The sequence below is a fragment of the Lactuca virosa genome, chromosome 5, assembly GCF_052849685.1.
Source record: "Lactuca virosa cultivar CGN04683 chromosome 5, Lactuca_virosa_CGN04683_v6, whole genome shotgun sequence".
Classification (NCBI taxonomy): domain Eukaryota; kingdom Viridiplantae; phylum Streptophyta; class Magnoliopsida; order Asterales; family Asteraceae; genus Lactuca; species Lactuca virosa.
In genome coordinates this window covers 303,011,200-303,083,288 of record NC_136430.1, presented here as the reverse complement: position 1 = coordinate 303,083,288, position 72,089 = coordinate 303,011,200, and the positions used below count along the sequence as shown (strand labels likewise).

Below are 72,089 nucleotides of genomic sequence, written 5' to 3'. Positions count from 1 at the left end.
AGGTTTTCTGCAAACCTAATAGTGACAACTAAAATTCATATGAGACATTATTTAGATCTTTAAAAAGCATATATTATATATAATTTTCTTCAAATAAGTAATCAACTAATGCTTCTGTCTACGTTCATTTACCATTACTCTTTATTGTTTAACTAATAATCGAGTATTTTATGTGAAAGGAAAAATGCAATTGTAAATCTTTCTTATGAAAAAATTGTATAATTGTGCCGATGAGTGTGCAAATAAAGGGCCCAACTACAGATGTCTAGAAGGCCATATTGAGACCAACTTTTAGCTCGAAATCCCATGTTTAACCTTATTTACCCTAATTTTTACTAAGTTTATTTCGTTTAACCTTAAAAATTACACAAAATCAAATACAAAACATATATGTTACACAATGATTACTCTATGTGGGTTGGCGAGTTGATGGGTCACAGGTTGGGTTGGTGGGTTGGCCGGTTAGAAAACATAAACTCAACCCAACCCAACCCATATAATATATGGGTTGGCGAGTTGGCGGGTCATGGGTTGGTGTGTTGGAAACCTCAACCCAACCCAACCCCATATAACCCGTTTAAGTATATGGGTTCGTGGGTTCACAAGTTAGTGGGTCGAACCCAACCCATATAACCCGTTTAAGAAATAAGCAACACATTTTCAAAAATGATGTTTTTTCAACATAAAGTTATAAAGTGATTAAAGCAATTCACATAAAAAAAAAGGTTTTCAACATAAATTCATAAAGTCATTAACATCCAAATAAAATTGAAAAATGAAAACATTTATACAAAGTGGATGTGTTCTTCGTGTGTGACTTGTGACTATCTAAAAATGACGACATGTGTTTTTTTCTTTTTTGATTAGGGTACCGCATACGCAGACTAGCCACGTACGAATATGGAAGGAATACAATGATACGAAATATTACGAATACGGAAGGAAATTAGATTTCATTAATAATTAAATATATCTATTTTTTTAATGTAATATATATATATATATATATATATATATATATATATATATATATATATATATATATATATATATATATATATATATATATATACGAGTTGGAGAGTTGACCAGCGAACCCAAACAGGTAACCCAACCCATGAAATAAACAGGTTGGCAGGTTGACGGGTTGACGGATCAAAAATCTCAACCCTAACCCGTCTATTTTCGGGTTGGATCAGTGTCGGGTTATGGGTTGGGTCGAGAGTTGTCACTCCTATTTTTACATATTTTCGACTATTTCTAGTCTATAGGTGGAACACCTTTACTTGTGTATTTTATGGTGGTTTTCACATACAATTGAAGATATGTATGCAATTTGGCGACATTAAGGAATCTCTTGACAATATTTAGAAGCAAACGGAGCGGAAATAAAGAAGTTGGAAAAATGAAGATGAGCCTAAACAAGAGGTTTCATGTCACAACTAGCATTTTTAGCTAGGAAATTCGATTTTCATGTAAACATCATCTATTGTAAGGCATGTACTCTAAGTGAAAATCATACTCTATGCTTAATCAAAATCATCCCTTTGAGTCGAACCTCACTCAAGAAGCCCATAACCTAATACAATACATTGCATATAGTCAACTATGGGTTGAAAACCCTAGAAATCCCGGTTCAAGTTAATATGGACTAGGATTCTCTTATTGGGCCTAATGGACCAATAAACTTTCAATTTGACTACTTTAAGCCTAGGAACCCTATTTGGGCTCTAATTGGACCCACATCCATGAAATCAAGGTATTTTGGGTCATATGGGCGTAGAATGATCCATCTTACTTCTAATGGGCCATGATGGGCCATAACTAGTTTCATAAGCCCTAATGGGCCGTAAACTACATCCTTAGACATCATTGGGCCGTGAACCCTCATAAAGGCCCAATAGGCCGAAAAATATTTATTTTGGGCTTCATGAATTCGAACTAAGTCAAGGAAGGCCCCAAACTTTCTTTTTCCCTTCCTCCTTCCTATCTCTCGGCCCAACAACAAAAAAAAACAAACAAATGGGATGATATTGGAGGTGCCACCTCATAATTATCTTGTGGTTTTCCATGCTAATTATCCTTCAAGTAACCAACTAATATCATGTCTCAAGGCATCTATCACATCTCAACCTCTCTCCTCTCTTCCTCTCTATTTACGGCCAAACACACCCCCTCACCACCTTCACTTTTCTTTCAAACTCTGTCTAATATTCTCTCAAGAATTCTCATTTCCTCCTCAAAATTTCATGAGTTTGTGTGGGTGTTTCAAGAGAACTTCATCAAGAACTCATCCATTTTGGTAAGCTACTCTTAGTCTAGAAGTTTAACTTCATGATTTTGTTAAAACTTGTTACTCATTTGCTCTTCAAACGGTGATCTATGCACCATGAAGCTCTTAGAACTCGTAGAATTCATCAAGGGGGTAGTCTAGGCCGAAAACAACATCATCTCCTCTCATCTCTTCATCAAAACCGAATCCAAACCCCAAAGTGAGTTCATACCCCTTGTTTTTCGGTTTTACTATGTTTTGGGGGAGGATACAAGTTGCTTATGTGCTAGATCTATGCATTTGTGCATGTTTATGTGTGTTTTCTATGTTATGTGTTGTGATTTTGTGATGAAACTCCATAAATCTCGAAAACCCTAACAAAAACTTGATGATATTTGTGAACTAAACCACTTTGTATAACTTACCTTGAAGATGAAAGTATTATACATGTTAAAGATGTTGAAAGACTAAACTAGATCTTGTAAAGGGACCATTTTTGATAAATAAACAAAAAGAATGACATTTTTATGATACTTACGGTTTTACAAGGACTAAAAGAATCATATTTATATAAAATGGGTCTTTATGGTAATCATAGTTTTAAAAGGGCCAAAAGTGTTAAATTTCGCATAATGGGCCTTAATATGGGCCTTCACGGTTTCATTGGGCTTAATTTGTAAATTTATGATTTTTATGGATTAAATTGTCATTTAACACAAAATTGAGCCGAAAATGTAAATTTACGGTTTTATGGGCTGAATTGTCACTTTATTTGAATTTGGGCCTAAAATGTTATTTTCACAAAACTTGGTCCGAAAATGTCATTTTTATCTAAAATGGGCTGAAAATGTAAACTTTTAAAAATAATGGGCCGAAAACATCAATTTATATATACTTGGGCCAAAAATGTCAATTTATATACAATTGGGCCGAAGATGTCAATTTTCATGATATTAGCCCAAAAATGTTATTTTTAAATCAAAGTGGGCTAAAAATGTCATCTTATTTGAAATGAGCCCATAAAGGTAAATTTTTAGTCTTGAAGGACCTAAAGTGTCAATTTCATCAAAAATATGCCTAACTTGTAAATTTTCGGTTTAATGGGCCAAAACTGTCATCATTACACAAAATGGGCTTTTTATGCCATTTTAGAAAACAATCAAGCTAAAACAAACAATGCAATAACAATCGAACTAAATTCATCGATTACATGTTTATTGGGCCTAATACTTACAATCCATGTTATTGGGCCTTAGTGGCCTATTTACATGCTTATTGGGCCTGGATTATACATTACATGTTTATTGGGCCTTAGTGACCCATTTACATGCTTATTGGGCATGGATTATACATTACATGTTTATTGGGCCTTAGTGGTCCATTTACATGCTTATTGGGCCCGAACTATACATTACATGATTATTGGGCCTTAGTGGTCCTTCTACATGTTTGTTGGGCCTTGTACATTCACATACATACTCGTTGGACTTTTCAAACATAAAACGTACACGGAAAACATTATACATAACATAATACAATATTCGCGTAAACTCAGTTAAGGATTCTAGTGAGACATGTCGGTTGACACCTCTCGAGTGTACAATCGTAGCCTGTAGTTATAACCAGAGTCTCCTGGAGGGAGAGCGAGAGTTTGTGTATAGATCTATACGGGGTGACACCCCACACCTCAGTTGTTCGCTACAGTTAGACTAGGTCAGTCTAGGGTGACAAACATTACCTTAAACAAGTCGGCGCTTGAAAGCGCCACGACAGGCGAATACGTCATAATCAAGTATGGTTAAAACGGCTCACATAGAGATTCTCTACATCAAAATTTTTACGGAATACATATAAAACCTTGTTGATACGAAAACATACATACACTGATATTCGGTCTTAGGGATGAGACCACGACACTCTTATAAACATAAAATATAGGATTTTCTGGGGAAATATACAGTTAAACAATACCTTCTACTTACAACAGAAAATACATGATTTTTATCCGGATTACATTTTTATATACATTTCAAAAACAGAAAACACACATGCATTAATACTTGATTTTGATACATCACTTTCAAACCATTTTACAGAAAATATCGGATTTTCTGGTGTTTTACGAAAAATACAAAACTTTTCATTCAAACATGCTTATGAACTCACCAACATTATATATGTTGACATTTTCAAAATAACTTGTATTCTCAGGGAATCGTTAAGCGGAAAGGTCTACAAGAACATGTGGAATTTGTCGAATTTTGTTATCATCATACATTGAATATTTTGGCATGTAACTTATGATACTATACTTGATGTAAACAATGTTGGTTGTATTTTGATATGTATGATGATGGTGTTGTCTTGTTTCAATTATATACATTGTGATGATATTACAAGATGAAGTCACGCACAAGCCCTCGGACGTTTCCGCCGTCTGGTTCGGGGGTGTGACATTTCACACAAGGCGTGTTGACCCGTTTCCAAGGGATGACTTTAATCCACACAGGGCGTGTGGATCCAGAGTAATTCCATATGGGGGAATGTGAAATCCAAAACATGCCAATTTCAGCATTCTATCTGGAAAGATTTCCCAGACAAGGAAACCTACTTTCCCTCCCCACGAGGCGTGCGAAATCAGTATAAATCCACACGGGGCATGTGGATCCTGATAACTGCCTTTTTTAGTTTTTCTGATGATCAATTTTGGGATTTTTGTGGTTATTTAACACACACATACACACACTCTCTCTCTCTCACACATACACACACCCTTGACGACTTGGAAGTGATTTTTACCAGAATTCTTGCTAGAATTTACTTGGAATCATTTTGGAAACATTTTTCTTTTAATTGTAACTCGACTTGATCTTGTAATTTCCATTTCTAAACTTTGAACTTTATGGTTTAGCCATGTCCAGTTATATCCTTTTTATTATGATTTTGTAGTACGATTGTGTTTATGAATTTAATCATATGAACTGAAATTTTCTTCATGATCATATCTAGCAATTGTAGTTTCATTTTAACTTAATGATTATGGAATCCATAATCATTTTATTAATTGAAATTAATGTACAAGCAACAAATTGGTTGTATGATGTGATTAATTTTCGTGTAAACTACAATTGCATTTTTTTACGCTTCCGAGCTTATGAGAAGTATCGAACATTATTAGGAACATTCACATAAATTTTATTGTGTTTTTTAATCTAATTCTAAGTGCTTGTTTAGATTAGGTTAGTAAGGCTAGGTTTAGTTCGAAGAGCTTATTTTGATCAAACACTTTGTTAAATGGAAAATTGTAACATCCCGATTTCCAGGTATGAGATTTATTCCATTTATGCATGTTTTTCCTTTGGAACACGGCTTGGTGAAGCCTCACCACGGAGTGTTGAGGAACTTATGGGCCGCATGTTTTTATGGACCAACACGACGTGTTGATGGATAAACACGGCGTGTTGGCAGCTGGTTGAGAAAACCCTAAATATTAGGGTTTTGCACCTTATATAATCTCCTTAAGTCCCAAGAGCTGGTCTTTTATCAGCCTCCAATTCCCCATATTGACCCTTGAGAACACTAATCATCGTTCCCTCTCATTTGTGAGCTAGCGTGGTGTTTCTAGAGCCAAAGAAGAAAGAAGTTGGAAGAAGGAAGCAAGGATCCAACAAGCAAGGCATCATCATTCAGTTTGGCACTCTTCTGGACCTTTGTAAGTGTCCAAGATCCAATTTTTATTCCTCTATGTTGCTAGATCTTGAGTTTTGTCCCTTTTTCTTGTTGTTCTTGAGTGATGGAATGGTTGGATCTCATAAAGTTAGCAAATTTATGAATCTCCAGGTTTAGGTGACCTTGTAGAGTCTTGGATCTGGCCTATAGTCGAGTTTTGATGCCATGCATGGAGAGTAGGTCATAAATCCCCATTTTGACCTATTTTGGGTTCAAGACATGCATTGGGCATGCATGTATATAAAGCACCGACCTTTGGGATGGTTTTGGTGCTAGAATCTCTTCTAGAAAGGTTGGATTTCAGACCTCAAGGATTTAGTGCTTATTGGTTAAGCCCTTGAATCTTCAAGCCTTGTGGTTGGGTTTTTGGACCCTTGGAGTAGTTCCAATGGATAAAGTTGGAAAATTTATCCTTCTTGATAGCATTTGGGTCTAGATTTGAGCCTTGGAGTCCCTGGAATCGGAGAATACAGTTGAATGTATTAAGCTGTTGGAACTCATGCAAACACGGCCTGTTTGCAAGCCAACACGACGTGTTGGCTGGGGTTTTCTCGATTGTCTGAATGCTAACAAAACACAACGTGTTTGCTAGTAAACACCACGTGTTGGGTCAACATTGACTGTTGACCTTGACCATTGACTTTGACTTTGACTAAGTTTGACCTTAAGGGTATTTTGGGTAATTTGGAATTCTGATGGAAAATGGTCATTTGATGGAATTAGGTATCGTATAGAGAGCTGAGATTCGGAGTTAGGCCTCATCAGTTATACTCAGTTTGCGAGGTGAGTTTTCCTCACTATACTTTCGGGTCGAAGGCACCAAGGCTGGCACATTGGTTGATAACCTGATATTTGTTTTATATGCTGAGTATGGAATAGATGTGCATGCTAGATTTGATATGCTAGTCTGATATATCTGTAGGACTACCTGTGATACTGTTTGTTTATTTGTATTTGATATTATCTGTTATATGTCGACATATTGTGTGGGTTGGTTTGAGGTTGTACTGCTCCGCGCGGTAGCCAACAAACCCTGGAGCAAGCCAGATATGAGCTGAGGGCCGAGAGGGCATGCCAGACTCATAGTGAGGGCTCATGAGCATTCTAGATACGAGCTGAGGGCCGAGAAGGGCATGCCATACTCGTACTGAGGGCTTAGTAATATTCAGTCTAAGGACTGATCAGGCCGGGGAGCAAGCCAAACATAAGTTGTGGGCCCAGGGGCAAACCAGACTTACGATGTGGGCTTAGGGGTAATCCAGTCTGTTAGTTGTGGACCCATTGCATGCTGTTATTATATGTACTATTTGTTGTGTATTGGTATTTTTGGGTAACTCACTTAGCTTTGGGCTTATAGTTTTGGATTATGTTTCAGGTACCTCAGAGGATCGCGGGAAGGCGAAGGCGTGATCGTACACCTCCTTGAGTTTTGTTTTTATGATTTTGGGAATACTCTGATATTGAACCTGTTTTGAAAACTATTTCTAGACAATGATGATTCATGGGTTGTTTTAAAAGTTTAATTTTTTCATGAACTTTATTGATGTTACAAGTTGGTATCAGAGCCTTGGTTTGAGTGAATTGGAGGAACACTCGTGTGAATCCAATCTCAAACTAAGGAAAAGATTTTAAAAATGATTTTCAAATGGTTTTCAAAATAATCAAGGAGGATGCGATGTGTACGAACATCATGCTAGTGATAGGCTAAGGATCTTCAGCATTTTGCATGATAGAATTGCCTGAGTATATGATGTCTAATAGCCTAGGGTTCTTCTCTAATGGAATTGACATCATTATTGTAGTTGCTTAGTATATGCATCATGGTCATGCATAACTAAGATTCTATAGCCTGGGAATGTTTGGTTTGGCCTTACTTCCTATTCTTGTTTGATGAAGGGCTTCGGGTAGGATCATACATTCGACTGTCTATATGGTCCAGTGTTATGTATGACTAACATACACGAGTGCTGCAGGGTTGGTGGAAGTTTCATGGATGAGTTGTGTGGGGTCAGTCGGTCAGTTTCGAGATGTTTAACCTTTCCTCTAGGGGTGATGGTTAAGTGTATGATTATGCTAGTGTGTATTGTTAGGGTTGTTGTGATGATCCTCTAAGACAAATACAGGTAGGTGTGGAAGGTAGTATGGGCCCGTACTACTGAAAGCACATGACCCATACGCGTAACAGGGAAGTCAGAACCCCTAGCGCTTTGTTGGGAGTTGGTTCCCCTGATATGATATGTGTGTTATCTGATATCCTCTTGGTTTATTTTCAGTATGGTGACTACGTTTCGATTTGATGTTGGGTCCGGTTCAGGATCAGGAGCTGGCAGTCAGGGTGGGTGGGTCAACTGCGTTGGATGACAGGATCAGGGAGATCCTGCAGGAGGAGGTTGTTGCTCGTTTCCGAGCTCAATTGCTAGAGATGTTTGAGTCTATTAAGACCGTCATGATTAAGTACTTCGATGAGCGCTATGATGATTTGTCTGAGGCTGCTGTTGATGTAGCCACTGCAGCCATTGTGGCTGCAGGGGTTGGATCGGGTCGGGCTTTTCAATATCGGGACTTCGACAATACGAAGCCCCCGAATTTCGATGGGGTGCAGGACCCGATCATTACTATGAGATGGTTATCTGATGTGGAGGGGTGTTTCTTCACTTGCTCTTGTCTAGCTGACCAGAAGGTGCGCACCTGACCTTCTGAGGACCGGAGCGAAGGATTGGTGGTGGCTTGCTACTAGTTTATTTTCCGCTGAGTAGAGGGATGTTGTGTCCTGTGAGCAGTTCTCAGAGATGTTCCGCTCCAAATATGTGCCGCTGGTGGAGCATGAGAGGTTGGCTCAGGAGTATCTAGATTTGAGGCAGGGTTCTGAGACGGTGACGGAGATCACCAAGATGTTCACAGAGAGGGCTATTTTTGTCCTGGGTTTGCTGCATCTGAGCAAGCTCAAATGACTTGTTACTTGAGCATGCTCAAGACGGAGATCCGACAGTTTGTTTCTACCCAACATTATGGTTCTTTATTGGAGATGCAAGAGGCCGCCAAACGGCGTGAGATTGAGATTGACTTGCAGACGAGGGAGCAGAGGCCGGACCCGGCGCAGCCGCAGCCTGTGCCAAAGCGGTTTAAGACCGCTGATGTCAGATCTGATTATAAGAAATGTAGAGGAAGATTAGCCTCGTTATCAGACGAATCAGATTTGATTATAAGAAATGTGGAATAAGATTGTCTCATTATCGGAAGAATTAAAAGATGAGACAACAATAATAAAACCAACATGAAAATCATAGATTATTGACTAGTAACTAAATGATAAAACTAAAAAGTTGTCCATGTGGCATTCAAAAAACTATGGATAGTGTCCAAAAAAATTTCAACTTGCATGAAAGGTCCAAAATCAAGATTTTTCTACCGGTACTCTCTCTCTCTCTCTCTCTCTCTCTCTCTATAATACATTTAACCCAAACCCAATTGATGTCTTTAATCTGGAAGAACTATGAAAATCAACCCAATTTCAAATGCCTCTCACTCTCTTTTTTTGGTTTTTTATTCAAAAATATAAACACACACGTATACATAAATATGTGGGTTTTCATCGATTTGGGTTCTTTTTGGATATCCAGATATGGTTCATCTACCATTGATGATTTGTGAAGCTTTACAAATATGGTTAATCAACCTTCAAGAACCAAAATCATGTTCAGAAATATACACACACAAATAGAAGAAATACCGAGAAGTGTCTTTATTCTTTCATTTTTTTACCCAGTATTTGATTATTGCAATAAATGGTTCTATACCTAAATAGAGTTCAGATGCAGTTATGGTGTGTTTGAAGACGATGATGAAGATGAAAATAAAGGCAAATTTACAGTGACCCACCTGTGTTTTTCGAAACCAAACAAATCACAAGTCACCTAAGTTTTGAAACCAAACAAATTGAAATCTTCACTGCCTCATCATCTTCTACTTTGATTTTTAAAAAATCAAACTTATAGTAACGATGGTGTGATTGGAGAAGATGATGAAGATGAAAACAAAACAAATTTACAATGACTCACCTTTTATTATGATTATGTGGTTAAGGGTTTTAAATCGGAGGATTTTTCCAAATCAGAGAAATGGTGGGGTTTCAGATCTAGTTGTAGGTTTAAGGCGGTATTCTCCAATGGTGATGGCGGTTTGAGATGCAACTTTCAAAACAAAGGAAGGAGAGGTGGAGTTACATGTCTAGAAGCAATTTTACTCAAGGTCAACCAATCCTTGTTCTTAATGGTGTTGGTGGTGTTGTTGATTAGAAGATATCATGGGGATGGAGATTTATGAAGATGTCCCTAAGTTCTCATGATCAACGAGAGAGAGAGAGAGAGAGAGAGAGAGAGAGAGAGAGAGGTAGAGGTAGGGGTGGGGTGGGGTGGGCCCAATTCTTTTATTTTTTATTTTTTAATTAATAATTTATTAAAGAAAATATAAAAAATACAAAAAAGAAATAAAAAGGTCAAAACAGTATTTTCAAGTTCTCTAGGGACCAAAACCACAGGAAAATCTTGATTTTGGACCATCCATGCAAGTTGGAAACTTTTTGGATCCTATCCATAGTTTTTTGAATACCATAGAGACCAATTTTGCAGTTTTGTCTAACTAAATAGAAGAACTCATGTGCTCAAAGGGTTTTAGCGTCGCTTAATAACATTAAGCTTCATCGTAAAAACATGCAAAACAAACACATGAAAACTAAAAGAACTCATATGCATAGATTGCGAGAGGGGAGCATAAAGAATTCTTGGTTTAATTGTGTGGAATATGGCTTCACGAGGTTTTCTATTCTAGACTTGCTAAAATCGATCTATAGGGGACACCAGCATCCCCATAAATTCCTTTTTATGTATGAAATTTATGTTTATCAACATGTTATACTTGGTTCGTACCCCTAATGGCTAAGTTGTACCATTAGCTGACTACTTTTTTTCTCACGTACGGTGGCACGAGTCCAAGCAGGGCCGGTCCAAATATATATGGGGTCCGGGACGAAAAGAAAAAAAAAGCCCCTTAAAGACAAATATAATAAAGATTCAAAAAAAATATATCATTTATTCTTCAGTATAAACGCGTTCAATTAGCAATAACAAGCAAGTCAAATTGTTTATTATTTGAGCTAGTTTGAGTTTGAACCAACTTTAGGCCCTAAAAATCATTTAGGTAATATTTTTTTATATATATATACATTACATAGCCCAAAACTTTTGGGCCCCCTGGAAACGTGGGCCCTGGGCGGTCGCCTGGGTTGCCCACAATATGGACCGACCCTGAGTCCAAGCCTCCAAGATGGAAATGTTAAAGGTACACTGCGCACATGGGCAAACCGGTTGGAAGGAAATCACTTTGAATTTTTTTTAAAGTAGTATTTAAATAAAATAGAGTAAATTACACGAATGGTCCCTATGGTTTGGGGTAATTTGTACGCTTGGTCCGTAACTTATTTTTTTAACTCGGAAGGTCCCTACTGTTTCTTTTTGTTACACGCTTGGTCCCTACTATTTGTTTTTGTTACGCGTTTGGTCCTTGTGTTACCTAAAAAGACTATTATTTAAATAGAGAAAAATGATGTGGTAGGTAAGGTAAGGTGAGGGAGTGAGTTTGGGGTTGTGTTTATTTTAATTAATTAAAAAAATCAATGGCAAAATAGTCTTTTTAGGTAAGACAGGGACCAAGCGTGTAACAAAAACAAACAGTAGGGACCTTCCGAGTTAAAAAAACAAGTTAGGGACCAAACGTGCAAATTACCCTAAACCATAGGGACCATTCGTATAATTTACTCAATAAAATAAGGTGGATCTCATGTAATTGGAGCTTCTAAAATATGCAATCCATAAAGATCAAAACATATTGCCACTCCTTGCAATAATTGGGTTGCAATAATTGGGTATAACGTGAGGAAATTGATAAATTTCACGGGCAGGGCTCTTGGCTCTGGCCGGTAACATGGTTGACGATGGAAAGGACGGACTATTTGGGTCTTGATGTTGTGGGATAAATTTGATGGAAAGGGCTACATGGGTTTCGAGGCTGAAGAAGAATAAGGTTGTGTGGGCATGCATGTTGTATATTTATTAAAATTGTTGTATCATAATATATTTAAGCTTTAAAATTGAATAAAAATGTGAAATGGAATGGAAGTTTGATTTCAAGGATCAAACATCTTAATTAATGGCAATATTTTTATTATATAAAAAACAAACAAATTAATATAAGGTATTTTGGTTATTTGCATAATTTATGTAACATCTCTAAAAAAAGTGAATGATAAATGTTGTATTAAATTATGGTGTAAGAGGGAAATTTGGTCAAAAGTGATAAAAGTTATGAAATGTTAAGCACTAATTTTGGTTAATACCTTGTTACATGTGAAAATGATACTTAGAAATTTCTATCATGATCACTAGAATCAGTTTGAAATCAACTGGTTGTGTGATATTGGTTGTACGGGTAAAGATGAGAAATTTTGTAAAGTACTAAAACTATATACTAGTTTATGCGATGCGTGATCTTGGAGTTACGCAACATGTAGAAGATATTTTGACCTAATGGTGATTAAATTGCTATTACAAAAATGGGCAATGAACTAAAATAGGTATTACGCGACGTGTTTAAAAGTACAAGGTTGGTCTAGGATTATGAGAATATGACACCCACATTAGATAACGTGATGTGTACATGTAGATTGCACGATGTGTAATTGGATGTTAGAATTGATCTTTATCATGTTGAAGTTCGGTCATTTTCCTCTCACATCACTCAGGTGAGAGATAAAGAAAGGGACAATTTTTGTGGGTTGAACTCAAGATTGAAGCTACAACCAAGGGATTGCAAAGGAGGAGCAAGAAACAAATAACTACTAATGAGTCAATGTATCAACTTCCTTCTCGTTCCCTAAACTCATATGATGATCCATGGTGGATGTTGGAAGAGATTCTAGAACTCTTATTTTTTAATCATAAACTCTTAATATAATGGTGTAATGAGTATTATGAACATGATTTTCAAACTTTATATATCAAATCCATGGTTAGTTTCTTGAATTTGACATAGGTGATCTCAAACCCAACCGGGTGATTTGTGATAAAAAGAAAATTTAGCTTATGACTTAATGAATTAAGTTGCATATATGAGATATATGAGATATTCATGGAGCTTAATTGATTTTGAGCATAAAAGTTGAAATAAGAAATTTATGTGATCAAGTGAATGATCATTTTGGATATGGATTTGGATTAATCTCATTATGGAATGATTCATGCTAATAAGAGCTTACTATATGGTTGAATATGATTCAAAAGACTATTGATCCAAGAGGCAACAAGCGAAGGATAAAATCCAAGTGAAAGTTAGTCTTCACTAAATAATAAGGTGGATTTTATAGAGCTTTTAAGCTCTAGATACATGACTTAATGAATGAAGAACTTGGTTTAACGTTTAATTGTGTACATGTTTATGTTTATATGATTTTGAAAATGATATGAATTATGGTGAATGATTTAATTTATACATGTTTTATGAGAAATTTGCTCAATGTTATTATTATGACTTATTTACAAAAGAATGACATAGTGTGATCGATTCTTGAAAAGAAAAGTGTGATTATGCATCATTGAAAGAATTGCATAAATTTAAATTAATGTAAGTGTCGACTAGCCCATTAGTTTGCAAGGGGACTAATGAGACTTTGGTGGAAGGGTACCTCCCCTGGCAAAGTAGGAGTACCGAATGATGGGGCCATAACAGGAAAATTTGTTTTCATGTGGCGGTCAGTCACTAAGGTCACATAGGGTGATCAGGTCCACACCGTATTACAAAAGCAAGTGTAATGAAAAGGAATATGGAAACGGGACGGAACCCGTAAATTTGCAATGTGTGATGACATGCATTGTATAGTCGTGAAATTGTTTTAAAGTGTATGAAAGCGATATTTTGTCAAATTTTGTAAATGTTTTGGTCCAAACTCATATGACTCACGAGACATTATTATCTTACGTATATATTTATTTAATGTCATGTTTTCCAAGATTAGACGCAAGGAATTAGGGAATGTGAAGATTAACATTGAACTTTTGAAGAGATTAGACTTAGTTTCTATTTTGTACATATAATTGGTGCTTTACTATGGTTCCACATGTTATCACTCACACACCCATATGATATTTTTGAAACAAAAGTAAATTGAATTGGTTTTTATGAGACCACTTTTTGATGATTATGATTTCAGTTTTTCAAAACCATAGCATTTTGTTATATTAAAAGTACCGGTGTTACAACTTATATTTGGATTTTTGACTTAATTGACCATCAAAATTCACGAATATCACCATTTAGTCATCTAAGTCTAAATCGTGTGAATTAAGCCACTAAAACTTACTTTTTGACTTCACTTGTAACCTACTACTCCACGTATGTTTATTTTTACAAAAGACTTTTGATTTAATTCACCATCCAAGTTACAAAAACGTCACCATTCAGCCATATAAGTATAAGTGTTGATAATTAAGTTACTGAAAAATAAAAAAGAAAAAATAAATTTATAACGTTCTTAAAGCTTTTTAAAACTTATATATATATATATATATATATATATATATATATATATATATATATATATATATATATATATATATATTGTTTTACCTTTTTTTTTTTAAATTTGGATTAAAAAAACTATACTTTGATACAATTTTTTACATGGAAATATTGCTAAATATTTTGAACTTTCTTTTATATAATTTCTTCGAGCTCTTTTTTTTTTTTCATAAAACATTCACACAACTTTTTCTAAATGTTTTTCAAAACATTTTTTTCACCTTTTCTAATTTCTTTAACTTTTTTTTTACAAAATATAAAAAAAAAGTTTCAAAAATATTTTATAACATATTTTAGAAAGTATAAAAACGTTTCAAAACTTCTTTACAATGTCATAAAGAAAGTATACTCAATTCCTTTCCTCTTATTATAATTCCTTCGAATTTCATTTCTATAAAATAATCTCTTTATTCAAAAAATATTATTATTTGGACCAAAATAACTCTTGAGTATGTTTATCCTTAATCCTTATAATGAGTTAATGACCATTAGCCTTGTTATTTATCCTTGTAATTGCCGAACTTTTTTATTAAAAAAACATAAGGTACAGCTATGCTTAGTTTTAATTTTTAATAATTGTTTTTTTTTTTCTTTTCCGGAATAATGTATCAAAAATAAGTTTGCAGGGCAGCATGTATAATCAAATTATAAACTATTGTTTGTCTATTTTCATCGTGTATGACGCATTTTTACATATTTTCGATAACACATAATCCACCGATTATAACAAATAAAGATTCGGTGGATCCCGTTGTCATTTTTTTATTCATGTTTTTAGGATAGACAACTTTAAATATTTCACAACTTTTTATAAACACTATTTTGAATTTAGAATATGTGTATACCATACGTGTATACCTCCATGACCAAATTCATGGCTCCAGACGCTACAAACTATCAAAGGGCAATAATTCCTTGAAGACAGTGATAATAATATAAGTCATTTTTTATGTTTTATATGTATGTAATTTCTCCAACCATACTCAATAAACGTATTTTCACATGTGATAAGATACCTTCTAGAAATTTTTTAAAAAATTGTCAAATACGAGTTGCACAATGGCTATAAATATATAATCATCCTAATCCAACCCACCACAAATCGTCTCAGCTTGCTAGGTAACTATAGTAGCCTGATATCAGTATCACACACATTCAATGTCGTGGGTGTTAATTGTAAAACTACTACAACAAAAATTAATTACAACAAAAAGAACGTATACACATTTTGACTTATAGAAAGGTGTCCTTTTTGCTACAACCTAATAGTTATAGGTATTAAAAAAAAAAAGTTGTGAGAAATATTTGACCGTTTAAAAATCCATATTAACATGTTTTTTTTTTTATAAATAAATTTACAGTTATCTAATAACGTTGATATTTACATATATTTATTCATTACTATTTATCTTCTAAACCAACAATCGGAAAAACTTTCAAATAAATTTATGCCCTTTTAAATGAATCTAGAAAATACTGTTTTGTGCTACTCGTCCATAATGATATGACTAACGAAGGCCTATATATACCTCATATCAAGTCAACATTTGAAAGAACAAAAAAAGGGAGAGAAATGAGTTCCAAAAGTAATGGAGCCACCAATGAGATCAAGTTCACCAAGCTTTTCATCAATGGCCAATTTGTTGATTCCCTTTTAGGTATGCAATCATGGTTAGACATGTTTAAATGATTTTTTATGTGTTTTTAACCTCAGTTGAAACTACGTATAGGAAAAACATTTGAGACAACAAATCCAACGACTGAAGAAATAATAACTAGAGTGGCTGAAGGAACAAAGGAAGATGTTGATTTGGCTGTCAAAGCCGCCCGTAACGCTTTCGACAATGGACCCTGGCCTCGTTTGTCTGGCGAGGTATGTTGTGCATATTGCATACATGTATATTGTCAGATGGTATTATGATATAGTGACAGTTAGATATCAATATTTTTCTACTTAAATTATCATGAAATGAAATAAAATAAAATGTATAATAGACAAAATAACGAAATTAGTTTTTATAGTTGATTATTATGTTTAGTTAGGTTTTAAGAATTAAAAGTCATACATAAACAGAAAGAAATTATATTGCTAATAAAGACAAAAGTATTTTTTAAAATGTATGACCAATTAAGTTCGTAATATATAAGGGGTTAGAGAATATATGGTTGCTATGCATTCAAACATAGGTATAAACCTCTAAAGCGTTGTGGTTTTGGCTAAAGTAAAACACCGCCAAACTCCTGAGAATATATGGTTGCAAGATTGTTCCCACTTATGCTTGTTACTGTTCTCTTTCGCTTCGATATTCTTCTCCTCCGCTTCGCTTAGAAAGAGAATAACCGGAGAGATTTTTCTATCCAAGGAATGGGATGATTATCCATAGTCATATGAAAAAGAGTAAAGATTTGAGATATGCCAACAGGGTGTTCCATGAAACGTCACATAGATATGGTTGCTTGCAGGGGTGAAGCCAGAATTTTTTTAAGGTGTTCCTTATAAATAATTAGAATATATATATATATATATATATATATATATATATATATATATATAAAAGCAAAAAAAAACAATGAAATTTTGAGGGTGGGCCTGGACCTACCCTAGCTCATAAGTGACTCACCCATGGTTGCTTGTAATGTCATGATTTCAGATTGGAGTTATGTAATATATGTTATGGAGAATAAGTTTATAACCGTTATGGGGAATAAGAGAGGTGTTATAAAATAGACTGCTTATTAATAGTGAGGGTCATATAAGTAGAGATATAATAATGGCTTAACCTAAACCCTAAATGTGTTGGGCCTAAACTCTAATCACTAACATCCCCCCCCCCCTCTCATACATTTTGATCAGCAGGAGACGATTAAGCTGAAAAAAAAAAGCAAAATAACAAAACATAAAAGGAAAAACATAGATGAGGACAACGACAGTATAGATGAGGACAACAACAGTGACAGAGCTCTAACGATGGCGGCTATCAATGTTTGCTCAACGGAAAAGAAGAGAGAAGAAACGGAGGCTAGAGACGGTTCCCTTGTAGAAGAAGAGAGAGTTAGTGGCAACAACAACGATCATGGAGCCTACGGAAGAGGAGTCCGAAGAAAGACAACGAGAGAGAAAAGGGTTCGAGCTGCGAAGGATGGAGATAATTCCAACGAGAACGACGACTGCATTGTTGATAGAGGGAGATGGAGACGACTGCATATCAGTGGTTGTCCGACGGAGGAGGTGCCATCAGAGGGAGGCAACGGCAACCTCAGAAGAGGCTGACTCGGAAAAGAGATCCGAAGAAGAAGAGGTCATCCGAGAAGGCAAAAATAGACAACGCGGTAGAAGAATCCGATGAAGGAGCTATGGTTTAGTGTCAACGGTTGTATTATTATTTTGGAGGAGAAAGATGAAAGGGAAAAATATTTAAGCATAATGAAGGTACCTCAACGATTATAAGAGAAGGTCGTTGGAGTTGGAGGTGGAGGAAGGCGGTTGGGGGTTGTAGTCAACAGTAGCGTTTTAACCTGGAGCTCTGATACTATGTTATAAAATAGATTGCGTGTTAATAGTGAGGGAGAAACCTCATATAAATAGACTAGCCGTTTACCGGCGCAAAGCGGGTATGAATAGTTTTTTTAGAAATTAGTTTTAGAGAACAAGAAAAACTTCAGGATGAAAACCAGCACTACAAGAAATACAGCCTTTAACGGCGACACCAATAGCGGCGACACCGACTTTTAGCGGCGACTTCATCATTAGCGGCGATTAAACTCTTTAGCGGCGACTATTTTCTTTAGCAGCGACAAATTGATCAATAGCGACGGAACAGTAGCGGCGGCTTATTACCGGCGACACGTCGCCGCTATTACCATTACCGGCGACAATGAAACCCTTTAGCGGCGACTTTTGTCGCCGCTAATTGCCTTTTTCCTTGTAGTGCAGGTAGACTATATATATGTAAGTAAAAAAATGATACAAAAACCATGAATAATGAAAAATATCTAGACTATACATGTACAAAAAAAGGACAAAAACCAAGAATAAGGAAAACAGTGAGACCATTTATGTAAGAAACACACAATGAAATTAAAGATATTTTTACTGTGAGCACAATTTATGTTCGTTTGATTGCCTGTTTTGGGAAGTGAACATAGAATGTATGGACAATCATTTACTTTTAAACTTGTAAAAATATAAATTAAAAAAAACAAAAAAATATATTCTTAATTTATTTGAATTACAAAAAACAAAGTGTAAAAAAACTACCAAAATGTTATTAATTAGTTTCTTTTGAATACTTTAACATGCTAACTTAGTTTTTAGGAAATGTTTTAGATTAATATTTTTTAGTAAACATTTTTATTAATAAAAGTGGGGTTTGAATATGATATACTTTTTAGTTATTAATATCACTAATTTAAATGCTTTTGAAACCTTAATATGTGCTAAATTAGGTTTTAGGTAATTTTTATAAAAAAAAATTTATAAAATTTTTAATCCATAAGATTACATATATTAAAAGCCTAGCATTTGAATGTGATTGAACTACAGTGCATAATCATAATCGTCTTTAAAATGAAATTTTTTCAAGTTTAAATGTGGATCGGTAAAATTAGTTGTCATTTCATCAAATAATCATAATATACTATGTACAAAAATAAGGTGTAAGATAGGAAGAAAAGACTATCAAATAAAAAATATTATTAGGATGATATAAGGAGTAATTCCATGGTCGCCGTTTTATTATTATGATGATATGAGGAGTAATTCAACGTTCCATTATCAAACTTTCTTCCGTAAAGTTCGAAAAATTGAAATTATCAAATTTTACAAAATCGCTTTTAAGCTTTTAATAACTAAGAATCTTTTATGGTAAATTCAATTTTTAACTAAACATTGACAGTGCTAGAGAGTAAGCCACTCGTAATGATTTGATGACCATTCAAATGCATCAAAGTTGTTGCTACATCTGCCTACCTCCGCCCATAACATCTTGCCTAAATTTCATACTCCTTGCTAACCCATGCCACATAATTCATAAAATCATGGTTAACAACCCTCATACTTCTTATTATGATATGCCATTGTAACAATTAAACACAATAATACATTCTTTCCGTTACTAATTACATGAATACATTCTTATTTAAATCAATTGACACACTACAAAACTTACCGTTTGAGGAGTGTGGGAGGTTACAATCTGAATGTTTTCATATTTGTACAAATCCATCTTCTTCTTTCTCTACACCATGTCGGCAATAGTACATCAACAACTACATATCTTGAAAATAAGATAGAAAAAAAAAAGATTAGTCAATGCAATTCGTTTATTGTACATATGAAATACACTAAAAATAGCAACCTAATGAGTACTTTGCTAATATGAGTAAAATTTGAAGTGCATTGATATGATTGGGCATTTAGGCAAAATGCATTTCTATTTCTTGAACCCTACTGCCAAGTTCTTTTTGTACACCTATCAATATTTCATCAGTTTATGCAAAAGGTTGCAAGCAACCAGAAGACAAATGATAAAAGTAAAGTGTAGTTAAAGCAAAAGTTACTTCTTACCTGGATGATTTGGATTTCCATATTGGTCCAAATACCATCATATACACGAAAGGCAAGCAAAAGAAAATTAATAGTATATTACACAAAAGGCCCTAATTCAAAATATGCAAATAATTTTTTATAAATAAAATGAAAACAATACAAAGACAGAAAATGATGAAAAATTAATGAAATCATACTACAACTATTTGGGAATTTGCTCCTAAAAAATGAAGCTTAATATTTTAAATATGAACTTCTGGTCCAGATTCCAGAATGATACTATATTTTCACTCCAAATAATAAAAACCTCATGTGAAAGATAAATGTTTTGATCTATAATGGTCAGGTTGTAACAAAAGCTTAATGTTACGATTTATGAGTTTAAATCTCAATTTAATATTTTTGTTCGGACACAAAATTAGGTGATGTCACAACGTTTATGAGCTTCATCCATGATATTGAAGCGTAGTGCACAGACTTCATTAAAAACAAAGGATTAAACCTTGTTTATGAGCTTCATCAATGACCTTGTTTACCAAGCCTTTGTTAAGTTTGAGTGTATGTCGTGAGCATGTTTAAACTTGAAATATCTTACAATAACAATTATAAATGATACCTTTGCCATCGATATTACCATAGCTTATGCTGATTACAGATTTCCTTCAATGACTTGCAATATCGTTCACAGCTCTCTGCTTTGATAAATTTTAAATGAGTATGATGTTGTATTATGAAAGCCTTGTGTTGTAACCTAGTGACAATGCACTGTTCCTCTGTCATAAGCCAAGCATTACTCAACCATATGAATCAATCCAATAGGGTTTCAATTTATCGTTTGGTTTTCAGTTTACTGCTACAGTTTCAATCAGGGCTTTGTGAAAACAAAAAAAGGAAAATCGTACAAAACCAGATGTGTGTATTTAGTTCTAGGCGTGTGAGAGTGATTTTATTATGATAGACCCTAGAGAGGTGGTGTGGTGGGTGACTGGTCTTGGTGGTTTCTTAGAGAGAGACAAAGAAGAAGAAAAAGAGTACCAGGTGGTGGTGAGTTGTGATGACGAAGCTTCATTGATCTGTAGCTTTAAATGGAAGCAACAAACTAAATCTGTCAACAAATCGAAGCAACCCAAAACCATTGAAAAATAATTATAAGAATTGGCGAGTAAATACATGCCAATAGCAGCAAGGGCCATTCTTTTTCCAATAAACGCTGAAACAAAAGAAGTCTACATTAGATTATATAGGTAAACAGAGGAATGAAGAAATTAAGGGTTTCCATTAATGGTGATTTTTGATTATGCAGAGAAAGAAGGCGTTAGGGAAATCAACGGTTTTGAAAAATACCCACTGGGTTAATCGATTCAATAAATAAAAATAAGGAAAACTCTCGATGGTAATAAATCGAGAATGGAGGTAGCAGTAAAGCATAGAGGTGAAGGCTAAAGCTATGTAACATTTAGCATTCTCAAGTAATGAACTTATATTCAAACCACTTGTAGAGGGGAATTCGCATACCTTCAAAAGTGCATTCAAATCAGAAAAACTTGAAATCGAACCTTTAATTAGAAAACCTATAATCGAACCTCGAAATTAAGGTTAGACGCTATGGTTATCGATTAGTGGTAGGTGAATAAAACCTGCAACACATATGACCTCATAGTTAAGAAAACCGATTGTGCCAAAACTTAAACCGATCAAAAACACATATACAAGAACATAGGCGGGGAAGGGACATCAATTTACCGATAGGAGCTCTAGGATGTAAAAAATTTCATTGCTCTTACCTTTGCCCTTATTTTAGAGAGGGAAAGATGAGGGGATAGAGAAAGAAGAGAAGGCTCGTAAGTTTGAAGTGGGTGCTAGGGTTTTAGACCGATTTGTGTCCATCTTCATCAAACCAGAGCAACCCTGATGTGTTTATTGCTTAGCCTTGTTGTGCGGGTTCGATGATGGAGACGTATACGGAGGAGGGCGGAGGATGGTGGAGGTCATGGTGCTGGAATTTGTTGGAGGTGGTATTTGGAATTAGGTGAAGATGCTATATAAATTGTATCACGTGTTGACCGATTCTGTTGGCACCATGAATACTCGTTCACTCTGTTGAGAATCTGGCAATCGATTAGAATGAGTCTTTCGATTTTAACGATGCGATTTGACTTTTTCATATATATATTGACGGGATAAGATCTGATTTTTTTGGAATGCATAAAGCTGTTGTATATGATGATTTAAGAGTTGTACCTCTTAAAATTCAGCATTTTAGGTAATGCCTATTAAGGTATAAAGATATATAAAAGTGGCTTAACATAATCCCTAAAGGTTTTAAGCTTAAACCCTAATCACTAACAAGAGGTATTATGTGTTGCTTACTCTAAATGAGAATCAAATTAAAAAGAGGAGTTTGCATTGCATTTGGACAAGTGGTGTGCTGTTTTGATCTATTATGCTTCGAAGGCAATTGTTATAATGGAATTAGATGCACTAAGAACACCATAATTTGATTGTTACTATATGATATATCAAACAACCCAACAAAGGTCATAAATGATAACCAATGAAAGATGCTCATTATATTGAAAGAGTTCCTCCCATGATGAAAACCTTATGCCAATCAATGTGAAAATAGTGCCTCTCTTGGTAACCTTTCTAGTGTGGATGACAAACATGTAGTTTTTGAATTTGACTTAACTGTCAATCAATCATATTTATCATTTGAATTTGATTTGGCCAGGGACGTAGCTAAGTGTGTAGAAGGTAGGTCCTAGGACCTACCTTTTTTTTAATTACTACAAATATATATAGAAAATATGAAGGACCTATTTCATTTTTGCTAAAAAACCTACCTATTTTTAGACATATCTATTTCAGTTTTATCACATAAGGAACCATGTGGTTTTTGGTTCCAGATTTGCCACTGGACTTGGCTACTTATGTAAAGGATTGGTAATTCATTCTATTATACTTAAGAACAAATTACTGAAATCGTCCCTACGGTTTGGCTAAAATTACGCGTTTGGTCCCTAATATTTTTTTTGCACTCGGACCGTCCTCAAAGTATGATTTTATTGCGTTTTTCATCCCTATCCGACCTGAAAGGACTATATTGCCCTCTCAAATTTATTTTTTACTTATTTTTATTATTTCTTTTATATTTCTTAATAAAAAAACAGATTGGGCCCACACCCACCCTTTGTCTTCTCACATGTTCAAGACTCTTCCAATTTACTGGCCATTCATCACCACTCCTTTACTCACCCCCTAAATCATCGCCATCTCCGGCGAGACCAGAAATTCGGTGAACACCACACGTCATCATCCGCCAGCCGCCACTATCATCTCTTCCCCCTAAATTGGTAAACCCTCATGAGTAACCTAACATTCACCCTTACTGTGCTTTTTCCCTCTCGTTCCTCCATTGCATTGCCGACGAAGATCTTAAATCGAAAATCGAAGATCTGCAATACAAGATCTTGGACTCAAATCGAAGATCTGCAATGCAATATAAGCTCTGGAACCCAAATCGGATATCTTCACTGAACTTGTATCTTAAATCTCCCACCATCATCATCGTCTTATTGAAATTAGAGGCATCACCACCATAATGTTACTAAAACAGATGATTTTCTAAAATAGGAGGCACCACCACCGTCGCCTTATGTGAATCAAGCCACCACCATCATCGCTTCTGAAAATCGCCAGTTCTTCGACCAAAGTCGTTACGCTTGGACTTTCTTCTTTGAAATTTCTTATGTGTAGTTAACGGATATGACCAGAGCATCCTTCGCCTTTTCAGCTTTTCTGGGGACGGGATATGACCGGAGGAGTTTATTAACCGAGACCGAGATTCATCAGTAGTCGACACTCAGTTAATTGATGAACTGTTGATGAAATCAAATTACACAGATCGACGAATTAGAGGTCGATGTTAGTGTTTTCAGATGGAGGATTAAATTTTCATTGATTCATCGAACAGTTAGTTGTTCATGATTTCTTGTTTGATTTTGATTTTGGTTATAAGTTACAGGTTTTTTTTGGTTGGATTTCAGGTTTTGATTGTGATTACATGAAGTTTGCTTGTTTTTTTTTGTTCAAATTCAATTGATTTTGTGTGGTGACTCGTGGTGGTTTTCTGAGGTGAATGGTGGTGATGTTGGGAGGTTAACGGAGGTGCTGTCGGAGGTTATGTTGGTGGTTGATCAGAGGTTGATGGAGGGGAAGGGTGGAGGGGAAGGGAATGGAGGAGTGTATGTGTTGGGGCCATATATTTATTTATTTACTTTTTTAATTAATAAATAATATAAAAACTGAAAAAGAAAAGACAAAGGGTAATATAGTCTTTTCAAGTGTGCGAGGGACGAAAAACGCAATAAAATCATACTTTGAGGACGGTCCGAGTGCAAAAAAAATGTTTGGACCAAACGCGTAATTTTAGCCAAACCATAGGTACGATTTCAGTAATTTGTTCTATACTTAATTTGGTTACGGAATAATAAATCACTATTCTTGAGGAATTCTTTAAATGTTATGTTTTGAACAAACTAAATTTGTTTTTGTTCCATCATATTTCTCCATTTCACTCCAAATTTGATTAATGTGTATCAATAACAATCTAATTAAACAATCGACCAATAAATTGTATCATATAACTGTTAATTTTTTTTTCATTTGATCAGGCACGACGAAAGATACTGTTGAAATTCGCAAACTTGATCGAAGAAAATGGTGAAGAATTAGCAACCTTAGATGTGATCGACGGTGGAAAACCCTTTAGTTTGTCTAGGTACTTTGAAATCCCAACTGTTGTAGAGCTATTTCGCTACTATGCAGGTGCAGCAGATAAAATTCATGGAACAACGCTTAAAATGAATACAAGTATTCATGCTTACACATTGCGTGAACCCATTGGGGTTGTGGGACACATCATTCCTTGGAACTTCCCTTCTCAAGGGTTTGCCATGAAGGTTGCACCGGCTTTAGCCGTGGGGTGCACCATGGTGGTCAAGCCGTCTGAACAAACACCTCTTTCGGCTCTCTTTTACGCTCACTTGTCTAAATTGGTACGTTAAGTCTTTTTGTTTACTACAAGGGAAATCTAGAGAAAAGTCCCAAACTTTTGGGAAAAGTTTCAATAAAGTCCTAAAAGTTTTTTTGAACAGAAAAGTCCCGATTATTTAACATTTTGCCTAAATTCACGTAAAAGTCATTTTTTATATTTGAACAACAAATGACAGATTATATCGTTTTTTCAAAATAATAGGACTTCTGTTAAAAAAAAAAAATTTGAAACTTTTCCCAAAAGTTTGGGACTTTCCCTTAGATTTCCCTTTACTACAACCTCAATGTGAACAAAAATGAATGAATGATTTATAAATTACTTAAAATGGAAGTTAGTTTGGAGATTTATTTTGATTCGTTTATGTTTTCATGTCTTTGATTTAATTTCTTGATGTAGGCGGGTATTCCCGATGGTGTGATTAACGTTGTCAATGGTTTTGGAGAAACCGCTGGTGCTGCTATAAGCTCCCATATGGACATTGACACGGTTATTCCTATCTCTTTGTCATTTTTTTAACTCGTAATACTTATATGTTGTGTTCACAAGCTATAAAGACCGAATTTTTTTTCCAAATGGAGGTAAAAATGACACTTTTAATACAATTTACAAACCTTAAATTATTGGATAAAAATGATACTAACAATAAAACGTTAATAGTTAAACAAACAACCAAAAAGAAAAAAGAAAAAAGAAAAAATATGGGGTAATATACAAAAGAGAACGTTTAAAATTATATTTTGTTAACGGATCTCTCTTTTTGTGATGTGATGAATCCAGGTTAGTTTTACAGGGTCCATGGAAGTTGGGCGTCTAGTAATGCAAGCTGCTGCGACAAGCAATCTAAAGCCTGTGTTGCTAGAACTAGGAGGGAAATCGCCTTTCATAGTGTTCGATGATGCTGATTTTGATAAAGCCATTGATCTTGCTATTTATGGAAATTTCATTAACAAAGTATATATATAATTCAACCTTCTTTATTGGTATATTCTAAGGCCATGTTTCTTTTTGTTTCAATAATAAATTTTGTTTTAAAATATTATAGAAAATCACAAAGTTTGAGAAAAAAAAAAGTAATTAAATGACGCCATGTTTGTAAAAAGTTATATAAAAGGCAACAAATAACTCGGTTTACATACAGGGAGAAATATGTGTGGCAGGATCTCGTGTTTTTGTTCAAGAAGGAATTCATGATGTGTTTGTTAATAAGTTGGCAGAAATGACGAAAGATTGGACGATTGGAGACCTTTTTGATCCGACAACTCGTCATGGACCTCAGGTATAACAAAATTATGGATTTCAAACTTAATTATTCATAGCTCTCATATGTCACATTGATTTACACAATGTTAATTTGAGCCTTGTGTAGAACAATAAACAACAATATGAGAAAGTACTTTCATTGATTGAGCATGGCAAGAAGGAAGGTGCGACTTTGTTGACCGGGGGTCGACCTTTTGGAAAGAAAGGATATTATATCGAGCCAACTATATTTATAGATGTTACGGTATGTGGATATAATAAGTTTTATTGTGCAAATATAATTAGACTGTTTGTCGCGTATAAATTAGCTTATTGTAATTTGGTGTTTTATTAAACCCAAAAAAAAAACAAAATAGTTTATCATAGCTTATAAACTAGCTTGTTGATAAACTATTTGAGATAATCTATTAATAAAATAACTCATATTAAGCTAAAAGTGTAGTTTTTTCAGCCAACACGTTACGGTTATTAATTGCGTTTACATTTTGGTGTTTGGTTTTGAAGGATGATATGATCATAGCGAAGGAAGAAATATTTGGCCCCGTTATCTCCGTTCTCAAGTTCAAGTAAGTTTTTTTTTCTAGATAGATACATTCACCTTAAAGTTCCATTTCTCTTATTTCAACCACCAAACTTTCCACTTTTACATATTTACACCCTACAATATAAAGATTAACGGTTATTAAACCTAGGTTTACTTACAACATATATCTTAATGATGAATAATACAGGACTATTGAAGAAGTGATCAAGAGAGCAAATGCCACAAAATACGGGCTCGCAGCAGGCGTAATGACAAAGAATATCGACGTTGCAAACACAATGTCGAGATCGATTCGAGCAGGTGCAGTGTGGGTCAATTGTTTTCTAGCACTTGACAGAGATGCCCCTCATGGAGGGTATAAAATGAGTGGGTTTGGAAAAGAATCGGGAATCGAGGGTCTTGATCATTATCTTCACATTAAAACCGTAGCCACGCCCATATATGATTCCCCATGGCTCTAGGCTTTTCGGAAATAGCCTATTGATCAAATAATGGTAAATTTTACATGTAAATTTACCATTATTTGATCAAATAATTATCTTCATCATTATTGTCAAGTAATGTATTATTAGAATAATATTTTTTTTTGTATTATGGTATGCAATAAAGTGATATCATCGAATAACATGCCAAAGTGATATCATCGAATAACATGCCGCTTGGTGGTTTTTGGTTTAGTGATTATATGTTTGTTAAAAGGATTATATATATATATATATATATATATATATATATATATATATATATATATATATATATATATATATATATATAATTTTAGAAGTGAGAAAATAGAGGTAGAAATATTCAAAAATTGAATTATAGCCATTGAGAACCAAAATATAAAGAGTAATTTTAGGTACTACCATTCGGTTCATCCTCTTGTTTTACCTCACACCACCACCCCCATCTTTCTTTCTTCGTTTTACACCTAGTTTAACATACTAAATTCCCAAATTAACCCTGTCCTTCACACATTATCCTCACTTCAACAGAGTAAATCTTTACAAAAAAAATGGTAATTTCATATGCTCCCATTGCAAAAGAGATTTCGTCACTATTCAAATCGGTGAATTAAATGGGGAAACAAAACGAAGAAGAAGAGGAGGTGGAGGAAGAGGAGGAAGACGATGACGAAGATGATGACGATGATGAGGAAGATGACGAGGACGAGGAAGATGACAAAACAATCAAAATCAGAAAATCAAAAGAGTTGGGAATCTCATGTATGTTAAATACAGAGGTCGGGGCAGTTCTAGCAGTAATCCGCCGCAGATCTGACCCATCCTCGTATATTTACCTAGACGACGCCTTGGATTCAAATATATTGAGTTCTTTAAAATCATTAAGATCACTAATCTTCAATCCCCGCCAATCATGGCGGGCGGTTGATCCGTCAATCTACCTCTCCCCGTTTCTCGACGTCATCTCCTCTGACGATGTCCCCGCCGCCGCCACCGCAGTCGCCCTCTCTTCCATTTTAAAGATGCTAAAACTCGATATGTTTGACAAGAAAACACCAGGAGCTCATGAAGCAGTGTCAAACGTCGTCATGGCAGTCACCGGATGCCGCCTCGAAAAGACACATCCGGTGACAGAAGCCGCCGTGATGATGAGGATTTTGCAGGTTTTAGCGGCGGTGATGCGCCATGCCGCCTCCGTGCTCCTTAATGATCATGCAGTGTGCACGATCGTCAACACGTGTTTTCAAGTTGTTCAGCAGGCAGCCAACCAAGGTGATCTCTTACAAAGAACCGCCCGCCATACAATGCATGATTTGATACAAATTATATTTTCGCGGCTCTTGGAGATTGAAGTTGGGGATTGGGAGAATTCAGAATCGGATACTGAAGACGCGACGGATGAAACCGGGTTTGGAATCCGGTGCGCGGTTGACATATTTCATTTCCTTTGTTCGCTACTTAACGTCGTAGGAATCGTCGATTCCGACGGGTCTCCGTCGTTAACTGCGGACGAAGACGTGCAAGTTTTCGCGCTTGTGTTAATCAACTCGGCGTTGGAATTGAGTGGGGACGGAATCGGAAAACACAAGAAGCTATTACGAATGGTTAAAGATGATCTTTTCCATCATTTAATCCATTACGGAACGTCTTCAAGCCCGCTTGTGTTCTCGATGATTTGCAGTACGGTTTTCAACATCTATTATTTCCACCGGAAATCGATCCGTTTACAGCTCGAGGCATTCTTTCTATTCGTTTTATTCAAAACCGCAAACCAAGGTTACTCAATTCAACTCCAAGAACTCGCAATCGAAGGGATTATAAACTTTTGTAGACAACCAACTTTCATAATCGAAGCCTACATAAATTACGATTGTGATCCGATGTTTAACAATATTTTCGAAGAAATCGGAAAAACTCTTTGCAAACATGCGTTTTTATCGGGCGGGACCGCTCCCACGAGCTTACAATTTCAATCTTTTGAAGGGCTTATGGTTTTAATCCATAATATCGCCGATTTTGTGGATAAACAAACCGACTGGGGTACAGGCACATACCCGGTTGAGATTACCGATTATAAACCGTTTTGGGAGGAAACACCGATGGAAGGTACCGATTCGGAAACATGGATTGACTCGGTACGACTCAGAAAGGCGCAAAAAAGAAAGATAATGATCGCAGGAAGTCATTTCAATCGCGATGATAAAAAAGGGTTGGATTATTTGAAAATATCAAAGCTAATTTCCGATTCCCCCGACCCGAGAGGCTACGCTATGTTTTTCCGGTACACTCCGGGCCTTGATAAAGTCAAAATCGGTGACTTTCTTGGTGACCCGGGTGAGTTTAATCTCAAAGTGCTCAAAGAATTCACCGAGTCATTCGAGTTAACCGGGTTGGTACTCGACACTGCTTTACGAACATATCTAGAAACATTTCGACTCCCGGGGGAATCGCAAAAGATCCATAGAATTCTTGAAGCATTTTCCGAACGTTTTTACAATCAACAATCATCGGAAATTTTTGTGAGTAAAGACGCGGTTTTCATATTATGTTATTCGGTGATCATGTTGAACACCGATCAACATAACCCGCAAGTCAAAAAGAAAATGACCGAAGATGAATTTATAAGAAATAATCGCGCGATAAATGGAGGCAATGATCTCCCGCGCGAATACCTATCAGATCTTTTCCAATCGATCGCGAGTAAAGCGATCACGATCTTTGGTCAAACCGGTTCCCCGATCGAGATGAATCCTAGTCGTTGGATCCAACTCATAAACAAATCGAACTTAATCCTACCGTATATCAAGTGTGGATTCGATCGGAGGATCGGGAGAGATATGTTTGCGGTAATTGCGGGCCCATCTGTCGCGACACTTTCCGCCATTTTTGAACATGCTGAAGATGAAGAAATTATTCATGAATGCATTGAAGGATTATTTGCAATTGCGAGGATTTGTCAATATGGACTTGAAGATACTTTAGATGAACTTATATCTTCGTTTTGTAAATTTACAACTTTGTTGAATCCGTATGCTTCAGCTGAAGAAACTTTGTTTTCATTTGGGCATGATTTGAAGCCAAGAATGGCGACACTTGCAGTTTTCACTGTCGCTAATAATTTCAAGAATTCAATTAGGGGAGGATGGAGGAGTATTATTGATTGTTTATTGAAATTAAAAAAGCTTAAATTGTTGCCACAATCGGTGGTCGATGTCGGGAGTTCTACCGCCAATGGCCGCCTGCATAGACGGGGGGAATCGGAATCGGTGATTAGCAAAGATCAAACGGGAAAGATCAACACCTCTAATTTAATGGCGGCGATATCTCATTGTTTATCAATGGAGAATCTAGAAGAGTCTTTAAACCTTGGGATAAGTGAATTCGAACAGAATTTGAAAGTTATTCAACAATGTCAAATCGGAAGTATTTTCAGTAAGAGTTCGACATTACCGCTCGATCCGTTGCTAAACCTTGGCCGGTCGTTGATTTTTGCGGCAGCCGGAAAAGGGCAGAAGTTTAGTACTCCGGTGGAAGAAGAGGAAACGGTTCAGTTTTGTTGGGATTTGATTCAAGCGATGGCGTCTTGTAATGTCCACCGGCTTACACAATTCTGGCCGACTTATAATGAGTATCTTCTCACTGTCGTTCAATTGCCGAGTTTTTCACCGATTCCGTTTGCAGAAAAAGCCATTGTTGCGCTGATAAGAATCTGCTTGAAGCTTCTTGCGTCAAGGTCGAATGAAAAGGTTGCTGAAGAACTTATTTTCAAATCGATAAACATGATGTGGAAATTGGAACGCGAGATTCTCGATACGTGTAACGATTTCATAATCCAATCGGTTACGAAGATTTTAAACAAGTATTCAGGGAATTTATTGTCTCAATTAGGGTGGAAAACTGTTCTTCATTTGTTGTCAATCACAGGTCGACATCCGGAGAGTTATGAACGTGGTGTCAAAGCGCTAATAAACCTAATGGCAGATGGTTCGGGGATTTCAGTTACAAATTATCCATCTTGTATCGATTGTGCGTTTGGATTTGTCGCGTTGAGAAACAGTCCGGTGGATAAGAACATGAAGCTGATGGATTTAATGGCGGATTCGGTGAAACTGATAGTCGAGTGGTCGAGAAACGGTTACTCGGATCCGGGGAGTAATTCGAGCATAAACAATTCGGCGTCCATTGATGATAACACGAAAGCTCTCGGAACCACGAACATGTCAATGAATCTGTTCGTGAAGGTTGGAGAAGTTTTGAGGAAGACGAGTTTAGCGAGACGAGAAGAGGTAAGAAACTACGCGGTTACCTCCCTCCATAAAAGCTTCATAAACGCCGATGAGCTTTACTTCACTCCAAACAACATCATGCAATGTTTCAATTTGGTAATTTTTGCATTGGTGGATGATGTGCACGAGAAGATGTTGGAGTATTCCACGAGAGAGAACGCAGAGAGGGAAACGAGGAGCATGGAAGGGACATTGAAGTTGGCTATGGAGTTTTTTGTGGATGTTTATCTGCAATTCTTGAAGGTGCTGGTGGAGAGCCCTGGATTCAAGACGTTTTGGTTGAGTATGTTGAGAAGAATGGATAGTGTTATGAAAGCGGATCTTGGGGTTTATGGAGAATCGAAGATGCGAGAACTTGTTCCTGGTTTATTGAAGAAGATGATCCAGACTATGCAAGAGAAGGAAATATTGGTACCTCAAGAAGGGAATGATTTGTGGGAGATCACTTATATTCAGATTCAATGGATCGCTCCTTCGCTTAAAGATGAACTTTTCCCAGATCCAGTTTAAATCTATGATTCAATTGTATTCACGATTTATGAAATTAGTATACGATTATGATTTGATTATGTCTCAAACACGAAATTATCAAAAGCAGAAACTCAATGAAGCAAAAAGGAAAAAGAATTGAAGATGAATGCCAGATTATCTCCTTACATTCTGCATAAAATTAATGTCTTGATTATCTGTAAGCGTTATCTTTGAAATCTCAGCTTGCAGCTTCTCAAGTTTCTGCTTCTTCTGTTGCTCCAATTCTCTCTGAAAGTCGATTGTAATCTTCTCTAAATCCAACATTCGTTGTCTCTTTCTACCATCTAACGAAGCAAAAGCTCGTTTTCGCTCCATTGATCTGCGACTTATGATGAAAACCTTAATTGTCTTGATTAATGCCGGAATTATATGTATCTGATTAAACAAATTAGGATTTGAGTGATAGAAAACCGTACCTCTTTCAGAACAAGAGGATGGAAATATTGGAAATTCAAAGACGAACCCTAATTTTACAACTTTCAAGTTGCAGCTATTAGAAATTGATCTTGAACCCAAATTCTTCTTTTAGGGCTTCTGCGTTCCTTCTAACCGTATGGAGAGCTCTCTCCATACGGTTAGAAGGAACGCAGAAGCCCTAAAAGAAGAATTTGGGTTCAAGATCAATTTCTAATAGCTGCAACTTGAAAGTTGTAAAATTATATAAACACATCTATGTTTGACTTTGCGTTTGACTTTTTAATGGGTTAATTTAGCATCATCTTTTTAATGTAGTAACCAGAAAATTATATAAACACATCTATGTATTATATGAGTTAATTAAAAAAATTAAATATAAAAATCTAAATATTTAAAAACTTTGATTTATAAGAAAATAAGAAAAATAATGAATTATTAAAATTGATTTTTTTATCTTTTAAATTTAAATAAATAAACAAAATAAACTAATAAGTTTTAATTTGATTATTTTGAAATAAGAAAGTAAGTCCATTAATGAAATTGATATTCATTTATTACTACATTTATTGTAATTGTTATATTAAAGTATTATATGGAATTTATTAAAATAGAAAAATACATAAAATAACATGTGGAAAAGAAATTAATTCAAAATAATCAAAAAATAACATTTGACAAATTAAATGAGAGTGTGACATGTGAAAAAAGAACTTTCATTTATTATAGTAGATTCTTTATTTTTTTACTTTTAAAATTCGGTTTAATCCTAAATCATTTTTAGGTGTGTTATAACTAGAAGTTTTCTATATATATATATCAAGGTTGTAAAAATCGCTCGGCGGTAGCTCGGCGGTCGACTGGGGTCAAGCGATTAATCGGTTTGGCGGGGATTAATCGAAGGATTAATCGGGGACCATAAATTACTAATAAAACTATTTTAAAACTTAATATATCCTAAGAAAAAATATTATTTGAAAATTTAAAATTTTTAAATTTTGAAAATTTGAAATATTTGGTATAATATTTGAATATTTGAATATTTAAAAATTTAAAATTTTGAAGTTTTGTAAATTTTGGTGTAATATTTGAAATTTTGAAATTTTGAATTTTTTTAAATCTTCCCGCCAAGGACCGCCGAGGACCGCCAAGGGCCGCCAAGGACCGCCGAGGACCGCCTAGCCCGAGTTTGATCGATATTGACCAATTTCCGCCAAGCACCCCTAATCGTAATCAGTTGCAGACCGCCTAGCGCCTAGGCGCCGCCTAGGCCGATATTTACAACACTGATATATATATATATATATATATATATATATATATATATATATATATATATATATATATATATATATATATATATATTGCATATATGTTATTTAGTAAGTTTTATCCTCTCACATTAGACAGTTTATCTTCTTTGTCGCCCCTTTATCTTCGCTTTGTCATTGTAGAAGCGAACATCTTCTCCCTTTCATCTACTTTCTTTCTCACCCCTGATTAGAATGCCACTGACACCTCCTCATCGACGATTAGAACATATCCTCACCGCCTCCAATTCCTTCACCGTTATCCCACCTCTATCTATGAGAAGGAATCAATAATCAAGTTTTAGAAGGTTTTCAGAAGGGTATAAAAATAGGTTTTTTTGTTGAACAACTGAAATATTATAAAAAGAAAGCACTAACAAGAAGCTAGAGCTAAAACCAAATAATTACATCAGAGAGTTTAATAAAGGGTTCTGAAGCCGATCATTCCGATTAACGTGGAACTTATGCTTCCTATGAGCACAGTTAAAAGCAAACAAAACGATATCATCAAATAATCTATCTTTTCTCGGTTTTATCGTGTCATAAATGCAATTATTTCTGAACTTCCATAAGGACCACCAAGCCGTGACAACTATAACTTCCGAAACCAATTTCTTTGCTGCCAATATAGAACTCAAAGAAATCAGGTAAATCTCGAACAAAAAGAAGATTGGCGAAATTAATACCACACCATCGTCTAATTTTGTCAAAAACCTGGACCGCCACTTCACACTCGATCAACACATGACGGGAACTTTCAATAACTTTGGAGCAAATTGGGCATACAACACAAGGAATATCAATGCCACGACTAAGCAGGTTATCTTTAGTGGGAAGACGGTCCTTATCTCCATCTAAAAATATTAATTTTAATTGGGAGAATGTTATTCCACTCCATTTTAAGATTAGTAGATGTCAATCGGATTTCATCAATACATATACGAGCATGTCTAACAATAAACTCATTCCCATTATTAAGATTCCAACTCTAGTAATCCGATTTGTCTGAAAAAAGCACATGAAAAAGCAAGTCAAGAAGGTTCTAAAAAAGAACATTTTGAGCACCACTTCGTGGTTCAGTCCGCCAACTCCACTGCCACTGATTATTCACCATTTTGACAATTAATATTTGTATCCAGATTAGCCAATCTAGGGAAAATTCGATCAAGCAACCCAGACCCCACCCAAGTGTCTTTCCAAAATCTAGTTCCTTTCCCGTCCCCAATCACTTTTTGCATAGAATCCATAGGTAATCACGTGATTTATATGAAGTGTAAGAAGAAAATCAACAATAGAATACAAATTTCCTTAGACTTCAATTTTCGGCCACCATCTATAAAACCACCATTCATGCCATGAATAGATCTAATAACATGCACCCATAAAGCTGTAGGAGAAGTCTTAAATCTCCAACGCCATTTAAGGAGTAAAGCTTCATTTAAAGCCGTAAGAGAACCTATATCAAGGCTGCCCTTTTCTTTGGAAGCAAGAACAGAAGACCATTTAACCCAAGAAATCTTCATTTCCTGCAAATCGCCTCCCCAACAAAAATTAGCTCTAACCGCCTCCAACCTTTGAGCAGCCTTAGAAAGGATTTTAAACAAAGAACGGTAATAAATACCCAAAGCACCAAGAACTGATCTGATCATAGTGAAACTACCACCAACAGATAACATTTTAACCTTCCAACCGTTTAACTTCTTCTTAAAGTTACTTAAAATCGGATCGCGGTTACAAATACGGGACATACTTGCTCCGACAAAACACCCCTAGATAAGTGGACGTGAACTTATCAGCTTCATAACTTGCCACATTGGGCATGTTTTTCACCACAGTAAAATCTACCCCGATACCATAAATTTTCCATTTATGTAAATTAATCTGCAAGCCTGACACAACATGAAAGCAGTTCAAAATGGCAATTAAATTCTTCACGTTTAATCTGGACAATCTACCAATAAAAAAGGCATCATCCGCATAGAGAAAATGTGAAACCCGAATTCCATCATTATCGATTCTAACGGGAGAATATAAACCCGCTTCCATAGCATCCAATATAGCTACATTAAGAGCTTCCATGACCAAAAGAAACAAAAAAGGGGACAACTGATCTCCTTGTCTAAGCCCATGCTCCAAACTAAATTCATCCCTAGGGTTACCATTAACTAACACCGAGGACTTATAAGAAATGAGACACACATTAATCCAACTTCTCCATTTAGTCCCAAACCCCATGAAATCTAACATTTTCAACAAAAAATTCCAAGAGACCGAATCACATGCTTTCTCAAAATCAACTTTGAGAATCATAACCCTTTTCTTGTATTTCTTACACCATGAAGAAACCTCATTTATCAACAAAGGTCCGTCAAGAATCTGACGCCCCTTTGTAAACGTAGATTGTTCAACCCCAACAATTGACACAACAACTCTAGCCAACCGATTAACTAAAGTTTTAGCAATAATTTTATAGATAACTCCAATAAGGCTAATAGGGCGATAATCATTAACCTTAGACGAAATCACTTTGGGAATCAAAGTGATGAACGATGAATTACATCCTAGAGGAATAAAGCATCTATAATCATTCATGAAGGCAAGAATATCATACTTTAACAGGCCCAAAAACGTTTCACAAAAGAAAATTTGAACCCGTCTGGCCCGGAGCCATATTGCCACCACAATCCTAAATTGCGGCTTTCACCTCATTTTTAGAAAAAGGAACCTCCAATTTGTCACTGTGCTCTTTATTCAAGCTAGGCAGCTGATAACTCCTATGCACCATCTCCAACCCTTCCACTTTCTTAAATTTAGCTTTAAATACTTCAAGAAATTCCAGTTTCACCAAATTAGGTTTCGTAATCCAAATTCCCTCCTTTAAGATTCATGGGATTGCCATCTTTCTTCTTTTACATTTAAGGATACGATGAAATTTTTTGAATTTTCATTCCCTTCCATCACCCATTTAAATTTTTATTTTTGAGAAAAATCAGTAGCTTCATCATTTTTTATTTTAGACAATTTGCTCAACAAATCCCTTCTTTCATTCACTAATTCAGTATTCGCCAAACCTAAATAAAAAAATTGATCAATCTCCACCATTCTTCTTTTCAAATTATTCTTATCTATATTTGTTTTATCTCTTTCAATCTTCGACCACTCTTTAAGCTTAAAACCATGAATTAAAAAATTTAAACGAACACGGATCATAATCAGTTGTAACTGAATGTAACAAAATCGGTCTATGATCTGAATGCTTGAGATCCAGCACCACCGCCTGAATAGACGGAAAATAATCCAACTCCTCCTCTGAAATAAGAAACCGATCTAACTTGGCCATTTTAGACCTAAGATTGTTAATTCTCGTAAAAGAATATCCTCCCAAAGCAACGTCAAAAGCGCCAATATCATATATGAAGTTATTAAAATCTTCTGTAGTCTTACAAAAAACCGTACAAAGTCTTTCAGACTGACATCTCACTGCATTAAAATCGCCAAAAAAAACACTCCTGTCATATTCTGTAACATCATGTTTCGAGAAGTTCCTTATTTCGGGATTGTGGACAAGAAATGGATCAAGTAAAGGCCTTGGGCTTAGGGTTTAGACCTTATTGGATGATGATAATGTTAGATAAGTGGTTAGGGCCTTCGATTTGTGCTTGGAAGAAAAAGGGTAAAATTGGAATAAAATATTCTGGGCTTCTTACATGGATTATGATTTTTAGATCGACTTATGTTAAGCCAAAAGTAAGTAGATAAAATTGTGGGGCTCATCAATACCTTTTCGTGGATATAAAGATCGTCGGAAACGGAGTTGAACGAAGACGTTATGGTTGTTTGAAGTTGAGGTGGGTTTGGGTGAAAGTCGTGCCACGACGTGGGGATCAGTCAGGCCCAAGCCCATGATATTTTTAGGGTTTTCAAAGTATTTAAGCTTAATGTTCCACATTTTTGGGTATTTTATCAGCCTCCATCATCGCCAGAACCTCTTGGGAAAAACCCTAGCCTCCCCCTTCAAGATTTGAGCTTCTCATCTCTCATCTCTCCTCTTTTGGGTGCTTTGATGATATTTTGATGAAGTTTAAAGATTAAGAAGGCTCTTTTGATTTCAAGGAATGATTCTTCAAGTTTAGATCCATCAAAGGCGCTACATTTCTGGACTATTGTAAGTATAAAGTTTCAATCTTGCTATCTAATTCCTTAGATCTTGTCATTTGGGGTTTTTGGTACTTTTGGTCCATTTTATGGGTAATCTTTGAGTTGAGTGGACTCCAACATCTTTTGATCAGATTAGAATGCTTCTTGGACCTCATGGACTAAGAAAGTTGTGATCTTTTTCCTTCCCTTATATACATGCAAGTTATCTTGGTTGATTAGGTCATTTTGGTGTATTAAAGTTTAGATCTTGGGAGCTTGAGACATTGTTATGGATAAAGTTGGAAACTTTATCCATCTAAACATCATGTTGATTCAGATCTGAAGGTTGGAGACTTGGACTTAATGGGTTAAGTTAAGAAAGATGCATTTTGGGTCCCTTTGAGACTTAAAGTCCAAATCTTGGTGGTTTGGAACTTCCAAATGGATAAAGTTATAAACTTTATCTATTAAGACCTTGGGAATGATCAGATCCGAGCTGTGGAGATCTTGAAATAGGAAGAAAATAGATTAAGCTCGTTTGAGCTGTTCAGACCAGTCCCCCACGGTGTGGCCTTAGGCTGTCATGGCAATATTTGCATCCCAATACATTTTATTGAAAAGGTTAATGGATTGTAGAGAGGCTCTTACTACAACCATTGCCTTAAAATCTTGGAGAGATTGGGTTAAACGCGTAGATGAAAACACTAGAGTTACCGAAGCCATAATTGTTGACACCATAAGAAGTTAAGAGTTATGAGAAGATATTGAAAGTATTTTTGTAACATCCGTTTTCTTGGATGGATCGAATTAGGGTTTCAGAGGGTCAAAAGGTTGGATTTCTTTTTTGGCCACGATGTGGAGATAAGCTTTTGGGCCGCGGGAGATTAATGACCCACCACAACATGGTGATTTTGCCACGACGTGGTGGCGACTGCTGGAGAAAAACCCTAAAGTTTAGGGGTTGAGCCATATTTAAACATTTTAACCTCTCATAGCCTCCCTCTTATCAGCCTCTATCTCTCCAAATCGTCCATTGCAAACCCTAGATCCCTTCTGTGAGTTTTGGCCTCTAAGTGTGTGTGTTGTGTGCGTGTGATGGAAGGTGGTGGAAGATCATATTGGGAGTCCAAAGCAACTTACGTCCAGAATTTTATATTCCTCAATCATCTCAAGAAGGTATAAATTCTTCACATTGATGAGTTAGTTGATAGATCTATGGATTTTGTCCACTTTTCTTTATGCCTTGTTGTTTTGGAAGGTTGAATCTAATAAAGCTTTCAACTTTATGAATCCCCAAGCCATTTGGAGCATTTGGCTCTGTGGATCTGATTTAGATTTGAGTTTTGAGGCCATGCATGGAGTCTTGGCCCTTTTTAACCTAATTTGACCTAATAAGAGTTCAAGACATGCATTGGACATGCATGTCTGGAAAGCACCAAATTTTTATGATGTGTTTGGTGTTAGCAACCCTTATGAAGCCTTTGAGCAAGTAATCTTAAGGATTGAGTAAATATTGGTTAAGTTATGTGATGATTTGGACCATAAAGTTGAGATCTATGCACTTTGGAGGGTTCTAATGCATAAAGTTGGAAACTTTATCCACCTAGACCCTATTATGGACCAGATCTGAGTTGGAGACCCCTTTTTGGATCGAAGAAAGTGATTGTATGCGTTAAGCTACTGAAAACCCTGTTACCACGACGTGGTAAGGCCACCACGGCGTGGTGGCGGGGCTGGTCACGACTATTTTATTGTATTCGATGTCACGACGTGGTAAGGGATACCACGACGTGGCGGTCAACTGAGTTGACTCTTTTTGACTTTTTGACAGTTTGACCCAAGGGGTATTTTGATTATTTTGGATTATGTTTGAAAATTGGTCTTTTGATGGTTAGGTGTCGGTTAGAGCTGAGATTCAGAGTCGTGGCCTCATCAACTATTGTTCAGATGCAGAGGTGAGTTTCCTCAATGGGTTTAGCAGGTCGTAGGCACCAATGCCGACCTATGATTGTTATGTTAGGATGCTAGAAGTCTGTTGTAACATCCCAAAATTCAAGACCAAAAATTTCGTTTTAATTAAGTAATTATATAAAACTATCAGTATAAAAACATTCATATTAATATCTCATGTCAAAACCAAAGTGTCAATAATCAAAACATATTATCATATAACCATATCAGAGTGTAATCCCAAAGATCTCAGGTGCGGAAAACATAATGTGATGCGTTGCGATCAAGCCGACTCCTTTCCTTTGAAAATGAGTACCTGAAACCAAAAATGTAAACCGTAATCACAAAGCTTAGTGAGTTCCCCCACCATACCGTATACCATACAATCATATAGCATACATACTGTCGGGCAATTCTGGGGTGCCCAACCTTCCCGGTCCGGCCATTCTGGGGTGCCGACCTACCCTGTCAAGCAGTTCTGGGGTGCTGACCTACCCATGTCAAGCAGTTCTGGGGTGCTGACCTACCCATGTCAAGCCATTCTGGGGTGCCGACCTACCCTTCGGTCCTAACAACCGAACTCCGGGGACTATTTCACCCCCTACTACTACTATCACACATAACATAACATAATCATACTGTCAGGCATATCCGGGGTGCCCGACCTACCCTTCGGTCCTAACAACCAAACTTGGGGACTATTCCCCTCATACTACCACTATCACATATAACATATCATGCTAGCACATAAACATATCAGGTAGTAGCAAACCTAGATGAATATTACAAAGACAATCATCTAACATACAACTCCTACTGGTGGGCCGGCATTGTGGCTGTAGACCCACCACTACTAGAAGGTAACTCACCTCACACTGTTGAAGTCCCGTAGACACAACCCCACACTGCTGAAGTCCCGCAGACTCAACCCCACCTGCTGGATGACAGATTCCCGAACTGTCAACATCAAAATAACACCCAATTAATAATCGGGTTCCAACACATAACCATATGTACATACTTGGGGTAATTAATACTTTACCCCTAACTTAGCTTTATTCAAGCCCAATGCCCAAAAGTCAACTATGAGTCAAAGCCCAACATGTGGCCTAATTTTCCAAATTGGGCCCAAGCCTATATATGGTCTTATTCTAAGGCCCAACATCATATACTCATTAAGGCCCAAACTATGGCCCATCTATGGCCCAATTTTCCAAATTGGGCCCAACTCCTCATATGGGCCTTACCTCAAAGCCCATTAATTATTCTAGTCCATTTGCTTGATCTTGGATGGCCCATTAATAACCCAATCATCAAGGCCCAATATAAGGTCCCAACAATAAACCAAGTGAAATTAGGGTTTCACATAAAATGACGATTAGGGTTAAATGTTTCTCACTTAACCCATTAAGGACATAATCTTCTAAGGACTTAATCCATTAAGTCCAATATTGCTTAGATTAATCTTTGCCAATGATTATTATTTAATATCTTAAGTTATTAAATAATTCCCGTTTGTCCCGGTTAATTCCCCAAATTAGGGTTTTATTGGCATTAGGATTTTCCAAACCCTAATTAGGGTTTCCAACCCAAATACTACCCATTTATCAATTTGTTGGGCTTTTCGGTAAATTAGGGCTTTATTGGGCCTATTAGGCCTACTAGAATATCATTAAACCCATTAGGGTTTTATTGGGTCAATAAGGGTCCATTAGGGCTTACAAGGCCCATTAGGGTTTTAGTCTCTTGTCCAAACATCCAAACGAGTCACCATACAAACGAGGCACACCGCCACCCGACACGGCGGCCGGTGGTGGCAGCCACCACCTCACGGTGGTGGTTAGGGTTTCTTTCTCATTATTCCATTTTGTAATTTTACACATTACACTGCTAAAACTCAAAATAATCACACACACACTACACAAAATGAACACACACCTGCAACACATGGCGGCAGCCACCACCTCACGGTGGTGGCAGTGGCGGTCCTCGGCTTTCCGGCTTGACAAACTCACACACATAAACCTTAGACTGCATACAACACTCCAGCACAACCTTCGCGTGGCGGCGTACGGCAGTCGGAGCAAGCGGCTGATTCACGTTGGCGGCAGCAAACCAGCGACGACGACCAACCAAGGGTATCCTCCGGTCACATACTGCCTTGACGCTCCATGGCGGCCCTTCGTCTTCAACAGTGATGGTTATGGCGGAGGGTACGGTGGTAACAGGAGGGAGGTGGTGGCCGGATGGCAATGGAATAGCAGCAGCGTACCGCCGGAACATAAACGGGGAAGAAGGATCGATAGGGTCGTTTCTCTATCCGTGAATGGTAACAGCGATAGCCAAGGTTGTTGTGGTCGGCGGCCATGGGACCTTGGCAAAGACGTCCTTGCCGGCAGCGCCATTTGCGACCTTGACAGCGGAGAGGGGAGGCGGCGACGTAACTGCTCGAGGAACGGCGACGGTAATCCACAGCAACGGTGTTGCTTTATTTTCGACGTAGCAGGGTTGGCTCCGGCGGCTGTAGAGGAGAAAAGGTGAGGGTGGCTGCTGGAGGTCTTCCGATGATAGCGGTTGCCTTCATGCTAGGGTTAGGGTTAACGGGTGATGGGTTTTATAGTCTCGTAGCCCATCAAACTTTTCTCCATAACAACACCTTTGGTCCCTCCCTTTTCTTATTCTTTCAAAATGAGGCCATATTTTACCCTTTCTACCCTAACCTCGAAAATCCTTTTCAAATTCGACCCATAAATTACCAAACAGCCCCCAATGTCTTAATTACAACATATTCAGCCCCTGACTTCATAAATATTTACAAAATAAATCTGAAACTTACATCTTAACCCCTAATCTCTAAAATTATAACGATTAGCTCCTCGAGACCAACACCTTGCTATATAACTATTGATTTTAGGGCTATTATATAATCATTAATTTATTTATTTCTTAAATAAATAAACGGGTGTTACAACTCTCCCCCACTTAAATTAGATTTCGTCCTCGAAATCACTCCTTACTATTTCTTATATGCCAAACCACTTCTAGTAACATGATCACCGTTTTGGGCACACCCTAGCCTTCCCAGGGTAGTTGTGACCAATCTTCGCAAAACCCTAATATCCTCATATGAACGAATTCCTCGCAACAGGATCACATCTACTTCGTCTGAATCTACTATCTCGAGATGGTCTGATTCCATGACAGACCACTCATACTGAATCATCATCGGCGAATCTAGTCTGTTTATCCCTCGACTGGCTACTCAACTACTGATAACCTGAGGCTGCCACTAGAAAACGGAAATCACATACCCAATTATCTCTGCAGGTCAGTTATACTCGGCTAAAGCTCAGATAATACCGCTGTGAGTGACTTGTCACTTCCCAATCAACCAGTTATTCCGCCCTTACTAGCAACCTAAAACACAATTACTAACGCTGCCCAAACACTAAAACTGCCCAAACACTGAACTGCCTGAAGCAGTATGTTGCCGCATGGTTGCTTTCCAAAATCTAATGAGACCTCCCTGGTCTCCATTCGTTCACCAATTATCTGAAATATCGGGTTCCTGCCCGGCTACGGAGCCAATGGACTCCCACTTAATCGCCTCACACGACTTCTGAACGAAATCCTTCTCTGGAACTAGTTGCCACTAGTTATCATGTCACTGTGGCTCTAACAACCTCCTGATCTAACTGATCGGGTCCATGCGTCGAATCCTGTCATCATCCAATCCACGACTAAAAGTGATTGCTACCTAACCAATGGTAGTCTTATATCACAAATGACCTTAAGCAATCCATTGCTTCCCTGATCTCATAACTGTAGTGGCGCTCCTATAGTCTTATCACTGGCTCAACCAGATCTAATCCATCTGGGTAATACCGAAATCCAATCTGTGGATTTCCATATCCTCACTGTTGCACCCGAACTGGTGGGTACTACTGTTCCTTCCGCGTTCTAACAACACGCTCATGCCATCTACCAACCTAGTGAATGCTACAGCTACACCCGCAGTCTCACGACACTCTATCGCTATCTGACCGCTAGTGAATGCTACAACAACCCCCGCAGTCTTACAACACTTCCCATGCTAACTGACCACTAGTGAATGCTACGGCTACCCCCGTAGTCTTACAATACTTCCCATGCTAACTGACCACTAGTGAATGCTACGGCTACCCCCGTAGTCTTACAACACTTTCCATACTATCTGACTGCTAGTGAATGCTACGGCTACCCCCGTAGTCTTACAACACTTTCCAAACTATCTGACTGCTAGTGAATGCTATGGCTACCCCTGTAGTCTTACAACACTTTCCAAACTATCTGACTGCTAGTGAATGCTACGACTACCCCCGTAGTCTTACAACACTTTCCAAACTATCTGACTGCTAGTGAATGCTACGGCTACCCCCGTAGTCTTACAACACTTTCCAAACTATCTGACTGCTAGTGAATGCTACGGCTACCCCCGTAGTCTTACAACACTTTCCAAACTATCTGACTGCTAGAGAATGCTACGGCTACCCCCGTAGTCTTACAACACTTTCCATACTGGGTCGAACACGCACTCGAATTAACACACAACTGAACTTGAGTCCTAACTGGAGCTCTACCCTGGTTCCCGAAACCTACTGTCTGAGAGTCTCGAAGGTTGTCTGCTGCTCAGGCCCCCAACGAAAGGCCACCGACTTCTTGGTCAGTCGGGTCAAAGGAACTGCAATCTCGCAGAAGTCCCTTATAAATCTCCGGTAATAACCTGCTAGACCCAGGAAACTCCGAATCTCGGTTGGAGACCTCAGAATCTCTCACTGCATCACGGCCTCTATTTTGGCCGGATCGACCAGAATACCCTTCTGGTTGACAAGCTGCCCAAGAGATTGCACCTCGCGCAACCAGAACTCACATTTGGAGAACTTTACAAAAAGTCTCTCCCCCCACTTAGATTTGACTAAGTCTTCACTGCACACGAGAATTGAAGGATTCCCAATCCTTCTCTCTTTCTAGTATCCCACTGATGACAACCTGTGCTTACCGATGCCAGCGATTAATCACCAGTTTAACCTTAAGATCGCCCATCCTCGGAAGTCTTGAAGAGTACTTTGAAATCTGGTCCAATCGGACACCTCAGTCCATCTCCCATGCTGTCAACTGAAGGCCTTAATATTCACTCTGGCTGACGAATCCTCATTCCCACTTCCAATCTTGCAGCACCACTAAACTCTAACCGAACATAGCCTACGCGAGAAATGCAGTTCTCTTGAACATCCAGTGACCGAAAACCCATGTGCCTAGCACTCGCAATTGACTCCACTATCTTCATGCTACCAGTCCTCCCCCAGCAACGGTAGTGCCTTGAACTCCGAAGTTCATCCATAGATAATTGTCGACCATACCTGAACCATGATAGAATCACTGAACGCTAACTTCACTGGAGAACTATAGCTCTACTCCTGACCGAGTATCCTCTAAATAATTCTTCTGCATAGATCCCGACAAAGATCCGGAATGATAACGGTACACGCGAAACCTACTCCGCAAGATGCGCCCCTCTGTGGGTTCATCAAGGACCTTTCGACATGCAGGATGGCATATATGATCCTTGATAACCCAAACACTAGCAGAAAAAACCGACCCGAGGTCTGACTTATCCAAACTCACTCACAATTCCAAAGCGATACGTATCCCAAACATCCACCTAATAGCAATAGAAGATGACATACCCGCGACATCTGGAGGAATACTGATCCCCTTCTGCTGACATGACCAACCCCGCTACCCTGTAGCAGCCTAATCCCTTGGGGTGACAAACTCCCTCGTGCACTTTCTCGTACGCGTTGCACTGACTCCGGCCTTGCTGGCCGTTCTGTTGGATTAATGTCTAAGTCCATAACTATATTTGGTATGTACTTGACCCGACCCGGCATGGTCCATTTGGGTTGCACTTCACCGGCACAATTTATATGGATAGTCTTTTGAGAATAGTATATTTATGATTTATATTAATATATTATAAGTTCTAATATATTAATATGGAATCATGTTATTTAATTAGTATTGATCAAGAATTAATTTAGAATTAATTAAGTGATCAAAAAGAACTAATTAAATATGGACTCTTATATATATGGAATGGGCCAAGTTCATTTAGGTTGGGCTAAGCTTTCATGGATGGTCCATGGAGCTTTTAACCCATGGATCCTATGTAAATGAAAGGTCATGGGTATTAGGGTTTACATGGATGTAACCCTAATCCTCCATAATATATAAAGGGGTCATTGGCTCACAAAATTGGAACAAGTGTGTGAAAATAAGAGTGGGCCGATTTTAGTGTGCATACATATTCTCTCAAGTTCTTCCAAGGTGTTTTGGTGATTTGTGATTCCATTTGAGGCTTCCACACTATTGGGGCTAAGCTCTTTCAGCTTGAAGACATCAAGCTACATCAAAAGGTATGTCATCTAACTAGAACTTTGTAGTATAGGTGCTTCATAATATGCTAGTTAGGATGAAACCTTGGAATAGTTAATATTTGCATGTATAATAGAGAAAACATAGATCCAAGGTTTATAGGGTTGCATGTACACCATAGGAGTGTTAGAATGCTCAAAACCCAACAGTGGTATCAGAGCCATGAGTTGTTTTCTGTTATATTGATGCAAATGTTTTATTTTCAAGTTGAAAAAAAAGGAAAAAAAAACATGACGTTTGTCAAATTTTAAGATAATTACTTGTTTTTGTGAAAAACTAATTATTTGTAAAAGTTGAATCATTTGCTATATGAGTTGAATTAGGTCAAATTTAGTAAAAGATAAAATGATATGATTATTTTATTAGTTTTAAAAGTTTGATCTAAAGAGTTTTTTGAAACCTCCATAAGCTATGGATATGAAAAGGTTTTTAAAAAAATTGATTCAAAGTTTTTTATGGAGTTACAAAACTTGGTCTTAATGTTTTAAAGAATTCCATAACTTGTTCTTAAGTTATGGAACATGAAAAGTTTCATCATAAAACAAGTATTTAACTCCATAAGTTATGGAACCCAAAAGTTTTCAAGAGTTACAAAACTTGCCCTCAAGTTTTGGAATTTGGAAAAAGTTTTTTATGATAAAAAAAAGAATTGAATTCTAAAACTCTTGGGGTTCATAACTTAAACAATTAATTAAATGGTTTTAATTTTGAATTTAATAATTGGAATTATGATGTTTTTATTGAATAATTCAATTAACTCTTATGGACTTTATTAATAGATAATTAAAGTGTTTAATTAAAAGAGAATTAATAATTCCATAATGACATGGTTTAAATTTAATTAAATTAAGAGTATAGTTTAATTAATAGATTAAACCACCAAGTATTTTAAATGTCTAAAATACACCCTTATACTATTATAATATTAAAAGTTTAATATATTATATGTATAAGAGCAAGTCGTCTTACCATTAGTAGGCCTCATTCACGAAGCCGGTCTATAAGGGGGGTATAAGGTTACTACCTATAAAATGGCAGTTTAATGGGTGTCCACTCTCACCCACCGCTTCCTTGATCGGTGGAGGGTCGTTAGCCGAACAGGTAGGACAAGGACTATAATTCTCCCTTCATTATAAGTATAATGATAAATACTAAGTAACTAAACACTTATAAATTCCCAATCTTAGTTACTTAGGAAAATGTGAATAAGGTGTTAATCCATGAAATTACACTTTGCACTTTGTTTAAGCTGTTAGTGGAGCGTGTATGGTTAACCGGCACACTAACCTGGACTTAACAAGGTAGGCAAAGGGTAACTTAATGTTTATCATAGTATCGTTGGAGCGTGTGTGGTTAACCGGCACATCGATTGAGGGGTAAATATTAAGGGTACCAAGTATATTTGCATGGTTACTTCACACCTTGTTTTGTGATCCTCGGCATCCCAGTCACAAAACCTGAAGGGCACACTCGAGATTGAAACATGCCATTGGAAAGTTCAATGAATCTCAAAAGAATCTAGGAGTTTCAAAACCAATTAAAACCTAATAATAATACATTTCGTTTATCTTGGTGGAAATTGGTGAATCGTCATTCACCTACCTTCAAATATTTTATAGCTGGGATTACGGCATCCCTCTTCCAAGTTATAAAATAGTTTGTTGGGTCCTAGCCTTAATATATCATATTGGGTGTTATATTAAGGACTTAAATCAACTTTACGTGAATTTCTCCCATTGTTGATGTCTGGTTTAGACAACAATGATCTTCCCAAACCAAGCTTTCCTAATGAATATGACTTCCCGAGTTTGGCTCATGGAAGTCATAATTCTCTTCCTCCACCTCCTCCAATTATTCTCCCTAACCCACAAGTTCAAGGTCACTCAAGCCCTAATGGCAAGCAAGGTCTATGTGTGATCACATCTTAGAGATGAAGTCACATATTGACAAGCCGGGAGAGTTGGGTGTCAAAGTCTTGAGAAAGTTGGATGTTCAATCACTTTCTAAGTCACATAGTGAGTTCCTTTGGGACTACTATGAAACAGACTATGACATGAACCTTAATGATCATATCTATTTGCTTGGTGCTGCTGAATCAGCAATGATTTGGACCGATAGTAAAGCAAATTTGATTAGAAGATCAACTTCCCAAAACCTTTATGGACAGTGACAATGGTGACACTGGAAATCCAGAAAAAGCATTCTCTTCCCAATGGAAAGGGATTGGCCATAGTCAACCCGGTTGACCAAATGGTAAAGAGAAAGGCTAAGTCTGAGATAGTCCCATTACCAAAGGGTCCATATGTTTATTTTGCCAAAGGAAGGGGCATTGATTGCAAAGCTGCCAAATTTACCTAAGGATGTTAAAGTCAATAAGTTTGACTCTACATCAGGCAGAGCCCATTATCTAACTCTGTTAAGTTCTATTCTGAGATCCTCATTACATGATGTGACTGGGTCACATGTTGATGTTTTAAGAATCAAAGAATAGAGAGAAATCTTAAAGGAAGTATATGCTGATTCTGATCGCGAAGGTGGATTTCGATCGCATCAGAATTTTGAGCAGTTGCTTAAGAAGTTATGATATATTGCTAAGGAATAGATAACAACAATTTTCCATGTGGATTGTAAGGATAAGTTTTTCCGCAAAGTTTTAAAATAAAAGAAAATTGTTTAATTTTATTTATTTGAAGTATCCTTACAATGGCATTTGTGGAAAATTGTTGCTTATGTGATTCCACTGACAGCAATATTGGAAAATGGATTTGATTCTTTCATTTGTGGTAGTGTCTAAATTTACCAAATCAGGAAAGTTCCTCATCGCCCAAGTTTCAATTGGACCGAAACTTGGAATCATGCAAGTTGAATAGTATGATGAATGAGAACTTTCAAGCATTGGAAAATCAAGACTAATTACTTGTTCACATGGATGTGTGAGTCAAGTGAAGGACTAAAGGGATCGAGTACACATTCTTGTGCACTGGTCATGTCCACCACAAAGCTCGTTAAGACTATTTGATTTACTAAAGTTTAGTAAATATGGTTATACTTACAAGTTTAAGTATAATTCTGAAACATTGGAAAAGTCTCAATGTATGGCAGAACGAATGGGAAGAATCAAATTAGGCAGAAAGATAAAAGTTTCTCAAATCTGAAAAGATGGGAGAGTACTTTAGTATCATGTTTGTGATCATCTTAATGATTTAGAAGTCATATCACAATTAGTCCTCTAAAGGTCATCTTAGTGCATTCTTATGACTAAGAAGAGGAGTCATGAATTGTTGAAATGGTTAGATCAGGAAGATGAGTCATACTTCATTCCAAAACAATTCTTAGAGTCATACTCCAAGATTGTAACTTGAGTGACATATCTTAAAGAAAGGTTTAAAACACTTGTCAAATGTAAGAGTAAAAGTGTCCTACTCTTGTACATTTGAAATTGGTAAGTTGTGATGTTTTGGATAAAACAAAGACCAACTAAGGCCAATTGTGTGAAGTGTTTGTCTTGATAAAGAATCCGCACTATCTCTTGAATATTTGGCAAGATAGTCTTATATGTCAAGAGGATAGTGGGAGTCTTAAAGATCCTAAAAAGAATTTCAAAAACTAATCAAGAATAAAACCTGAGGTTCTTCACTAGCACACGACTTGAGGTTTATAACCTATCGTATTGACATATTCTGTGCCCATTCCAGTTAAAGTTGGCTTTGCATAGGAGTTCTGAAAGTTCTCAATTGGTTGCATAACAACTTGGAAGCAATGACAGGCCCTGTACTGCTAGGTGGCAAGAAGTTAAGATTGCATAAGTTCAGTCCATATGAGTTTGGATTTGTCATTATCCTTTTCTTATGACTATGGTTTTGACGATTCACATGGATAAGAACACATACACCATAAAATCTAAGGGTCATAAGGTTTCTCTCCGATTCATGAAAATGATGGTGAGGAAACACTTCCACCAAGTAGATTTGAAGCAGATGGCAAAAGGTCTAAACAATTGAGACTATGATTACGGCATCCCTTTTCATAGTTCTGAAATTGTTTAGACACACATGCATGCTATCTAAGGAAAGGTGTGTGATTTTGATAAAGTTTTATCAAAGCATCTCGTATCAGAAATCTGAACTTTGGTAAGAAAGTCAATAAAGTATTGATTTCTAGAAGTCCAGCTGATTTCTGAGTACATGTCAAAGCTAGTGGGATCATAAGTGTTATGCTAATAATCATCATGTTAGTGAGAGCATGATAATTATTGTTAGTGTTGCAAGTTAGCAATGTTAATTATAGAAAACAAAAGTTTCAATTCGTGAGGCTGCAGGGATTGAAAAAATTGTTTTGCTATAATTAAGGGAGAGGATATACTTCATTTCAGTTCTAAAGGCTTAGATTGAGACTTTAATCATCTTTAGTCAAGAATATATATATATATATGAATTTCATGTTGGATTGGTTCAACTTAAGGAAATTCTATATATTGCGTTCTCAAAATTCGATTATGATTACGGCATCCCTCTTCATAGTCAAATTTTGAAAACATGGCAAATAAAAATATTGTAGCAAAAGACTGGTCTAGAATCATGTCTTTATGTGAGACATCATGAATCGTGTACCATTTGCTTTGGGTACAGGATTGATTGCATGTGCTATAATATTTGTCATTTCTAAATTTTTCCAAATGCCCAGAGGCATTAAGAAGGGAAAAGGTCTAGAATTGGATATGACTAAAATGATTAAGCAATTGTCGAGGACAATCTGAGGTTTACCAAAGATTGGTTGCTCAGGGACAGTTGGAAGTATAGTGCTAATTTTGGAAGGACCATATTGACATATTCTGAAAAGAGGCATCTCTTATTCAGAAGTGATAGTCAAAATGAGAATATGGAGTTGTCTCCATAGGTGGAAGTTATCTGTGTAAGATTAGAAAACTTAATGCAAGAAGCATGTCCAAAGCAATGTACTTTGAATATGAGACTTAGTTTCCATGGAGTTGATCTCCATTGGAATACCTTATAATGACTGTTGACAAGTCTTTGTGACTTTGTACATATTCATTACAGGAGGGTCAGTGCATATAAGTTTAAAATCTAAACAGATTTCGATAAATGATAGGAATTTGAAATTCTCACATTTTTCGATAAGGATTTGGGAGTGTGAAATTAGAATCATTGAAATTATGTTCAATTGGTTTATTTCACAAAGTAAGGATCATAGACAAACATAGAGTGCATACTTGGTGTATGGCAAAGCTATTGTTTAAGAAAAACATAGTGTACATGCTTGGAGCATGGGACAACTAGTGTTTTTAATTCAAATATAAAGTTGATAAAACCGAAACAATGAATAATGAGTAATCAGTATGGTGATAAATAAAAGTGTTTATTTATATTCATAGGGTTTGATACCATATTCGATTCATTTATTCTTGTGTTTCACTTTGCATGTTTTGACTTCCAGAATAACTAAGTCGCTCTTCCTGAATGATTAAGTTATTCAAACCATCCACAGTTGGTCATATGTTGGAAGTAGATATGAATCAAGACTGTCATGGGTTGGTTTGTAGAGGTCCAAGTTGGTGGACAAAGTGGTGCTACAACACTCATGAATGCTCATAAGGTATGAGTATTAGATTCAACCCGCGCTCATTTGAATCACTTCATGGATTTTATCACGAGTGATCATGAGACGATAATATCTTATATTCTTCAAACCTAGAGATATGAGTTGTTACTATGAGTTGGTTATACATTGATTGCACGAAAACGCATTTGGTAACTCGATGTTATAAAACGTGCCTTTGTGTATGATTCAACAAGTAGTAGAACAAGCCATATGAGTCGAAGTTTATCCATTCCTTTTACCTTCAGGATAAAAGCGATATCTGTGGGCCCCTCGATGATTTAGCGATGACACATGTGAGTGCTTGGCCAAGCCAGGACTGATTTGATTTGTTCAATCAGTCAGTCATCATAAATCGAAAATCGGGAAACAACAAATGGACAGAGAGAATGATTATAATCCATGTCTCAGTCCATATGATATCTAGAATGGAGGAATATATGATCCCTTATCTAATGGACAAGTCAATGACAAGGTCAGAGTTTGACAGCGGCTTTAAGAGCTACGATTGCCAGTTAGGTTTTGAAGTCATACTCAATAATAGTTTTAGACTTATCCAAGTGGGAGACTGTTGGATTAATGTCTAAGTCCATAACTATATTTGGTATGTACTTGACCCGACCCGGCATGGTCCATTTGGGTTGCACTTCACCGGCACAATTTATATGGATAGTCTTTTGAGAATAGTATATTTATGATTTATATTAATATATTATAAGTTCTAATATATTAATATGGAATCATATTATTTAATTAGTATTGATCAAGAATTAATTTAGAATTAATTAAGTGATCAAAAAGAACTAATTAAATATGGACTCTTATATATATGGAATGGGCCAAGTTCATTTAGGTTGGGCTAAGATTTCATGGATGGTCCATGGATCTTTTAACCCATGGATCCTATGTAAATGAAAGGTCATGGGTATTAGGGTTTACATGGATGTAACCCTAATCCTCCATAATATATAAAGGGGTCCTTGGCTCACAAAATTGGAACAAGTGTGTGAAAATAAGAGTGGGCCGATTTTAGTGTGCATACATATTCTCTCAAGTTCTTCCAAGGTGTTTTGGTGATTTGTGATTCCATTTGAGGCTTCCACACTATTGGGGCTAAGCTCTTAAAGCTTGAAGACATCAAGCTACATCAAAAGGTATGTCATCTAACTAGAACTTTGTAGTATAGGTGCTTCATAATATGCTAGTTAGGATGAAACCTTGGAATAGTTAATATATGCATGTATAATAGAGAAAACATAGATCCAAGGTTTATAGGGTTGCATGTACACCATAGGAGTGTTAGAATGCTCAAAACCCAACACTTTCACCCAATGATCAGAAGTCATGGGTCTCTTCCCGGGACCCTCTACTATACTCTAGCACGAACCTCTCTTCTCAAAGTTCTCCCAATCGATCTCGTATCTACAAACTCTTGGAAGTCATATCCTTCAGGGTCTGACACCCTGTCACGCTCACTAGCTCACTTGCCAATGGCTAAGCTGAAACACTTGAACATCCTCTATCCCCAAACCGGGTCACTAACTCCTCTCCGAAGCTTCTCAAATTCTCAAAGACTCTCACTGATTCGAGTATGGATCCTGTGCTTTCAGTAGTACGGGCCCAATACTACCTTCCACACCTATCCATACTTTCCTCAGCAATCCTCTCAGATCCTCCAAGTCACTTCCTCAATCTGATACACCCAAGTCTCACTAAACCTCGCTTCTAACCCACTGAAACATATCCTAGGCGTTCCTAGGCTCCCAACTCACCCAGTCCTCAACTACTGAAAGATTCCCAGTAATATCAACTAGCTATCTCGTGAATATAGCCACATGCAACAGAGATCAGATAATCCTTCGAGTAAAAGACCCATCCCTAGAACGGTTGGACTCAGACAAGAGCTGCGTAATAGGGTCAAGTCTATCACTCTGAGATTATCCGGCCTGTGTTCCATGTGACTTAGCATATTCACTTAATAGTTAGCTCACATTACTAAGAGTCCCACAAAGCACAAAGCAAGCAGCATTCAGACAATGGAAAAAATCTAACCATCATATTCCAATCAAATCATTCTATCCCCTAATCAGGAATCTGTACATGCAATTCAAAGGCTCATACAATTAGGCATAACCTAAACAGGGTATCCTACTACTAACTGATTAGTACTAGCATGCAATTCTACAAGCACATACAATAGGTATATAAGGCATCCTCCTAGATCCTTAGCCCTAATCTAGCATGAAATTCTCATAATCATATCATAACATAACATATCATAACATGCATGGGTATCTTGGGGAAAACTTACTTGAGCTCGGCCGATTGCACGCATCACACACCTTGTTCTTTTCAAAGTTCTTTTCTCTTTTTAAATTCTTTTCAAACTTCTTTTTATAAAAGGGTTTTACTTTTGAAAACTTTCATACCAAGTCCTTAGTTTGAGTTCAGACACACCCGGGAGTGTGCCCGAATCCCTCAAACCAAGGCTCTGATACCAACTTGTAACATCCCAAAATTCAAGACCAAAAATTTCGTTTTAATTAAGTAATTATATAAAACTATCAGTATAAAAACATTCATATTAATATCTCATGTCAAAAACAAAGTGTCAATAATCAAAACATAGTATTATATAACCATGTCAGAGTGTAATCCCAAAGATCTCAGGTGCGGAAAACGTAGTGTGATGCGTTACGATCAAGCCGACTCCTTTCCTTTGAAAACGAGTACCTGAAACCAAAACTATAAACCGTAAGCACAAAGCTTAGTGAGTTCCCCCATCATACTGCATACCATACAATCACATAACATACATACTTCCGGGCAATTCTGGGGTGCCCAACCTTCCCGGTCCGGCCATTCTGGGGTACCGACCTACCCTGTCAAGCAGTTCTGGGGTGCTGACCTACCCATGTCAAGCAGTTATGGGGTGCTGACCTACCCATGTCAAGCCATTCTGGGGTGCCGACCTACCCTTCGGTCCTAACAACCGAACTCCGGGGACTATTTCACCCCCTACTACTACTATCACACATAACATAACATAATCATACTGTCAGGCATATCCGGGGTGCCCGACCTACCCTTCGGTCCTAACAACCAAACTTGGGGACTATTCCCCTCATACTACCACTATCACATATAACATATCATGCTAGCACATAAACATATCAGGTAGTAGCAAACCTAGATGAATATCACAAAGACATTCATCTAACATACAACTCCTATTGGTGGGCTGGCATTGTGGCCGTAGACCCACCACTACTAGAAGGTAACTCACCTCACACTGCTGAAGTCCCGTAGACACAACCCCACACTGCTGAAGTCCCGCAGACTCAACCCCACCTGCTGGATGACAGATTCCCGAACTGTCAACATCAAAATAACACCCAATTAATAATTGGGTTCCAACACATAACCATATGTACATACTTGGGGTAATTAATACTTTACCCCTAACTTAGCTTTATTCAAGCCCAAGGCCCAAGCCAAAGGCCCAAAAGTCAACTATGAGTCAAAGGCCAACATGTGGCCCAATTTTCCAAATTGGGCACAAGCCTATATATGGTCTTATTCTAAGGCCCAACATCATATACTCATCAAGGCCCAAACTGTGGCCCATCTATGGCCCAATTTTCCAAATTGGGCACAACTCCTCATATAGGCCTTACTTCAAAGCCCATTAATTATTCTAGTCCATTTGCTTGATCTTGGATGGCCCATTAATAACCCAATCATCAAGGCCCAATAGAAAGGCCCAACAATAAACCAAGTGAAATTAGGGTTTCACATAAAATGACGATTAGGGTTAAGTGTTTCTCACTTAACCCATTAAGGACTTAATCCTCTAAGGACTTAATCCATTAAGTCCAATATTGCTTAGATTAATCTTTGCCAATGATTATTATTTAATATCTTAAGTTATTAAATAATTCCCGTGTGTCCCGGTTAATTCCCAAAATTAGGGTTTTATTGGCATTAGGGTTTTCCAAACCCTAATTAGGGTTTCCAACCCAAATACTACCCATTTATCAATTTGTTGGGCTTTTCGGTAAATTAGGGCTTTATTGGGCCTATTAGGCCCACTAGAATATCATTAAACCCATTAGGGTTTTATTGGGTCAATAAGGATCCATTAGGGCTTATAAGGCCCATTAGGGTTTTAGTCTCTTGTCCAAACATCTAAACGAGTCACACCGCCACCCGACACGGCGGCCGGTGGTGGTTAGGGTTTCTTTCTCATTATTCCATTTTGTAATTTTACACATTACACTGCTAAAACTCAAAATAATCACACACACACTACACAAAATGAACACACACATGCAGCACATGGCGGCAGCCACCACCTCACGGTGGTGGCAGTGGCGGTCCTCGGCTTTCCGGCTTGACAAACTCACACACATAAACCTTAGACTGCATAAAACACTCCAGCACAACCTTCGCGTGGCGGCGTACGACAGTCGGAGCAAGCGGCTGATTCACATTGGCGGCAGCAAACCAGCGGCGACGACCAACCATGGGTATCCTCCGGTCACATACTGCCTTGACGCTCCATGGCGGCCCTTCGTCTTCAACAGTGATGGTTGTGGCGCAGGGTACGGTGGTAACAGGAGGGAGGTGGCGGTCGGATGGCAATGGAATAGCAGCCGCATACCGCCGGAACAGAAACGGGGAAGAAGGATCGATAGGGTCGTTTCTCTATCCGTGAATGGTAACAGCGATAACCGAGGTTGTTGTCGTCGGCGGCCATGGGACCTTGGCAAAGACGTCCTTGCCGGCAGCGCCATTTGCGACCTTGACAGTGGAGAGGGGAGGCGGCGACGTAACTGCTCGAGGAACAGCGGCGGTAATCCACAGCAACGGTGTTGCTTTCTTTCCGACGTAGTAGGGTTGGCTCCGGCGGCTGGAGAGGAGAAAAGGTGAGGGTGGCTGCTGGAGGTCTTCCGATGATAGCGGCTGCCTTCATGCTAGGGTTAGGGTTAACGGGTGATGGGTTTTATAGTCCCGTAGCCCATCAAACTTTTCTCCATAACAACACCTTTGGTCCCTCCCTTTTCTTTTTCTTTCAAAATGAGGCCATATTTTACCCTTTCTACCCTAACCTCGAAAATCCTTTTCAAATTCGACCCATAAATTACCAAACAGCCCCCAATGTCTTAATTACAACATATTCAGCCCCTGACTTCATAAATATTTACAAAATAAATCTGAAACTTACATCTTAACCCCTAATCTCTAAAATTATAACGATTAGCTCCTCGAGACCAACACCTTGCTATATAACTATTGATTTTAGGGCTATTATATAATCATTAATTAATTTATTTATTAAATAAATAAACGGGTGTTACATATGCATGACTCTTGCATGTGTTATGTGTTGGTATGTATACCGAGCGGAGCTCGATACCGGGCGAGGCCTGATGACTGCTTTGTATGACATTGGCTTTGTGATTCTCGTATATGTTTTATGCTTACCGGGCAAGGCTCGATGCCGGGTGGGGCTCGATGACTGTATGGTATGCTATTGTATTTGTTTATTATTGCATCTGTTCGTATGATTATATGTTTATACGATTATATGTGCACCGGGCGGGGCCTGGTGACTGGCAGATCTTTATACCGAGCGGGGCTCGATGTCGGGTGGGACCTGAAGCCGAGCGAGGCCCGATGTAGGGCAGGGGCCCAGTATGTGATTATTATGCATGGTATGTGGTATTTTGGGAAACTCACTAAACTTTGTGCTTACGGTTTTCGGTTTATGTTTTAGGTACTTCTGGTTCGAAAAGGAAGAGCTCGAGATGATTATAGAGAACACACCACCTTATTCCACATTTTGTGACTTACTCTTATATTTTATGATGTATTGATACTTTTGGTTCCACTTTTGTTTCGTGATGATGTTTTGGATTACAATCTTATTAATTTAAAAATATATTTTTAGTCTTATTTTTTGGGACGTTACAAGTTGGTATCAAAGCCTTAGTTTGAGGGATTCAGACATTGCTCTCGGGTGTGTCTGAACTCAAACTGAGGATTTGTAAAAGTTTTCAAAAAGGAAATGTTTTTTAAAGAAAAGGGTTTTCTAATACAAGAAAGGGTGTGGTTCATCCAATAGACCAAGATCAAGTAAGTTTTCCCAAAATACCCATACATGTTATTTGATATGATTTGATTTATGAATCTGTGAATCGCATGCTAGTTAGGGATAAGGATCTACTCAGTGTTTGCATGATAGAATGGTAGGATAAATGCCTTTGTATGCCTATTGTATGATCTTGTAGACTTGCATGCTAGTACTTATCAGTCAGTGATAGGTTGGTCGGATATATGATGCCTTGTAGCCTAGGAAGCATTGGATGTTATGTTGGATTGAGAATATCTTTTAGAATCAGTAATTGCTAAATGTATGCTTTTAAAGTTGTATGCGATTAGGATCATATAGCCCTAGAATGATTGATTTGGCCTTATTTCATGTTCCTCGTTTGGTTGTGCTCCTAGGGTAGAGTCTTTTATTCGACAATCTATTTGATCTTTTACTGTGTATAATTTGCATGCATAGGGAAACCGGAAGTGAGAGTGGAAGTTCCTAGCATGAGTTATAGTATGTGAGTGTGAATGTTCCTTGGCTATTCTATGGATTGGAGTGCTACTGCACGAATGCTGCTTACTTTGTGCTTTGTGGAACTCTTAAGTGATGTGAGTTAGCTATTAAGTGAATATTTCAAGTCACATGTGGCAAAGGTTGGATAATCTCAGAGTGACGGATTTGACCCTAGTGTGCAACTTTCGTTTGAGTCTAACCGTTGTAGGGATAAGTCTTTTACTCAAAGGATTATCTAAGCTTTGTTACATGTGATTGTATTCATGAGGTGGGTAACTGACATTATGGGGAGTTCTTCAGCAGCTGATGGCAGGGTGAGGTCGGAAACCTAGGAAAGCCTAGGAAGTGCTTCAGTGGGTTTAGTTGCACTGTTTAGCGAGCATTTGGAGTATCATTTTATGAGGTGACTTAGAGGATTCAGGATGTTTCTTGAGGAAGGTATGGATAGGTGTGGAAGGTAGTATTCGGCCCGTACTTATGAAAGCACAGGATCCATACTCGAATCGGGGAGAGTTTTGGAAAACCTAGGAAGCCTGTGGGATGAGGATCCTTGGATATGTTCTGATCATTTGCATGGTTGTTTTTCATAATGGTGATGAGCACTCAGAAAGGTGGTTCGGGTTCGGGTTCGAGTTCAGTCTCAGGTGCAGGTACTGAGCCGATCGATGCGCGGATGCGAAAGTTCATCTCGTCATAGATTACCCGCAGTATTTTGGATTGGATTCCTGTGATCTTTGGTTCGGTCAAGAAGGGGATTTCGGGACTCTTGGATGGTCGTCTCGAGGTTTTTTAGATCGGGATTGTAGCAGGACAGTTGGGGGCCCATCTGGATCTCAAAGCTTGTGGAGCTCTAGAATCCTTCGGGAAGGAGGGTATTACAGCTAGATCTTCTCGTAGGGATCGGAGGTGGGTTATGCATCATGTTTGGATTGCCGCAGAGGTTTCACGAGCTTTACGCGAGGAGTTACCCGACATCATTGGTCATGTCACAGATAGATTGGTCACCAGGTTCGAGGGTCGGATCTTGGATGTTCAAGCGGTTGATGGGATGGTCGAGGTGACTTAGGAGCAGAAGATTGGTTTGGAGAGGCGATTGGGGAAGAGGAAGCAGACTCATGGTCCGACTTGACTATCTGAGCAGTTGGATGTTGCGATGGCTAGTGTTAGAGACCCGAGCGGCCAAAATGTTTACACGAAGGATGAAGGAGCACATGAGCATGTGCGCGACAAGTCTAAATGTGGCAGGCGCGGATGGAAGGGCCACCTCCGCCAGGAATGCACCCTGGAGGTAGAATTATGTCATTGTTGTCATCATCCTGGTCATATCAGGGCGAATTGCCCACACTTAGTGGTTGGGACAGTTGAGGTTCCATCGCAGGTGCTTCGGCAGGAAAGGGAGGTCAGGATTTCATCAGCTGCTATTGTAGGTATATTATCTTTTGCTTTCCTCTTGATTATTATCGGTATTTTTATTCCTTTGGAATCTTGTTGGGTATGGGTAAGCATTATCTTTGGTTTAGTTCTCTGTTATTGCCTGGGTTATATCATCAAGAATTTTTATATGCCATTTTGCATACCAAGAGTCATTAATGGGTCGTATCTTCTTGAGCGGGATTCAACTATCCGATTGATTGTTTCGGTTCTTTGATGGGATCAGCTCACGAGTATTGATTGGAAGATCTATGGTCGAATCAGCAGGAATAGTTCATCAGCGAAGTCGGAGTTCAGACGTGATAGCATTTGTTCGGGTAGGATCGTCAGCCGTCTACGACACTGTTCACCATTCAGCGTTCGACCCCCTTCGTTTTCGAAATGCCTATGAATGGTTCAGCTCATACTTCAGTTTCTGTGAAGTTTTGTTGATTCGAAGTACATTGTCTAGAGGTCGATACTTCTTTCTTCGCATGTTTGGTAACAATTTGTTGTTTTTGATTTTGTTTTTATAAAACAAAAATACCAAAAAGATTTTATTATTTTTGTTTTAAATTCGAAAAACACAAAAACTCCAAAAAGATTTTCTTAATTTTGTCTTTAAAATTCCAAAAACACAAAAACTCAAAAAAGATTTTCTTATTCTTGTGTTTTAAATTCCAAAACAAAAATCTAAAAATATTTTTTTCGTTGTTGTTTTCTGTGTTTTATATTTTTCAGTGTATATCTCAATCAACATATTATGGTGGACATTGCTTCGTGACCAATGGAAAGGTACAATTTCGAATATTTGCACTAGTTAGGTCTCCCTAGAAGCATGCTGCTGTATGTTGACCATAAGCCTCATAGAGTCAATGTGTTTCGAAGCCTTAATGGATCACTTATTACGAGGGTTCCTTCTCAATCAGGTTGTATTCGTATTAGTCGATGAGCTACCTTTCTCTTTTCATCTGGAGTTAAGAGATTTCTGCTCTGTCCATATCATTTGCAGAGGTACACAATGTTTTATTAAACAATCTTTTTCACCAACTTTGTTCTTCACGATTCACACACTTCATTCGCATATCCTCAACATCTCTTGTAGAAACCAACCAGAATGTAGATATTGCACAAGTCTGTGTTAATGATGCTGATTCATGTGTCCGTGATGATGGTAAAACCCAACATTCCTATCTTACAAGGAATTGACAGTGAAGATGTTCAAGATTTTAACGAAATATTTGTTTCAATACCACCTTCGATATTCAAAATCGTATTCTATTTATTTGCATGGTCTTGACAAAATGTTCTTTTACCAAGACATTTTTGCCCAATAAGATCCAGATCTTTATTTTTTTGGAATATGATTTTTGTCTGAATATCTTATCGCAGTCTTGTCACTTTGAAATATTTTCACAACCTCACTTGTTCCTGACTACTCCGGTCATACAAGTAATTTTGTTCATTTTATTCACACTTATGTTAAGTTGTGGTTTTGAACAATATTGAGCCTACCTTCGAAGCCTAGATAAAAAGAAGCCCTTCGATACTTATTCATGGGTATTCGATTGTACTTCACAGGATACCACATAAGCAGTTCGATATCTCTCTTGATATCGAATGAAGTGATCTTTGCCCGGGATCCATCTGCTTTATATCAAATGTTTATTTGATGTCACTATACGCATATTTTTTTTACTTTGGTTCCCTCTATTTCTTTGGCACACATTTACATTGAAATCCTCGAGGTCTTGGGTAATACCAACTCAAACCTAGATTTCGCAAGTCTGGCTGTTATTTCGTTTCTCATCCCACAAGCGAATGAGCCCTGCCTCAAATCGAAGGTCAAAAGTCTGCTCTTGGTGATGAATCTCTATTCCTCGAAATGAAGGTCAAGTGACGGTTCTTATCCTCTTGGGGCAAACAAAAAGTTTGGTCGATGTGACGATTTAGTTCATTCACGGTTTTCAAGGGAAAACTGATCATTACTTTTCATACGTGGCGAATTTTTCGGCCACTGACCCACTTTCCAAGACTACACGTGGTAGTTTTTTATTGGTGGGTAATTCAAATTAAAAATTTCCATGGGTTATAAAAAGATTTTTGTGATCAAAATTAAAGACTTTACACAATCTGGTCTACTTTTACCCAAATCTTTTATTCACGATATTCATCTGTTCTTCCAAACCCTAACAATGGCGGCACCAGTTGGTCTTGTTGATATTTCAAACACCAGTGAAGATGCACAATCTCAACCGATGTTGAAGATTCAGAGTTCAAACTATCGTGTTCAGCCTGATGTCTCAAAGGATCCAGATAAATTGAAGATGTTGATTGTTATTATCAATCATTACGTTCTTTCAACGGTTATGTCAGCTTCTTTCTCTGTGCCAATGACATGGTTCTCTTTGGCTTGTTCTACGACTGTGTTTAAAAATCCTCTAAATTTGTGACGTTTCAACTCACAAATGATAAGAAGTATAAACTCACTAAAAAGCAGTTTTCTCAGATTTTGAAGATTTCAAATACAGGTCCATTTTACGAGGTTACTACTGAATAGGTGGTTCATATGTTTAACAAGATGGGTCATCAACCCCCACTCACAGGACTCAGCAAGTTTCACAAGTCTGCCTTACCTTGCGTCTGGAACTTCTACGGTGTCTAACAGGTTGCAGATCTGGTCTAGACAAGGCAAAATTGGAAGTATATGCCATGATTTCAGGGCTATACTATGATCTTAATGTGGATTACGTTACTCAATTGTGGGAGTAATTCGGAACAAGTATTTCTCACACGAATGTTACGAATGGTGTCTCCTGTGCGAGGTATTGGAGCTTGATTTTGCAGTAAGTATATGAGAAAGAAGGCATTTTGGTTCCATCTGATGTTTCGAAGGAGGAGTTTACCATCTATAAGCATCCTAAAAGTGTTGAAGATGATCCAGTATTATTTCCTGTTGTGGCTCGAATCCCCAATGCAATGTTAAGAAAGGTGGATCCGGCTCATCCTGTTCTTGTTGATTATTTGTCAACAATAAATTCTAATGAACAAGTAGGGGTTTTGTTACCGAAAGGAGCAGAAGGTACTTCAAAAGGTGGAAAAGCTTCTAATAAACCTAAGAAGGCTGAACAACCTAAGTCTGATCATGTTCCAATCGAGAAGGAGGTTATCAAAACAGTTCAAGAACCTATTGTAAAAGATGTTCCAAAGGAAGTTGTTTCTTTGAAAACAGGTGTTCTTAAATGAACTAAGAAGCCAACACATCGCCCTCGTCATTCTCCAGAACGACCTATCATTGAAGAAGTTTCTGTTGAACCTTTATCTTCACCAACGGAAGGTTCTATTTCAAAAATCAAGAAAATTTTCAAACCACAGCTCAATCGAAGGGGTGTGAAAATTCATGAGGTTCCAGCTCCATTTTCACTAGCTTCAAAGAAAATAAAAGCACGTGAAGTGGTGAAGATGATACAAAAGAAGAAGCAGCTGGAAGAACCTCTTGATGAGGTTGTTGTAGAAATGGATTTCGGTTTTGGGAGTGACATATCTCCTATTCTTTGTGAAGAGCTTGGTTTTGGATTCGCATCACCACAAAGGGACTCATAAGTTAAGTTGAATTTCGAGGAGACTGGCAATCTTGGTGGCTCTGTGAAAGTATCTAATACGGACACAACCACTAATTTGGGTGATCATACAACTTATACCATCCCTGAGAAGACCATGGTCATACCACCCGAGGTCTCGATGACTGAATCCGTTACGGAGGAGGTTCGAACCTCAGGCATCACTGTGAACATATCTAATATGGACACAAATGTCAACAAGGGTGAAGGGGTGACGAATTCCGAAGCTCAAGGTACTACTTCTGTTGCAACTTCATCCATTCTTATTTCCCTTATCTTATCCTCTACCTTTGAAACTACACTCATCGATACTTCAACTTCCTTACCACCATTTCGTACACTTATTCCATCTACTTTACCAACTTCTACCATTACACCCACTTTCTCAAATCTCCTGAATCAACCCATTACTTCACTTATCTCATCAATATCAACCGAAGGTGAAAAGTCAATTCTAGAAGACAATCAAGATGATGATGATGTGATGGTGTCGTTTGCTGAAATCCAGTTCGACCCAGAAGAAAATAATATCCAGATCACATGCTTATATCTGGGAAACAATTTAAGATTTTGAACAACAAGTTGAATTTGTTATTGAAAATTCAAGAAGACACAGGGGGTCGACATTCAGTGTCCGTAATTAAAGTGGATATGTTGCTTAAGTCACAAGAACATCAATTGAAAGTGGCTATGGAAAAGATTGAAAGGCAACATGAAGAAAGCTTAAAACTTCATACTGACAATTTTCAACATGAGGTCACCAAGCTTCATGATGTGGCTAAAGAATGCCATATTCCTTTTATCAACAAAGTGAAGAAGGTGTAGGAGTTTGTTAATCTAAAAGTGGCAGAACTCAAATCTGAAATGATAAAGGAGGTTGTAAAGCTTGAAGAGAATTATTCTAGTCTTCATCGAAAGTATATGTTATTGCAGATGCAATAAAGAAGCTGGTTGAATATAACACTTCTTTTTCTAAAAAGATTGATGCCAAGACTGAATCTGATTCGAAAGTGTTTCTCAAGCTTGATGAATTTTTGGGTAGCTTGAAGGACTCCATGACCAAACTTGAGCTTTCTTAACAATCCACTGTTTCTATGGAGTCTCTTTGGAAGATGATTTTATCTCTCAAAAAGAATCTAAAAACAGACCTAGCTCCTCTTCTTCAACTTGTATCTCTTCTGCCAACGAATGCCCCGCCTTTCAAACAAGTGGTTTAAGGGGGAGATAAGGATGTTGGCGCTTCGAAGGATTCAAATCTAGGAAATGTTGTGGGGAAGGTGATGTCGACACAAATTCCAACATCACTTCCTGTTTCATTAACAATTACTTCGACTACAACAACTTCGAGATCACTGACTAAAGGAATTGTCATAGGACAAAGTGCAGGGAGATAAAGTTCGAGTTCGAAGCCACCACCTTCGAACGAAGAAAAAGAAAATAAAAGGAAGGGTATTGAGATCAATCCTTCAAAAGAAGAAAAGAAGAAGCTTTGGAGAAGGAGATTGAGAAGCAAATATAAATAAACAGTATAATGCGACAAAGACAAAGTGACCCACCAGGCTTAGACAAAGGTGATCCATGTAAGCAGTACTATTATGAGACAATAAAAAAAATCATATTTTCTGGAATTATGCATCATTTTGAGAAGATTCCAAAGAAGAGCTATGAAATCGAAAATATTGATTTTAATCAGCTGGATTTTCCAATTAACCACATGATGTTTGTCTCTGCTCAATATCTGTTGGTTGATAAATTTGAAGATAAAGAAGAGTTCAAGAGATTGAAGTTGAGATTTCATGTTGTGTTAGGAAAGAAGGAAGAGGAAGTATGGTCTTTGGTCAAGATTGTAAAGGTGTTGAATATTTCCAAAGATACTCTAATCGAAGGCTTGTTACAGAACTTTCAATACCATGTGGTTAGAGCAAACACTGTTACTTGTGACTTCTCAGTGACAAACTTTCCTTTTATTAATCTTAATGATCTCATCAATGTCGTAAATATTTTAAGCTCTATCGATGTGTCAAAACTACAAGTGAATAACAAAGAAGATTTCTTGATAGGTTTTGCACATATCAAACTGTTCATAGACAATTACTATGATTGTCTAGCTTTGACGGATGTCAAACTTGCTTTGGCAATGAATAGAACAGTGACAGTGTCTCAATCGATGCTGAAAGGTCAAGGTAGTCTCAAGGATTTTGAGGATGGGGAGATTGTTCTTAAACCTTTAGGGGTTGTTTTTGTTGGAAAGAACAAGAAAAACAAGATAACAAAGTTTTTATTTCAAGTTTGTGACGTTGAGAGGTATACGAACTCTCAGTATTCGATTCTTCTTGTTCGTCTTAACAATTGCTAAAGGAATACAGTAGGAGATAAGGCTGAGATCCGAAAGACGATCATCTGGTATACTGAAGTCCGCAGAGTACTTCATCAAGCCATGAAGATGTTAATGACATAGATTCGATACTTCTCAAAAGGGGGAGATTGTAGAGTTCGAAGTATGTTGTGAGGTGTCGAAGTATCATTAGGCTTGTTGAGATTCGAAGTCTGTATTTTATGTTTCGAATATATGTATTTCATAAGGCACAATTTAGAGTTCGAAGCTTTCATGTCTAAGTCCTTATGTATTTTTTGTACGCTTCTGTTAGTCCCTATAAATAGGGGTAAGTATAGGAGTGAGAATAACTATTGCATTCTTGTGAGAACAAGAGAACTTTAATCTTTCTAACTCTTGTACTCATTAAGAAGCAATAAAGCGACAAACTGATTATATTTACATTCGTGTTCTTAATTTAATCTGTACACTGATTTTATTCTTAACACTCGATTCATATGAACTACAGATGGATGCCAGGGGAGGGCTGAGGTCCCAAAGGCCAGAGGGTGTGCTTTTTAGCTGATTGTAGAGGAGGCCAGGGCGGCGCCTGACGTCGTTACTGGTATGTAATCTTTATTTTTCTGTCTGATTATATTTTATACATTCTTATAGTTTATTTCTGTTAAGGTACATTCTTAGTAAATTTGATTCCTACTCTCGTGCTTTTCAATTCGGGTGCGAGTCAGTCCTTTGTGTCTCAGTCCTTCAGTAGGGGTTTCGATTTGACCCTTGGGGAGTTAGAGTGTCCGGTGCGGGTTTCTATCGCGAACGAATACATGGTTTCTGCTTCGAGCATCTTTCATGATTATGTTTTGGAGATCTTCGGGGTGCCCTACCCAATTGATTTGATCCCTATCCCTATAGGGGATGTGTGTGTTATTGTGGGGATGAATTGGCAGAGCAAGTTTGGAGCTTTTATTGATTGCAAGGGGCAAAAGGTGGTATTATGTACCCCAAGTGGGGAAGAACTCACCATTTATGGAGAGGGTACCAGGATTGGTTCAACATTTTGTTCAGCTTCTAGGGTAAGGCAGTACCTCCAGCATGGGTGTTCAGGTTATCTTGCTTATTTGGTTGATACTCGAGAAGAGGAGAAGAAGTCGGTTTTCGATGTGCATGTGGTTAGGGAATTTCCTGATGTGTTCCCGGAGGATCTACCCGGCGTGCCTCCTGAGAGGCAAGTAAAGGTTTGGATCGATTTGTTTCTAGGTGTGGCCCCGATTGCTAAGGATTCGTATCGCCTTGCACCACCTGAGATGTAGGAGTTGTCCTCTCACCTTCAAGAGCTGCTGGGCAAGCAGTTCATTCGCCTGAGTAGTTCACCTTGGGGAGGGCCAAAATTATTTGTGAAGAAGAAATATGGTTCTCACCGCATGTGTATTGATTATCGAGAGTTAAACAAGTTGCCTGTGAAGAACCGGTACCCACTCTCGAGGATCGATGACCTCTTTGATCAGCTACATCCAAGATTGAATTGCAGTCGGGTTACCACCAAATGAGGGCTAGAGAGGAGGTCATTGAGAAGATGACCTTTTGAACTTGTTATGGCCATTATGAGTTCGTGGTGATGCCATGTGGGCTCACCAATGCACCTATAACATTTATGGATCTGATGAACCAGTATCGGTATGCCCCCCATTCGAGCTTCTCTATGGGAGGAAGTGTTGGACCCCGATTTGTTGGAATGAGGTTGGCCAGTGGGTCATGGAGAGCACATATATAGTGCTCAAGACGAAAAAGCTCATACAAAAGGTTAGACAAAGATTATAGATAGCTTAGAGCAGACAAAATAGTTACGCACATAGGAATCAGTCCGAGTTGGAATTTCAAGTCGGGGATATGGTATTACTGAAGTTATCACCCTGGAAGGGTGTTATACGCTTCAGTAAGTGGGGTAAGTTGGGCCACCGGTTCATTAGGCCCTTATGAGTAGTGGCTAGAGTAGGCAAGGTGGCCTACAAGTTGGATATTCCTGAGGAACTTATCCAGATTCATAGCACTTTTAACGTTTCTCAGCCTCGGAAGTGCTTAGTGGACGATTCAGATGTGGTTTCGATTGATGATATCCAAGTCGATGAGCGCCTGAATTATGTTGAGAGGCCGGTGGTGATTTTGGATAGAAATACCAAGACCTTGCGTAACAAGGTAGTGCATCTTGTTAAGGTCCAATGGCAGCACTGAAAGGGTTCTGAATGGATGTAGGAGCCCGATGCGGAGATGTGCGAGTACTACCCAAACTTGTTTGCGGCAGTGAACTTTGAGGATGAAGTCTGATTCAATTGGGCGAGAATTGTAACATCCGAACCTTGAAGTATAATTTAATTAAGTAAATTGTGATTTTTGGGGTTGCCACGACATGGTGGAGGCACCACCACGACGTGGACAAGCGATATAAAGCGCATGTCCTGTTTTGGTTGCCAAGGTGTGGCGGTATTCTAGCCACGACGTGGCAACCGCCTGATGACCAAAACCCAATTTTTTTTCGGTTTAAACCCAATTTAAAGGAAAGTGAGGTCTAGGGTTTGCTTATCTCCAGCCTCCATTACTCTCTAGACTCAGACACCCTAACCCTAGCCTCTCCTGGTGACTCTTGGTTCATTTGGTTCTCTTGGTAGCTTGGAGAAGAGGAAGAAGGTGCTTTAGAGTGTGGATTCAAAAAGCAAGTATCATCTTCTTTCCCTTGTGCATTCTCTGGAGCTTTGTAAGTGTCTAAGATCCAATCCTTTTGTCCCTTAATCTTCATGGTTTAGAAATTTGGAAGGTTGTATTCCATAAAGTTGGAAACTTTATGGATCCTTGTCGTTATCATAGTGTTATATGTTCAATATCTGAGGATCCTTGGAGTTTTGATCCCATGCACAAGCTTTGAGTACATATTTGCCATGTTTTTGACCTAAAATGGAAGGGGCATGCATTGTACATGCATGTCTATAAAGCTACAATTTTTATGGTCCATCAGGTTACGAAACCCTTCTGGAAACGTTGGAAGAGTAACTCTAAGGAGTAAGTGCTTAATGGGTGTTTACATGACTTGAGTTGCCTTTAAGGACTTAGGGTTTGAGATCTTGACTTATTGAGATGTCTTAGTGGATAGAGTTGGAAACTTTATCCATCAAGACCGTGGGAAGGACCAGATCTGAGCTTTGGAACTCTTGGAATTGTTGGAAAACAACTTAATATGTTAAGCTATTCAGAGCAGTCCCCACGGTGTGACCTTTAGGTTGCCATGATATGGCAACTGGGTAAGGGCCCGTCTGTTTTGTCCTCATGCTGCCATGACGTGGCCGATGGATGGCCACGATGTGGCGACTCTCTAATTAGGGTTTTGGGGTTGATGACTTGACCGTTGACTATGAGGTTGACTTGTTGGCTTTCTGACTTAGTTGACTTTTAGTCAACTTGTGAGTTTAGACTTTAGACTGAGGTTGAGTTCCTAATGTCTTATAGGTGACTCGCGGTGTCGAATTTGATCTCGGGACAGAGCTATTGTATTATCTACTTGATTCAAGATGAGCGGTCCAGTTTATACTATAGGCCCAAGGGGAACGGTCCAACTACCGTAGGCCTTGCGAGGCGGGCCAGTAGACTGTAGGCTCAGGAGAGCGGTCCACACATCTTGTAGGCCTTATAAGGCGGTCCAGGCAGACTGAAGGCTAATTCTTGCATGCATTGTAAATGTGTTTGGTGTGTATGTGGTATTTTGGGGAACTTACTAAGCGTTGGCTTACAATTGTGGATTCCAATGTTTCAGGTACTTCAGGGGATCGGGGAAAAGTGAAGGCGTGATCGTATACATCATCACATGGCTTTGATATTTGAGAGATGTATTGATACTCTGATTTGTGATTTGTCTGATATTTTGGAATACAATGTTTTATTGATTTGATGTTTTTATGAAAATGGTTTTGGAAAACAATGTTTTATTGACTTGAGGTTTTTATGAAAATGGTTTTGGAAAACAATGTTTAATACTCTGATTTATTTGATATTTTGGAAAACAATGTTTTATTGACTTGAGGTTTTAATGAAAATGGTTTTGAAAATCTAAAATTTTATTATGAATTTTGGGATGTTACATGGGCTGTGGCTGTTGTCAGCATTCTCTGAATCCAAACCATCGATGGTGACGTTCTCGGAAAGGGAGAGGAAGAAAGCCAGATCAATGACATCACAAAGTGGAGAGGCGGTTTTCGGCGGATTCTACACAAAGATAGAGCTTTCTCCGTCGCTTAGGGTTTCGAACCGCCTCCACCGTCGGTTCATCACTTCATGACTGATTTTCACTTTGGGGTTGGGGTTTTGGTGGATTTGTTGGATCTATTAACAGGTTCAAGTGATAGGACAATGGATGCTCAACAGGTTCAAGTGATAGGACAATGGTTTGGTGGATTTGTTTTAATTAATCGATGGAGCTTCTAGAATGAGCATATCACAATGGTGGTGTTGACTCACTCAAATCGAATCCACAACAACGCCTTAAGTTCATATATTCTCTCACCAGAATCCAATTTACAGATCCGACCACTTAACCACATTACAGTAGCGGAGTGAGGTGGTCTCTCCGGAGAGTTAGTTTTGGGTGGTTGTCGGGGGGAGCGGGTGAGAAAGAGGGAGACAAAAGGAAACTGGTAAAGGTAAAGAAAAGAGGGGGTTGTATTGGTGGAGATATTTATTTATCTATTTATTTTTATGTAAGAAAGATAAACAACTGAAAGAAAATTAAAAACTAAATTATTAAGGGCAAAAGAGTGTTTTTATATTTATAGAAATTTGCAAGTTTTAAACAAACAATGGACGGTCCGAGTTAATTTTTGAAAATAGGGACTGAACATGCCTTTTGACACCTAGACGAGGGACGATTCGTGTAATTTAATCTAATGGTAATAGTTTTTTTATCGGTTAGAGCAATGTACTTCATGAATTTCTTACTTTTTGTTTATTATGGTTGAAATGGTAATGTACTTTCTTTATGATGGTTGAAATGGTAATGTATTTTGTTAGTAGAGTAATAAATTTTGTTAGTAAACTCATTATACTTTGGTAACATACGTTCTTTGATATTGAAATGGTTGAAGTGATAATGTACTGTAACAACCGGCTATTTCGGGTCAACAAAAGTTAAAGCAAGTCAATAAAGTCAAACATGTCAAATAAAAGTCAAGTAGTTAAAATTAAATCATGAAAAGTCATAATACTTTTGAGGTTTTCGGTTTTTGGAATAAAAAATCACCAAAACCGAAATCACCATTTGTGGATCAGTTAGGACCGAAATCACTATTTTGCCGAAATCATAGTAGGCCGAAATCTATTCTTGGACCGAAATCGTGCGAGGCCGAGGTCCGACCTAGACCGAAAACCCTTTGGACCGAGAACCCCTTTAGACCGAAATCACCTTAGTTCTCGGTTGGAGCTTTAAGACTGAAATCAAGAGATTTCGGTGGGGATAAGCCGAAAACCACCCACCTTATCTGTTGGCAAACTTACCAATGTGATAAATTACACATTTCAAGGCATATGTCACGTCATCTTTTACCCCATATATATATATATATATATATATATATATATATATATATATATATATATATATATATATATATATATATGCTAAACCGAAATCATCCTCATAATTTCCATTTCAATCTTCAATTCTCTTCACTTTTGCTCTGAAAATTCATAAAGATACCTTCATATCTTCATATGAATTGCCCAAAACATCTTCATATCTTCAAGCACTGTCTAGAACACATTCAAACATCCCCAGGAATTCAATTCCACAAAGCTAATTCCTAGAAATAATGTAAGTATTCTTACACAAACTAGTATTATTAACACTTTAATTGTTAGTTT

General features: G+C 37.6%; 2 protein-coding genes and 1 long non-coding RNA gene across 10 annotated transcripts; 2 read left to right on the top strand and 1 right to left on the bottom strand.

The window, feature by feature from the left end:
* The first annotated feature begins 16,163 nt into the window (after positions 1–16,163).
* Positions 16,164–27,721, top strand: LOC145114871 (aldehyde dehydrogenase 1-like). The gene is made up of 9 exons (XM_079050990.1): positions 16,164–16,287; positions 16,360–16,502; positions 24,851–25,234; positions 25,630–25,719; positions 26,011–26,184; positions 26,372–26,509; positions 26,600–26,737; positions 26,998–27,059; positions 27,225–27,721. The coding sequence occupies exons 1-9, from the start codon at positions 16,203–16,205 to the stop codon at positions 27,496–27,498; spliced, it is 1,488 nt and encodes a 495-aa protein (XP_078907116.1). The 5' UTR covers positions 16,164–16,202; the 3' UTR covers positions 27,499–27,721.
* Positions 19,462–22,301, bottom strand: LOC145114872 (uncharacterized). 8 transcript variants are annotated; one of them, XR_013711293.1, is made up of 4 exons: positions 21,962–22,301; positions 20,794–21,814; positions 19,798–19,905; positions 19,462–19,637 (listed from the first exon to the last, which is right to left on the bottom strand). It is a non-coding gene; the product is annotated as an uncharacterized LOC145114872 (long non-coding RNA). The 8 variants fall into 8 exon arrangements; XR_013711294.1 differs by having other exon boundaries at positions 19,462–19,905; positions 20,794–20,950; positions 21,213–21,814; XR_013711297.1 differs by having other exon boundaries at positions 19,462–19,905; positions 20,794–21,256; positions 21,348–21,814.
* A 157-nt stretch (positions 27,722–27,878) lies between the features above and the next one.
* On the top strand, positions 27,879–32,425 carry GNL2 (GNOM-like 2). The gene has a single exon (XM_079053603.1). It carries the CDS (start codon positions 28,116–28,118, stop codon positions 32,295–32,297), a length of 4,182 nt encoding a protein of 1,393 aa, XP_078909729.1. The 5' UTR covers positions 27,879–28,115; the 3' UTR covers positions 32,298–32,425.
* The last annotated feature ends 39,664 nt before the right edge of the window (positions 32,426–72,089 follow it).

Bases quoted from the DNA above. Each gene is read 5' to 3' on its own strand.
- LOC145114871 (XM_079050990.1), top strand. From the start codon at position 16,203: ATGAGTTCCAAAAGTAATGGAGCCACCAATGAGATCAAGTTCACCAAG. The intron at 16,288-16,359 runs GTATGCAATCAT...AACTACGTATAG, and splicing joins ATTTGTTGATTCCCTTTTAG to GAAAAACATTTGAGACAACA. The intron at 26,510-26,599 runs GTATAACAAAAT...AGCCTTGTGTAG, and splicing joins CAACTCGTCATGGACCTCAG to AACAATAAACAACAATATGA.
- GNL2 (XM_079053603.1), top strand. From the start codon at position 28,116: ATGGGGAAACAAAACGAAGAAGAAGAGGAGGTGGAGGAAGAGGAGGAA.